General features: G+C 39.4%; 1 protein-coding gene across 1 annotated transcript; it reads right to left on the bottom strand.

The window, feature by feature from the left end:
- Positions 1–24,571: 24,571 nt before the first annotated feature.
- Positions 24,572–50,836, bottom strand: mphosph6 (M-phase phosphoprotein 6). Its single transcript, XM_028810134.2, has 5 exons — positions 50,644–50,836; positions 39,036–39,148; positions 31,254–31,344; positions 28,351–28,451; positions 24,572–25,160 (listed from the first exon to the last, which is right to left on the bottom strand). The coding sequence occupies exons 1-5, from the start codon at positions 50,692–50,694 to the stop codon at positions 25,043–25,045; spliced, it is 474 nt and encodes a 157-aa protein (XP_028665967.1). The 5' UTR covers positions 50,695–50,836; the 3' UTR covers positions 24,572–25,042.
- Between the last annotated feature and the right edge of the window lie 981 nt (positions 50,837–51,817).

The following is a 51,817-nucleotide window of genomic DNA, read 5'->3' as shown; positions in this document are numbered from 1 at the left end:
TTAATTGCGAGAAGCAGATATATATAGCCAAATTCTCGTGCTTCGTTGCGGCGAAGTACTGCTTTTAATTTTTTAAGAAGAAAAGAAAACCTTTTTAAACGGATCGAAAATATACCAATAACAATTTGTTAAGGATCTGTTTTTTTGTGAACCTCACTTTTCACAGCTGTCGTGCTACGGTGTGTGTTTCGTTTATTTGACAGTATGTAGATCGTGGTAATTACATTCATGGCATTCGTTTTCTGAATCACAATCTGACTGTATGGGTGGTTACCTGCCAGGTTACGCTTGTGGTTGGTCAGGAAGTCGCCTTACATCCGCCACGTGCCCTCTTTCTGTTCCCAGAAGCTGATCATAGAATGGTTTTAATAGTTTACTTTCAAATAATGCAAAGAGTATGCGACACATGTTTCTCCCTAATTCTGGGCTCATCAGGCATACACACTCACTGCATCCCCTCTCGTGAATCGAATCTCTATCGTCAGCGCCAGAGTTGAAGCCGATAACGTTGCGGTCAGCAAGTCGGCTAACATCCGCCATGTGCCGTCTTTCAGTTGCGAGAAGCAGATCATAGAATGGTTGAAACTGTTGCCCCTAACGTTGCGCCACGGCGTGTGGTTCGTTTATACCTCGTGTCTTCTCATTAAACTTTTATCTCGCGAATATGTTATTGCAATCCGCAGCGGGAGCGTTTCTATAAACTTAATTTAAACTTACGTTTTACACCCTTTGTTTCCCTTATGAACATGCTTGTATGCTTCACTCGCTCCCTTCTCAATTGTTTAATGAATTTTTTGCTCTTCGCTGTTTGCGGCTCTTCCTTCATTTCTCCCTACTGCGTTCTTTTATCTCGCGAATATGTTATTGCAATCCTTAACGGGAGCGTTTCAATAAACTTAATTTAAACTTACGTTTTACACGGTGCTTTATTTCCCTTATGAAGATGCTTGTATGCTTCACTCGCTCCTTTCTCAATTGTTTAATGAATTTTTTGTTCTTCGCTGTTTGCGGCTCTTACTTCATTTCTCCCTACTGCATTCACAGTCTTTTCACGTGATTACGTGGGAGGCATGATGACGTGACACTCAACTCCGCCTCCCACGGCCATCAAGCTGCCGTCCATTACAGTATATTGTCAAAAAAGAGGTTCCAGTTATGACCATTACGCGTTGAATTTCGAAATGAAACCTGCCTAACTTTTGTAAGTAAGCTATAAGGAATCAGCCTGCCAAATTTTAGCCTTCCACCTACACGGGAAGTTGGACAATTAGTGATGAGTCAGTCAGTCAGTCAGTCAGTGAGTCAGTGAGTCAGTGAGTCAGTGAGGGCTTTGCCTTTTATTAATTAGTATAGATACCTTATAAACAGTGGTAAGTTTGTGAGATTAGGCATTCTAAGGCTACATATTAATAATACAATAGGGGAAAGTAGAGCAATATATATTACTCTACCAAGACAAAACAATTGGCCTAGTCGGCAGGATTTTGGGGTAACCATGTTTTGCACCCTGTTTGCAAATACTGTTGATGTATGTGTGTGTGTTTATGTATGTGAATTTTAGGGCATCTAGTGTACAAATGCGGTGGAAGTAAAACATTGCTTGGTTGCTGAGTGGAATATAACCAACAAAGTGTAGAGACTTCATGTGTGTCACAAGGACACCCGCATGTTTGTTAGTGCTGGTGGTAGTGAGTCCCTAATTAAAGTGCTAGAGAGTGGTAGAACATTGCATGCATCATTCATACAGCATTTAAGTGGTTAAAATGCTAGGGAGTGATGGGACATGCATGCATCATTCATACGGCACTTATTCGTTTAGGATCTTTGTGTATGTATGTGTATGTTTGCTTACAGGGGCAAAAGTAGGCCAACCCATAACGAAGGTGGCAAATTGTATTTGAGTAAAACTGTAGACTCAGAAATGCCTAAATTTAAATTAAAGTCAGCCATCTTCCAGTGGAGTGGCAGAAGCAAGCAGGCTAAAGCTAGGAAACCTGTAGTGCAGGTAGAGAAAGCAGAAGCTGAGCTTAGCATGCCACAAAATGGAAGGGGGCTGGAAGGATTAGAAGCAGGAAAACAGAAATCAGGTATAAAGAAGACAGCTGCTGTTATAAGAGGTTTACTATCTTGCATTATTGGTAATATGGAAGATCAGTATAAGGAAGAAAATAGCAAAGTGAATGAAAGTGAAAATGGAATGTTGTGTGAAAGTTTTGAAAGACGTAACAGTTGGTGTGAAAATTGTGAAGTGCCAGCATGTAGAACACCCATTGCTGAAGTGGAAAGCACAGAAAGCAGGGGAAACAAGGAGGGAAAACCACCCATGGTGAAAGTTAGGGCAATAGTAATGGGATCTTACTGGAACCCTAAAACATGGATGGGTGACTTACATGAGACAGATGAGTGGTCAGATAAAGAGTGGGAATGTGAATGTGAGGAAAAGGAGAGAGATGAAAGGAAGGGAAAACAGAAAGGATGTTTTCTTCCATTATTATTCTGCACTGCACCACAATCTCCAGATAATTCTGTGTTCTGTCTAGTGTTTAAAGAACATGCTACACTGATAGATATTTCACCACTGTTAGGAAAGGTAACCAGTGATGCATTGAAATTTGATTTAGGACAAAGAAATCAGATAGAAGGCAGAGAAGCTGGTGAGTGTGAATGGCAATTGTTGACTAGAGGGCATGAACTGGATAATGGCATAAGGATACTGAGTGAAGAAAGTGTGGAATTAAAGCAAAGAACAATGGAAATTAAGGGAATTCAAGTGTTTGTGTATGAAAGGTCTAAAAGTGCTAATGCAAGGATGGCTGAGTTGGTAAGAAAGTGCACCAGTTTGGTTTGAATGAAACAGGACAAGCCAAAGAACAAAGGATGGGGGATGGTGCAGCAGGAAGGTTTCCAAGCTCAGGCAACAAGCCAGGAATGCACAGGGGTGTGAAGGTCCTAACAGCTGTGCTAGGGCCAGCAGTAATTTAAAAACACATACATTTAGGTTCAGTAATTCAAAACCTGATTGACCAGTTGTTTAAAAAGACAGCCTATGGAACTCCATGCAATAAAATGGAGAAAAGTGAGCTGGTCTTGGGTAAAGAACACAGGTCAGTTTTAGGAGAGATGCTGGATCTGGCACTGGGATTTTGGAGAGGTTATAGCCCACACTTTCAAGTAGCAGTTACCATAAAATAAAAAAATAAAAAAGAACACACAGGCAAATGAAAAAAAAATAGAAGGGTAGCGCAAGAAGACAGGAAAGGGAAAATAGTTATTTCTGTTTCCATTTTCTGGCCTTTTGCAATAGTGCAACTTCTATTGTAATGGACTTAGGGACTTTGGGTTGGTGCAGGTAATAAATAGTGAAGGCAATTAGCAGAGTGAAATCCATGCAGGAGATTGGGTTACAATTAGCACATTGAAGCAGAGTGGCACTAGTGGCCAAGCTGTTCCAATGAATGCCTGGAAGCAAAGTTTGAGTTTTGGCACCAGGTTTAACAACCAAAAGATGAGATGGACAGAAACTGCTTTGTCACCTTCCATTTTGCAGACCTGCCTACATAGCGGAATGAAAAAAAAAAAAACAGGAAAAGACAACAAGCAAAGATTAAAGACAAAGACATGAAGAAGAACTGAACAGACCGCAAGAAAAAGACACTTACAGGGGTTTAAGTGAGTAAAAAGTCCACAAGCCATGCAATAATAAGTCTAATCAGAATAGCTATAGTTTAAAAGAAAAGGTTTGTTCATTACTGCAGCAAATTTATATTCCAAGGGGTGGAAACTGAACAAACCAGTTAGGAATGCCAAAATAAGGGGATTAATTTTGGGTTCATACAGTATACATTCTGGGTATTAATTAATTAAGTGGGATAATTAATATAATTAATACTATTATTAAGGAAAATGTATACTAAGAAAATTGGTGAACTTTTCAGGAAAGTAGGTGCAGCTGGTACATTTGCAAGTCATATGGGCTCCAATGTTTAGGTATAGTCTAATTGGGAAAATACGGAAGCCCTGCTGAGGTTGTCAGCTGTGGTGCAAGCAGAGGACCAGTGGGCCAATTCTGAACCGAGGTGTTTAGCATAATGAGTACGCATATGGTGAGCAAACAACTCTAGGGGTGGCATACAGGGCGAATGATGAGTTGCATAGCTGTAATTTCTCATGGTGGTGATGCCAGTCTATACTGGTAAAGGCTAATGGCAGTCAAGAGTTGCACCATGGGTAGGAAAGCACAAGAGGCAACTAAATCAACCCCAAATGTGTGAAGAGGGGCCACAAAGGTTGGTTTGTGAACAGTTTATGCAGTGGCACATGTGCTCTCACTTGGGCAGAAGTGGTTGTACTGGTACCTTTGGCATGTTACCTTTCAAATTTTGATATTAATTGTACAGCTGCATATGCTTAAACAGATAGTTTGGGACAAGGGTCTTATTAGCAGTTAGACACAAAACCAGTAGAGAACCAAGGTCAGTTTTAGGAATTCACAATAGACTTAAACTGCAGTACGGTTAGTTTAGTGGAAGGTGTGGACTTGTCTCATTTTGAACCACCAGATCTGATGACATATGAAGACTGCAGAAAGCTAAATAAACAGTTGAAGCAAGCCGGAGCAGATACATGTCATCAGAAGCGCATCCAAGTTCTTCAGATTGTCTTTGAAATAAAGAAGATATGTAATGGACAAATGGTCACGGACAACTTTCAACACTGGGAGAGCAAATACTGCAAATCAAAGCACAAGTTATGCAACAGACTCGTTAAACAATTAAGACTGTTTATAAAGACATTGTACAAAACATTCATCGGGGTGGAGTGTTGTGATGTGAGATTTTACATATAACTTGATAAATGTTTTGTATGTCTTTATTTCTAATTTGGGCAAAGCAATGTAATTTAGTGTTTAAAGCCTCCCCCATCCCCCCCCCCCCCCTTTAGGAATGGGTCTGTTTGAATTTTACGACAGGATTTAGGGGATGTGTGTTTTAAACCAGTTTGGCAAGTGTTTCTTTGCTAAAGTCATTTCTACCCCCGCAAATAGGCTAAGGTGTACTTTAACATATGGTTTGGGGGCAGGTGTTAAGATGTTCTATTTCCCCCATTGGTCTGAAGTATGGCTGTTTGGAATTGGCTTGGTTCACAAGCCTTTAAGTACTACAACGCCCTATTGGCTGTAGGGGTTGGACAGAAAATCTATATATTTACTTGTTTAACCTCACAATCTCTCTCTTACTAACCAACATCTGAAAGAAGCATCTCTCTTGCTAACCTGTGATGAAGACAAGACAATGAAGAGCACAGCTCAGCAGCCATTTTGAACAGACATGTGGCTGAAAGCTGAGCACCAATGATGCCTTAACTAGAGACATTTAAGTAACTACAAGTCTGTGTGCCGCCTGAACTACATATCACCATTTAATCAGGTTGTATGGTTGCCAATATTCAAATATACTTTGCATTTTGTTATTATCTATATAATAAAAGCCCAGCATGGTGTCCGTGTCCGGGTCCGGGTTCCTTTTGGCTGTATAGCCGCCCCGTAGAAACGTGGTGTATGCAGGTTATGAGGTGTGACGCTAATTAACGCCCGTACTACAACAGATTATATTGTTGATATACTATTAACTATTTACAGGGATCAACTCTTTTGGGGAAGTTCATAACAAAAAAAAAAAATAAAATTATAAATAACATTTACACTTTGCTACATGTGCACTTCAGTATTTCGAGCCCCGTGTCTGAGTCTGTACGGAGGAGACCTTATCGAACAATGCCGAAATGAAAGGCAACTGAACCTGCTCCTGCGAGAAAGGACACATTACAGCATGATCACGAAGTAAAGAGGCAAAGGCGTGCCAGTCGCTCACAAGAAACGGACACTCAGCATTCACACAGATTAGCTCAACGACGCGTCTCTGCCGCACAACGAAAGGCAACTGAAACCTCTACAGAGAGATAAGACAGATTACGCCGTGATCGCTAAAGAAAGATGCAAAAGCGTGCCAATGAGACACCCGACGAGAGGTCCTTACGATTGCAAAACAACCGTAATAGACAAACTCCTACAGAGAGAGAGGACACATTACGCCGTGATCGCGAAAGAAAGAGGCAAAAGCGTGCCAATGAGACACCCGACAACAGGTCCTTACGATTGCAAAACAACCGTAATATACAGAAACGTACGGTCTCCCAAGAAACTCCGAGTGAACGCTCTCACCGTTCTCGCTCGCAACAAACTGACACTCACCACTCACAGACATTACCACAATGACGCGTCTCCACTCCTCTTCCTTACAACCATTTACACAATGTATACGATTCTGATTAGTCTGCATCCCACACTTCGTGAATCATGGGTTTTGTTTTGAAATTTTCTTTCCCATGCAAAAATCAAATGCGGTGCAATAAAGGACCCAGTTCACGACTGCCAGGCACGTTTAAACAGGGAGTCCTTCAACTGTGGTCATCCAACGCGCAGCGTAGCGCGCGCCAAGTCGCTAGTTTATGAATATTATCAATAATACATTATTTTATGTGTAACTTAACTTCTGCTTGTCTTTTTACTACATCTAATTGCCTACGGTAATAGATATAGAAGGGAAGGTGGGGATAAGTTATATACAATAATACCTTATAAACAGTGGTAAGTCTGTGAGATTAGGCATTCTAAGGCTATATATTAATAATACAATAGGGGAAAGTAGAGCAATATATATTACTCTACCAAGACAAAACAGCAGAGCATCACTAGAGAAGATACTCAGCACCTTGTGATGTCTATGAATCACAGACGTCAAGCAGTCATTGCATGCAAGGGATATGCATCAAAGTACAAAATATGACTGTTTTAATAGATCCGCCATTGCTATGTCCCCAACATTATGGTGACCTGAAATGTGAGGACCATGTATAAAAAGTGTTGTCATTTCCACATGGTGTGACTGAAATATATGCAAATAGTTTTAAGTTTAAGTCTGCAATATGTAGTTTATAATTAAAGCTTAAATTGTTTGATTTGTAATTTTAAACTGTGGAGCAGAGGGGTTAATCAAGGAAAAATGTGTCTTTGTCCCAAAACATTATGGGGGGGGGGGGGCACTGTATAGGAAGAACCTGATTGCAGTCATTGCATAGAGGTAATAGAACTAATTATTAAGTATGAAGGCAATTACTTTCTAACAGAGTTTTATTTGATATTGTTTATTACATAAATGGTATTACAACAACAACAACATTTATTTATATAGCACATTTTCATACAAAAAGTAGCTCAAAGTGTTTTACATAATGAAGAAAAGAAAAATAAAAGACAAAATAAGAAATTAAAAAAAGGCAACATTAGTTAACATAGAAAAGGAGAAAGGTCCGATGGCCAGGGTGGAGAGAAAAAACAAAAAAAAACTCCAGAAAGCTGGAGAAAAAAATAAAATCTGCAGAGGTTCCAGGCCACGAGACCGCCCAGTCCCCTCTGGGCATTCTACCTAACATAAATGAAATAGTCCTCTTTGTAGTTAGGGTTCTCATGGAGTCACTTGATGGTGATGGTCATACAGACTTCTGGCTTTTAGTTGTATTTGTTCACTTTGATGCCCTTTAGATTTTCACTGGCAAAGTGAATACATTGTGTCAAAAATTTGCAATAAGACAAAATCAAGAAAGGGACAAATATATTTCATGACACTACATAATTATGGAGAATGATTGTAGGAGATTAATCTTTTGAATTTAAATAAAAGATTAAGAGATAATAATATACAAGTTAATATGGAGGGAGTAGGCAGGGAGTATACTCTTTAATAAAAACACGAGGCACAAATGGGAGCTGGTTTGACAGCAATGACATATTTGGTCTTGTCTGTTTACACAGCTTTTAGCAAAAGGTGGATTAGCATTGCCACTCCACTCCTCTGAACAATTACTTGTGACACTAATCCATTAATGAAAGCGAGTTTCATACATTAAGTAAGGTATCTGGAAACTTAAAACATTTAAAACAAATACTCATTAAATAAAAACACTGCAGGTCTCATAAGATGATGCTTCAGCTGCAATTTTTTTAAGCCAAAGCCACAATTAATTTCTGTTCTGGAAACCAATTTAAATATTATTCTTTATCATCTATACTGTTGCTTTAATTATTGTATTACTTTACTAGGGTGGCAAGCCCGCCTGGCGCCTTCGGCACCCAACCACCAGTTGCGGCCAGTCTGCCACTCACATTGTGAAGAGGGGGGCTGAACACACCCCAAGGAGACACAGTCGCTCTTCCGAAGCCCCCTCTTAAATGGTGATACAATGGGAAAGAAATACAATTTTTTTACCCCCTCTTTGCTCAATTAGCTGCTGGATTGCTGCTGCTGCTGCTGTGCCGCATGATCTGCATCTCGTGCGGCGCTTCGAACATTTAAACGCCCGTACAGCAGCTGTCTTACTCTTTCTCTTTTTTTTCTGGCCCCAGGTGTGGTTAAATCTCTTGGCACAAATTCTTGTCTCGCAGGACGTGAGTCATTGATATTTTCGTTTATAATTTAACAACAGAACAAGAATATGAAAATCTAACAGCATCACATTAAAGTTAGATAAATTCGGAAAAGAATGATACCAAACATATACATGTAGGTTTTAAAATAAGCCCAATTTAAAGCGTGACATAAAAACGTTACATAAAATCGTTGCACAAAATTACGGCACTTTTAGGCTTAGGATTTTATATATATAGAGTAGAGTTGCATAATTTAATTTACATACAGTACTTTTTATTCTTCTTTAACAATTAAAAATGAAAAAAATTAAACATTAAAAAGTATTTGCTTCGTCATGATTTCCTCGGGGCGGCACGGTGGCGCAGTGGGTAGCGCTGCTGCCTCGCAGTTGGGTGATCTGGGGACCCGGGTTCGCTTCCCGGGTCCTCCCTGCGTGGAGTTTGCATGTTCTCCCCGTGTCTGCGTGGGTTTCCTCCGGGCGCTCCGGTTTCCTCCCACAGTCCAAAGACATGCAGGTTAGGTGGATTGGCGATTCTAAATTGGCCCTAGTGTGTGCTTGGTGTGTGGGTGTGTTTGTGTGTGTCCTGCGGTGGGTTGGCACCCTGCCCAGGATTGTTTCCTGCCTTGTGCCCTGTGTTGGCTGGGACTGGCTCCAGCAGACCCCCGTGACCCTGTGTTTGGATTCAGCGGGTTGGAAAATGGATGGATGGATGGATGATTTCCTCTGTTTGTGTTTATTCATAAAGCTTAATTGTTTCGGATCTCCAAACAAATTTACTATAATACAAAAGTCAACCTGAGTAAACACAGTACATAGTTTTAAATGATCATTTGAGTTAGGGAAGGAAGAAAGTTCAACAACACTTATTTCATTCATGTGAAAAAAGAATTGCCCCATGAACTTAATATTTGGTTGTGCCACCTTTAGCATCAACAACTGCAATGAAGCATTTCTAGGAACAAGAGATCAGTCTTTGGCATCGCTGTGGAGATATTTTGGCCCGCTCTTCTCTACAGAATTGCTTTAATTCAGTCACATTGGTGGATTTTCGACTATAAACTGCCCATTTGAGGGCTCGCCACAACATCTCAGAGGGATTTGTATCATAACTTTGACTAGGCCACTCCAATACTTTAATTTTATTTCTTTTAGCAATTCAGAGGTGGACTTGCTCTTGTGCTTCGGATTGTTGTCCTGCTGCATAATCCAATTGCACTTGAGCTTCAGATCACAAAATGATGACTGTACAGTCTCCATTAGTATTTTCTGGTAGAAAACTAAATTCATGCTTCCTTCAGTTATGACAAGTCGCCCAGGACCTGAAGCAGCAAAGCATCCCCACACCACCACATGTGACTGTGGGCATGATGTTCTTATTGTGGAAAGCTGTGTTAATGTTATACCAGATTTAATAGGAGCAATATCTTTCAAAAAGTTCAACTTTTTACTCATCGGCCCACAGAACATCCTAAAATTTTTTGGGGTTAGTTAAGGTGTCTCCAGTGAATGTTAGCTTAGCCTTTATGTTCCTCTTATTTAGCAGTGGTTCTTGTCTTGTAACTCTTCCATGGGTACCATTTTTGCCCAGTGTCTTTCGAATGGTAGCATCATGAATGCTGACATTAACTGAGCTGAGAGAGCCCTACATTTCCTTAGATGTTTGTCTGGGTTCTTCTGTGACTTCCCAGGTAAGCTTTTTATGTGCTCTTGGAGTAGTTTTGCTATACCAGCCACTCCTGAGCAGATTTACCACTGATCCAAGTTTTTTCTATTTGCAAATGATGGTTCTCATAGTGGCACGTTGGAGTCCTAGATTCTTAGCAATGGCATTGTAACTATTTCCTGACTGATGTATTTCAATAATTTTCCTTCTCATTTTCTCTGGAATTCCTTTTGATCGAGGCATGGTGTGCTGCTTGTTGAGACCTTTTAGACAACTTCACATTGCTGGAAAGGTTCAATTTTAAGTGATGTTTAGATTTATAACAGTTGGCAGCAGTCAAGCTTGGGTGTGTCTAGTGTAATTTAACCCATTACTATTTAAATTTGGCTCATTGGTTGATTGTGAGACTTGGGGGTGGAGTTACTTTTTCACATAGGTGATATAGGTGTTGGTAAACTTTTTTTCCATTAAGAGAATATATGTCAATACAGTTACCACAGTGTTAGGCTTTAAAAAGAAAAAAAGCAAGGACTGGATTATACCTGGCACCTAGCAGAAAATTGAAGATGGGAAACTACTAAAGGCCAAGATGCTGAACACAAAGTCACCAAGGCTCCCAGAGCAGGTCAGTGAAGTCTACAAGAGCAAAGTTAAGGAGGTTAAGAAGAGCACCAGGACAGACAAGAGAGCCTTTGTAGAAAAGTTGGCGGGTGAGGTAGAACATGCTGCTGCAAGAGGTAAGAGAAGTGTTTTCTACAAGATCACTTAGCAATTCAGTGGCAAGAACACCAGCCAGTATGCCCTTGTCTAACACAAGGATGGCAAAAACATGAGGTGCTCAATCACTTACAACCAGATGATCATGCTGACCCTCCACCACCTCACACTGTCCTGGATATTGACATTTGTCCTCCTAATGAAGCAGAAGTCAGGCTCCCCATCAAAGCCATGAAGGGTGGGCAAGCTGCCAGTACTGATGCCATCTATGCTGAAATGCTGAAAGCGGATCACACCGCCCCAGCAAGGATATTCACTGATCTCTTCAGAAAGATCTTGGAAAAGGACACAATACCTATGGACTGGAACAAAGGCTTAACAGTCAAATTCCATAAGAAAGGCAGCCTCCAGAACTGTGACATCTGACGAGGCATCACACTGCTTTAAATTCCATCCAAAGTTTTATGCAGGATTCTTCTTGGCAGAATTGATGTAGCAGTTGACCAAAAGCTGAGACAGGAATAGGCAGGGTTTAGAAGAGGAAGGAGATGCATCAATCAAATCTTTGCTCTGAGGAACATCATTAAGCAGTGCATAGAGTGGAACACCCCCTTATACATCAACTTCATCCACCTCTGGAAAGTCTTCAACAGCCTGCACCGTAACACCCAATGGAAGATCTTACAGTCGTATGGAGCTCCTCCAAAGATGGTCACACTTATGGGGATGTTCTACCTTCAGTTTCAGTGCAGCATCATAGTTGATGGAACCATGTTAGAGTGGTTTCTGGGGGAGTCTGGTGTGCAAAAAGGATGTATCCTCTCTCCCATCCTCTTTCTGCTTGCCATTGACTGGATCATGCAGAGTACAACCTGGTGACCAGGCATCTGGTGAACCCCATTATTCCAGCTTGAAGTTCTTGACTTTGCCGACAACCTAGCTGTCCTCTCCTCAAAATAACACCATTTGCAGGAGAAGGTAGACAAACTGAACACCTTTGCCAAGCAAACAGGCCTGAACATCAGTGCCTCTAAAATACAAGTGATGCGCGTAAATACCAATCCTAGTACACCTATCACAATAAATTAATTCTCGAATATGTTGAGGAGTTTAAATATCTTGGCAGTCTTCTTAGTAAGTTCAATGCAGCGCAAAAAGACATCAGAGCAAGACTTAGGAAAGCACGCTGTACATTCACAAGACTTTGGCCTACCTGGAAGTCCAAACAGTATAGCCTGAGAATAAAGGTCAGACTTTATAACAACAATGTCAAACCTGTTCTTTTGTGTGGCTCCGAATACTTGCAGATTGTAAAGGAAGACATGAATAAGATTGACGCCTTCCACAATGGATGTCTCAGGAAGATCTGTTGTAACTTCTGTCCCAAGAAGATCTCTAATGAAAACCTTTACAAGTACACTAAAAGGGATAGTGGGTTGTTGGAGATCAAGCTCTGATGCTTAAGATGGCATGACACGTCCTGAGAATGGACCAGAACTGTATATTTAAGATTGCTCTGAGATGGACACCACCTGGGAAGCACAAGCATGGCTGGTCTTAAACAACCTGGTGGTGAACTGTGATAATAGAGTTGAAGGAGATGGACCAAACATGGGGTGAAGCAGAATACGTAGCTCAGGACAGGACCGAAATGAGGAAATCATTGGCACCAAATTTCAGTTTAGAGTACCAGGACTTCTTGGAACCACTGGAGGGGATCCTGGAAAGGGTCCCAGCTAGGGACTTAATAGTTCTACCAAGAGACTTTAACATCCATGTGCGTAATGATGAAGACACCTGGAGAGTTGTGATTGGGAGGAACAGACTCCCTGATCTAAACCCGAGCGGATCCTTGTTATTGGACTTCGGTAGTTGGCATGGTTTTTCCATACAAATATCATATTCGAACATAAGCTAGTTTAGGTATTTGATACCAGACCACCTATGAGCGAAGGCTTTCAACTTCAGTCTCCAAAAGAGCTTTTCCTACATCCTGGGGGAGGCTGGGGACATAGAGTCCAAATGGGTCTTGTTCAAAGACTCCATTGTGGAAACGGTTGCAAAGAGCTGTGGCCTGAAGGCCATAGGTGCCTCTTGAGGTGGGCCTAAGGACCCAAGGACCTAATGGTGGACACCAGAGGTGAGTGATGCCATCAAGCTGAAAAAGGAGGCCTTCTGTGTATGGTAAGCATGAGAGACTCCCATGGTAGCAGAGAGGTATCGATAGGCCAAAATGGCTGCAGCTTTGGCATTCAGGGAAGCAAGAACTTGGGTGTAGGAGGATTTCATAGAGACCATGGAAAGCAACTATAAATCAGGCTCAAAGAGGTTCTGGCAAGCAATCGGGCAACTCAGATAGGGAAGGCAGGGATTCAACCAGGCTGTTCTCAGCAAGGGTGGAGAAGTGCTGACCCGGACTGAGGATTTTTTCTGGCAGTGGAATGAACATTTTGAAGAACTCCTGAACCTGACAGACACGCCATGGTTTGCGACAGCACCCCCTTTGACCCTGCGTGGTACTACATACCTTAGAGGAGCCCTAAAGATGATCCACAGATGCACATGTGTGACCATATATATACTGCATATATGTATATATATATATATATATATATATATATATATATATATATATATATATATTAAAATGGGAATAGATAAGATAAAGAGTTGGGGCACATTGAAGACATACCGCTTATAAATGTTGGAAAAAAAGTTGAAAAACAGTTGGTTTAAGCAATAGGGTCTTTTCAGACAGTTGTCAAAATCACAACACGCACAAACTGGCGGCAGCACCCATTAAGAAGAATCCAGACCAGAAGGGGTGGGCCAAGTGACTGTGGCCAGGAGGTGACGTCATTAGCCAGTTGCGTGATCTGTAGGGGAGGAAGGAGGAGAAGCATTAGGCAACAGTGCCAACCCTCGACTCAGGGTGGAATTACAATCAGTTAAGTATTTAAGCTGTCTCCCAAGCACATATACATAAATTAATGAATGACTTATTTGTTCTGCAGTCCAGATTTATTTTTCCAAGTATTTCACTTAATTATGCAATATAAAATTTCTAAGCATTCAGAAGATTAATACTGAATAAATAAGCTAAAAAATGTAAAATGACCTACCTTCGGCACCTTTTAACCTGAGGTACTTGAAAATCCTGGCACACACTAGCATATACAGTTAGGTCCATAAATATTTGGACAGAGACAACGTTTTTCTAATTTTGGTTCTGTACATTACCCCAATGAATTTTAAATGAAACAACTCAGATGCAGTTGAAGTGCAGACTTTCAGCTTAAATTCAGTGGGGTGAATAAAACGATTGCATAAAAATGTGAGGCAACTAAAGCATTTTTTAACACAATCCCTTCATTTCAGGGGCTCAAAAGTAATTGGACAAATTAAATAACTGGAAATAAAATGTTCATTTCTAATACTTGGTTGAAAACCCTTTGTTGGCAATGACAGCCTGAAGTCTTGAACTCATGGACATCACCAGATGCTGGGTTTCCTCCTTTTTAATGCTCTGCCAGGCCTTTACTGCAGTGGCTTTCAGTTGCTGTTTGTTTGTGGGCCTTTCTGTCTGAAGTTTAGTCTTCAACAAGTGAAATGCATGCTCAGTTGGGTTAAGATCAGGTGACTGACTTGGCCATTCAAGAATTTTCCACTTCTTTGATTTAATAAACTCCTGGGTTGCTTTGGCTGTATGTTTTGGGTCATTGTCCATCTGTATCATGAAACGCCGCCCAATCAATTTGACTGCATTTACCTGGATTTGAGCAGACAGTATGTCTCTGAACACCTCAGAATTAATTCGGCTGGTTCTGTCCTGTGTCACATCATCAATAAACACTAGTGTCCTAGTGCCACTGGCAGCCATGCACGCCCAAGCCATCACACTGCCTCCACCGTGTTTTACAGATGATGTGGTATGCTTTGGATAATGAGCTGTTCTACACCTTCTCCATACTTTTTTCTTGCCATCATTCTGGTAGAGGTTGATCTTGGTTTCATCTTTCCAAAGAATGTTTTTCCAGAACTGTGCTGGCTTTTTTAGATGTTCTTTAGCAAAGTCCAATCTTGCCTTTCTATTCTTGAGGCTTCTGAGTGGCTTGCACCTTGCAGTGCACCCTCTGTATTTACTTTCATGCAGTCTTCTCTTTATGGTAGACTTGGATATCGATACGCCTACCCCCTAGAGAGTGTTGTTCACTTGGTTGGCTGTTGTCAAGGGGTTTCTCTTCACCATGGAAATGATTCTGCGATCATCCACCACTGTTGTCTTCCGTGGATGTCCAGGTCTTTTTGCGTTGCTGAGTTCACCAGTGCTTGCTTTCTTTCTCAGGATGTACCAAACTGTAGATTTTGCCACTCGTAATATTGTAGCAATTTCTTGGATGAGTTTTTTCTGTTTTCGCAGCTTAAGGATGGCTTCTTTCACCTGCATGGAGAGCTCCTTTGACCACATGTTGTCTGTTCACAGCAAAATCTTCCACATGCCAGCACCACACCTCAAATCAACTCCAGACCTTTTATCTGCTTAATTGATAATGACATAACGACGGACTTGCCCACACCTGCCCATGAAATAGCCTTTGAGTCAATTGTCCAATTACTTTTGAGCCCCTGAAATGAAGGGATTGTGTTAAAAAAATGCTTTAGTTGCCTCACAGTTTTATGCAATCGTTTTGTTCACCCCACTGAATTAAAGCTGAAAGTCTGCACTTCAACTGCATCGGAGTTGTTTCATTTAAAATTCATTGTGGTAATGTACAGAACCAAAATTAGAAAAACGTTGTCTCTGTCCAAATATTTATGGACCTAACTGTAATAATAACTTTACATAACCGTCGAGGTACCTGTCATACCTTCATGTAACAGGTCCGCATGGAACATTTGGTACAAGTAGCACACTTAACACCCTGAGGATTATGTCAAAAAAAAAAATTAAATATAGAAAGTGAAATTTTTAACTGATTGAAGCAATTACATTTATCAGAATTTACTTTTATATTTGTTAATGGAAACATTTTCTTCACTCATCAGCTAAAATTATATAATACTGTAGTGGAACTCACAAGAACCCAAAGGCAGAAGGGCACACATAAAAACAGGAAATAAAAAATAAATAAATAAATAAATAAAAGCACTAATTTACAAAGGAATTGATATTCAACTCTTTGAAGCATGTAAGTGATTGATTGATAATTCTAATCTTGACAATAATCTTAGGAGGGCAGTGTTAAATTACCACAGTTTTTACATGTATATTTACTTGTGATCAGATGCAGACTGCCTAGCAAATGTATGGCTGTTAGCAAAAAACAATAATAACAGTGAACATCAAGACAGTGTCAAATGTAAAGCCAGTTCTAACTGTACAAGTAGTTCTAAATTGAAGAGTACACAAGGCTGTGCTGTAAAGAAGTGAGCAAGTCGGCAATACAGGACGGCCTCAGAGTGCAACTGCTGCATCCATGGATCACGAGGCTACTAATCTTTAAAACCGCAGCTGTCACTGTGTGTTACTTGAGTCCGCAAAATCACTTCTGTGTATTGTTGAAATGGTTTAATAATAATAATTCTATGCATTTATATAGTGCTTTTCTCACTACTCAAAGCACTTAGCAATTGCAGGTTAAGGGCCTTGTTTGTCTTTTACGGTCTAAGAGATAGCAGTTTGTTGTTGTAGGTACTCATGTATCACCTATGTTCACTTTTACGAAGAATGTAGCAACTCAGAGGACTTTTAGTGTTCAGTATTAATATGCTACTTTTATGCTACCTTCTTCAAGCACACGGCGTGCCATTGGGAAAGTGAAGTAAACAGAGTAAAAACGAGATTTATGAAGAACTTTTGCCTAAATTGGTGGGCTTAACCAGTCTCTACCAAAAACAAAAAAATATCAGAATTACAAAAAAAAACATTTTTTTATTTGTTTTAGGGCTATGTGTATGAAAGGCTTTTTAGGACAATCATGGTAAGTCCAAAAGAAAATGACAAAAAAAATTATTAAAACTAAAGTACACAACAGGCTAATTCAAAATGGTAAAAGGAAGGTATCAGATATTTGGAAATACACATTATTTAACATTTACCAAATACAAGCACAACATTAAACTGGCAGCATTGTTGTTAACTGATGGCTGGGTAAGAAAATGCTAGTTGCGTAAAAAAACAAATAAATAAAAAACAAAACAAAGTGTATAAAAGAAAAAAGAAAATCATACCAGGAACAAAAAGAAGCTAGCAAAGAACATATAAGAAGAATGACAAGCTGCTATTTGGACAAAAGAACTTCTTAGAGAAGAATTTTAAAAAAAAACAGGAAAATTGAATAAAAAGAAAAAAGCTTCAGACAAGACTATCAGATGTGGCACGGGAGAGAGCACATAGCATACTGAAGATGAGCTAAAATGTAACAAAAAGCAAGAACAGGATGTTTCATGCCAAACGGGTGTAGGAAACAGCAAAGGAAAGTATTTGACAAAAAAATCCCACTCTTAGAAAAGGGAAATGTATTGTAGAGCAGAGTTCATGAATTCATAAATTAAAAAAGTTAATTCATGAAAATTCCAAAATTGGACAAGAAACAAATAAAGGTCAGTATATACAGCTGAATTGTTCCATACTGATGGTTAATGGGGAGTTCCTATCAAGATCTCTGTAGCTGTCAGAAATGAGGATTCAAATTTGATTCTTATCATCCATTTAAACTGCAAGTTAAAATCTGTTGAAAACATGAATTCACTAATGTAATTTAATTCAAATTGACATTGGACTTTTGTAATGCCTTGCTGTCTGCATTCCTGAAACCACTTTCTCTTTCATAAAAACAAAGTTCTCAGAGAAAGAAAATAAACTTTATTAGAAATGCCTGATGTGACAGAGTGACTGCACTGCCAAGCCATTAATTAATTGATATATCATTTATCAGGGACAGAAAAACTTTAAAATCTCCACATGAAAATAAGGAAAACATGTAAACTCAGCACAAACCAAGTTCAGGTTGGGATGTGAATTCAAGACTAGTGGGTTGTGAGGCATCAATACTTACCACTGGACCATGATGTTGTCAATTATTACTGGAAAATATTTGAATTAATCTGTTATTGTGATAGATAGATAGATAGATAGATAGATAGATAGATAGATAGATAGATAGATAGATAGATAGATAGATAGATAGATAGAGTGCATCCGGAAAGTATTCACAGCGCATCACTTACAGCCTTATTCTAAAATGGATTAAATTCATTTTTTTCCCTCAAAATTCTACACACAACACCCCATAATGACAATGTGAAAAAAGGTTATTTGAGGTTTTTGCAAATTTATTAAAAATAAAAAAACTGAGAAAGCACATGTACATACTGTAAGTATTCACAGCCTTTGCCATGAACCTCAAAATTGAGCTCAGGTGCATCCTGTTTCCCCTGATCATCCTTGAGATATTTTTGCAGCTTAATTGGAGTTCACCTGTGGTAAATTCAGTTGATTGGACATGATTTGGAAAGGCACACACCTGTCTATATAAGGTCCCACAGTTGACAGTTCATGTCAGAGCACAAACCAAGCATGAAGTCAAAGGAATTGTCTCGAGGCACAAATCTGGGGAAGGTTACAGAAAAATTTCTGCTGCTTTGAAAGTCCCAATGAGCACAGTGACCTCCATCATCCGTAAGTGGAAGAAGTTCGAAACCACCAGGACTGTTCCTAGAGCTGGCCAGCCATCTAAACTGAGCGATCAGGGGAGAAGGGCCTTAATCAGGGAAGTGACCAAGAACCCGATGGTCACTCTGTCAGAGCTCCAGAGGTCCTCTGTGGAGAGAGGAGAACCTTCCAGAAGGACAACCATCTCTGCAGCAATCCACCAATCAGGCCTGTATGGTAGAGTGGCCAGACGGAAGCCACTCCTTAGTAAAAGGCACATGGCAGCCCACCTGGAGTTTGCCAAAAGGCACCTGAAGGACTCTCAGACCATGAGAAAGACAAAGATTGAACTCTTTGGTGTGAATGCCAGGCGTCACGTTTGGAGGAAACCAGGCACCGCTCATCATCAGGCCAATACCATCCCTACAGTGAAGTATGGTGGTGGCAGCATCATGCTGTGGGGATGTTTTTCAGTGGCAGGGACTGGGAGACTAGTCAGGATAAAGGGAAAGATGACTGTAGCAATGTACAGAGACATCCTGGATGAAAACCTGCTCCAGAGTGCTCTTGACCTCAGACTGGGGCGACGGTTCATCTTTCAGCAGGACAGCAACCCTAAGCACACAGCCAAGATATCAAAGGAGTGGCTTCAGGACAACTCTGTGAATGTCCTTGAGTGGCCCAGCCAGAGCCCAGACTTGAATCCGGTTGAACATCTCTGGAGAGATCTTAAAATGGCTGTGCACCGACGCTTTCCATCCAACCTGATGGAGCTTGAGAGGTGCTGCAAAGAGGAATGGGCGAAACTGGCCAAGGATAGGTGTGCCAAGCTTGTGGCATCATATTCAAAAAGACTTGAGGCTGTAATTGCTGCCAAAGGTGCATCGACAAAGTATTGAGCAAAGGCTGTGAATACTTATGTACATGTGATTTCTCAGTTTTTTAATTTTTAATAAATTTGCAAAAACCTCAAGTAAACTTTTTTCATGTTGTCATTATGGGGTGTTGTGTGTAGAATTCTGAGGAAAAAAATGAATTTAATCCATTTTGGAATAAGGCTGCAACATAATAAAAGGTGGAAAAAGTGATGCGCTGTGAATACTTTCTGGATGCACTGTAGATAGATCTTTATCTATACCCAGGTGGAAATTTAGCTTTTTATCCATCCATCCATCCATCCTCTTCTGCTTATCCAAGGTCGGGTCACGGAGGCAGCAGCTTGAGCAGAGATGCCCACACATCCCTCTCCCTGCCACTTCTACTAGCTCTTCCGGGGGAATCCAGCATGTCCTGGGTTTTCCCCAGGGCCTCCTCCCGGTTAGACTTGCCCGGAACACCTCACCAGGGAGGCATCCAGGAGGCATCCTGATCAGATGCACGAGCCACCTCATCTGACTCCTCTTGATGCGGAGGAGCAGCGGCTCTTCTCTGGGCTCCTACTGGATAACCGAACTTCTCATCCTATCTTTAAGAGAAAGCCCAGACTCCCTCTGGAGGAAATTAATTTCAGTCGCTTGTATTTTTGATCTTGTTCTTTCGGTCACTACTCATAGCTCATGACCATAGGTGAAGGTAGGAACGTAGATTGACTGGTAAATTGGTAAAGCTCCTTTTTCACCACGAGAAACCGATGCAGAGCCCGCATCACTGCAGACGCCACACCGATCCACCTGTCGATCTTCTGCTCTGACCGGGCACTCCACCCTTTTCCGGCTGAGAACCATGGTCTCGAATTTGGAGGTGCTGATTCCCATCCCAGTCGCTTCACACTCGGCTGCGAACCAATCCAGAGAGAGCTGAAGATCACAGCCTGATGAAGCAAACAGGACAACATCATCTGAAAAAGCAGTGACCCAATTCTGAGCCCACCAAACCAGACCCCCTCAATGCCCTGGCTGCGCCTAGAAATTCTGTCCATAAAAGTTATGAACAGAATCTATGACAAAGGGCAGCCCTGGCAGAGTCCAACTCTCACCAGAAATGGGTTTGACTTACTGCCGGCACCAAGCTCTGACATTGGTTGTACAGGGACCGAACAGCCCTTATCAGGGGGTCCGGTACCCCATACTCCCGGAGCACCCCCCCATAGGTTCCCCCGAGGGAAAAGGTCGAATGCCTTTTCCAAGTCCACAAAACACATGTAGACTGGTTGGGCAAACTCCCATGCACCCTCCAGGACTCTACCAAGGGTTTAGAGCTGGTCCACTGTTCCATAACAGGCTGAGGAGTGTGATTCCTCTGTAGTTGGAACACACCCTCCGGTCCCCCTTCTTAAAGAGGGGGACCACCACCCCGGTCTGCCAATCCAGAGGCACTGTCCCCAATGTCCATGCGATGTTTCAAAGGCGTGTCAACCAAGACAGTCCTACAACATCCAGAGCCTCGAGGAACTCCTGGCGTATCTCACCCACCTCCCAGGGTCCTGCCACCAAGGAGTTTTTTGACCACCTCAGTGACCTGAGTCCCAGAGATGGGAGAGCCCACCTCTGAGTCCCCAGGCTCTGCTTCCTCATTGGAAGACGTTAGTGGGATTGAGGAGGTCTTTGAAGTACTCCCGCCACCGACCCACAACGTCCCGAGTCGAGGTCAGCAGCGCACCATCTCCACCAGGCACCAACCACCTTACGGCCACAGCTCTGGTCAGCCACCTCAACAATAGAGGCACGGAACATGGCTCATTCAGACTCAATGTTCCCCACCTCCCTCGGGACGTGGTCGAAGTTCTGCTGGAGGTGGGAGATGAAGCTACTTCTGACAGGGGACTCTGCCAGACGTTCCCAGCAGACCCTCACAATATGTTTGGGCCTACCAGGCCTGACCAGCATCCTCCTCCACCATCGAAGCCAACTCACCACCAGGTGGTGATCAGTTGACAGCTCCGCCCCTCTCTTCACCCGAGAGTCCAGGACATGTGGGCACAAGTCTGATGACACAACCACGAAGTCGATCATCAAACTGAGGCCTAGGATGTCCTGATGCACACGCGCAAACAGTTAGGACTCGTCCCCCCCCCCAGAAGGCGGAGGGAGCCTACCCTCTCGTCTACCGGGGTGAACCCCAATGAACAGGCTCCAAGTCGTGGGGCAATAAGTATGCCCACACCCGCTCAGCACCTCTCACCAGGTTCTACTCCAGAGTGGTAGAGTCCAGCCCCTCTCAAGGAGACTGGTTCCAGACTCCACGCTGTGCGTCGAGGTGAGCCCAACTATATCTAGCCGGAACCTCTCAACCTCGCGCACCAGCTCAGGATCCTTCCCCTTCAGAGAGGTGGCATTCCATGTTCCAAAAGCCAGCTTCTGTAGCCAAGGATTGGACCGCTAAGGTCCCCGCCATTGGCCACCACCTGACTCACACTGCACCCAACCTCCTTGCCCCCTCCTACAGGTGGTGAGCCCACAGGACCCCCCCTACCCACATTGCCTCTTCGGGCTTGCCCAGCACAGCCCCATGGGTGCAGGCCCAGCCACCAGGTGCTCGCCATCGAGCCCGACCTCCAGGTCTGGCTTCAGAGGGGGACCCCGGTGACCCGTGTCTGGGCAAGGGAAAACGACATCCAATGTTTGTATGCATCATTGGAGGTTTTCTGAACCGCTCTTTGTCATGTCCCTCGCCTAGGACCAGTTTGTCTTGGGTGACCCTACCAGGGGCATAAAGCCCCCAATAACACAGCTCCTTGGATCATTGGGACATGCAAACCCCTCCACCACGATAAGGTGGTGGCTCGAGGAGGGGTAGCTTTTTACACTTCTTTAAATAAATAAACACATAAATTAGTAGATCAATAAATAAATAATAAAACTATAAATATATATTATACACACATACACTAGTCTGAAGACACACCAGAATGACTGAAAAGCAAGAAAATTAAAAAGGCAAGTTCTAACTTGCCAGTTACAGCGAGGCATTATACCGATTCAGTGGGCCTCTCTTGAAGTGATGTTATCAACCCAGCACACCACAGTATAGAAAATTGCACTGCCATCATGGCGTTGTAAAAAATGTGAAGGATTTCACTTCCCATATTAAAGGAATGTGATTTCCTAAGGAAGATGAGTCTGCTTTGCCCCTTTCAATACAGTCCCCCTGCCAGATGGTGTGCAGCTTCCTCAGTTTTCTCCTTACTTGGTCTTCAGTTATAGACAGTATACATTGATGGTCAGAGGTAGACTTGTTACTGGCCATTCCAGTTGACATGGTAGGAGTTGCTGATGTAGTAGGGATGGTGTGGTAAGACTGGTCATTGCAAGAAGGTGGCAGTAGTAGGGAAATCTATTAAAAAATTATTCTGGGTATTAGTTTTGTCCATATCCCCTTCTAGTACCTGAGGGCTGGATTGCTCAAGTCCCATAATTACACCCAGTCTATTCCAGACATCCTTCATGTTATGTTTTTTATTTTAGCTTTGTAAGCTTCCTTTCCTTCAGCACATGCTATAGAGCCTCTTTCTCCCTAAATTTGAATGCTTTCCTCTCATTCAGGAGACCTTTCAGTTCCTTAGTAATCCAGGGCTTGATGTTTGGAAAAGCAATACAGTCTTTGAGAATACCACTGTGTCGACACAGAAGCTAATGTAGTCTATGATGTAGTGACAGAGTTCCCCATATTGTCCACTTGTGACTCGCACATCATTTCCCAGTCTGTCATTTGGAAGCAGTATTTCAGAGCCGTTTCAGCCTCCAGGCTCCACTTTCTCACTATTCTGGTGGTAATAGGTTGTCGTCTAATAACAGGCTTGCAGCTGGGAGTAAGTTGAATCAAGTTATGGTCACATCTGTCCAAAGGTGCCAGCAGTTTACACTTAAAGGTGTCTTTAAAATTTGAATAGAGCAGGTCCAGCTTGTAATTTTCTGGAGTGGAACAAGTCAAAAATTGATAGAAGTTTGTCATAGTTCTTTTCAAAGTCACATGGTTGAAGTCACCACGTAATATAACTGCAGGGTCAGAATGAGTCATCGTTAAAGTCTTGGAGACAGAATGAATAATTTCTGTTGCCAAGTCCCCCATTTGTGAAGGGAGGAATTTAAACATTAATGATGATGATGTAATTTATCTACCTGGAAAATAACTGATGAACAGCCAGAATTTCAGTGTCTGAATTACTAACTGTAGTTTTAACTGTAATAAGCTCCCTTCCTTATACACCATTCCTCATTTACCAGTTCCCCATCTCTCTTTTTTCCACACTGCACTGGGTCTCTGTCTGATGAAATCTATCCAGCATTAAAACAGTGTCAGGTATATCAGTTTTAAGCCAGCTCTCTGTAAAGCACAAAATGCCACTGTACCTGTATGCTCCATTACACATAGACAGTTCATCTACCTTATTTGACAGGGATCTAACATTGACCATTACAATAGATGGTATACCAGTTCTAAAACCTTGACACTTTCCTTTGACTCTTGCCAGCACGTCATCTTCACTGTGTGTGGACAAACAGATCCTGCAGTAAAGTGAAACTATGCTGCTTAGGTGCTCACAATTGCAGGGCAAGTAGAGGATTATGGGAGTATTTAATACACCCCGCTTTTATTTTCTCAGAGTCTCTTACATTTCCAGGTGTTGCAGCCATAAGGAAGCCTTCCTCCTTGTGACTCCATCAAAGTCCAGCAGATTTCTAACTAATAAAAATTATGTAAATTAAATGTAAATAAAAAGAAATATACATGCATTCTGACATATTAACAGTTGTCTTTCCTGATAAATTAATTGGTAGATCTTTAAATTGATAATTAAAATTATTTATGTCAAAACAAGATGAAAAAGCTACTATTGCTGCAAACACAGCAGACCCATCTGTGCAGAACACATTAGAAAAACATAAGAGAATAATAATAAATATATTTTAAAATAGTGAAGAACAACGATGTGCTTAAAATGGGTGTTTTATTCAAAATACCAAACTAAAGCTCACATAAAATTACTACATATCCTGTATATTTGCAGAATTTTACATAGCTGGTATTTATCAGTAGAATGTATTTTAAGATGGCCAATATTCATACTGTAAATTGTCTGAAGCCAATGCATTACAAAACAGTCATGTACATTTTTCAAAATATTAAAATGTTTTTAATTTCTAACTGGTATGAGTGATTTTGCAATACTACTTTTTCAGTTGAATGTAACAAAAAATGAAATCAGTTGACATTTTTCTATTTGACTGAAAGTGTCAAAACCCTTAAAATGTAAACTTTGGCGTACTGTAAATAAATAAAAATGGTACCAAAATCAAGGCCCCCCTTTTTTTTTTTTTTAGCTTTTTTTAACTAGAACATTTGGATTTGCATTATCTAACTAGCAGCATTAAGTCCCAATAAGGGAGTACCAATGCTTAGATACAGACTTTCAGAGTGTCTTACAATAACAAAAATGAAGGATGCACAACATCCAAATAAAGTCATTTTCAGAATTATTTAAATGCATCAATTGAAGACTACATAAAATTTTAAAAAGGCAATTTCTCTTTCTTTATAGGAAATATTTAAAAATTCTTTTGAAACATTTGTACTAGTACAGTCTAATCCTGAGGTTTCAGAAAGGCTTTCTTGACATCTGGACCCTGAACATCCTCTTCTTGAGTTCGGTCACGCTTCTTTTTGAACCTCTTCCTAATGCTCTCCACCATGGTTTCGTATCTTGAAAATAAACATAAAAAACAGTTAAGCAATCGTTTCAGCTTCCAGTAAAGCACTATTGACTCAACCATATTAACATCTCAAGTTTCATTTGACCAGGTAAATCACCTGTCAACTGCTGTCACAAAATGATTAAAATGTTCAGTGTGCTTTTGTTCACATTTTAATGCAGACAACGGTATATGTCTGGCATGTGCCTTTTAACAAGGTTTGTTCATAACATTAAAGTAAATCATATATAACTTTTAAATCCTGATCCTTTACAAAAACAATCATCTTGTGGGAGTACAGGGTAAATAAAGAAAGCATCTGACTGCTTAGTACTTGCTGCTTTTTTTCCCTGCAATAAGTATAACAGCACAGCAGGAATGCTTCTCATCAAAAACGAATGATCAAAAAAGAAACCAAGCAAACAAAGCACAGGGGCAAATCAAAACTCCAAGTCACAAGTCAAAAACAGACCGGGAAAAAAACCTAGCTCTACATCTACTTGAAATAAAGCTGTCACTAAAGATCCCTGTAGTTTATCCAACCGAGGAATTCATTCAATCAGTACTGCCACTATGTTTATACTTGGAAGTCAGGTGACTTCACAAACATGATAAATGCACAGGAAGCATCTAACACGTTGCATAATCAACATAAGGATAAATATAATAAATAAAACACATATTTAACATGTATTATAACAGTTGGTTCTTTATAAGCATACCAGACATCCTGGCAGCAAGGAAAGAAGTCATTCTAGGCAAAATAGCATCACACTATATACAGCAATAAACAGTGATTACCACTCCAATTAACACTCTTTCAGTGAGTTGTGATAAACAGCCCTAAAGCCAATGAATTTGATCAGCTTGCAGCTTAAGAACAAAACAGTGACCTTGCAAAATGAACAAACTACAAATAACAACAGAATGTTCCTAGCAGGTTATAGCAGCATACAAACTTCCATGTCATAACATATTCGGTTTCTCAGAAACACCAAGCATTGCTATTCTTGCAAATCTCAAGTGTTAATAAAGGACAAAGTGCGCATTGTCCATTCTGCCAGATTTTATTGAGAGATAAGGCCTGTTAAGACCGCAAATTTAATAGGAATGCAGAAATCCAGCTTCACCAAACCTCCACTTGCACTTGAGTGGTGGAACTGCATTCCATACAAGGCTCAGGTTGTACTTCCTCTGATAACAAAAGTGTGAACCACAGGTGAACTGACATCTCTGCAGACTCATTCAGACCAGACTGTGCCAAATGGACATTCAAGCCCAAACAAAGAGCTATAACTCAACAAGTGACAACTGTAATTGACAAAAAAAGTGCCAATGAGCAGGCACTGATTATGTATCTGGAAGTGACTTTATGCCAATCATGAGAGATTACACCTTGCTTCAAAAACTAGCTCCACTCATCTTTCTGTGGGATTTCCCTTGGGCACTCTCTGAAATTACCCCTTGCACTCTCTAAAAGTAGCACTCTGAAACCTAAAAGTTGACGGGAAGCTCCCTGCTTGTGTTTAACAATAAATTGTACTATTCTGTTACTTAAAATGAGTAGTCTTCAGTAACTTTGATAGAAGTCTAATGTCTAAAAAAAGAAAGAAAAAAACCCCTTGTGGAATCTATGCCAGCTACTTTCTGCTTTCACTGTTCCCCTAGTTATACTGTATGTCTGTGTGTGTATAATATATATATATATATATATATATATATATATATATATATATATATATATATATATATATATATATATATATATATATATACACATTGATTATGAGATTTTTGAAACCCCGACAACACCTCAATGTTATTGTGCATCAAGAAACGGAGGCAGGGATTCACCACCAGTGCAACTGCAAGTTTGCAGGCTTACCGCGTGATGTGTCTGAAACATGATGGTCAGTGCAAGGAACACTTAAACCTGGCCACTGACCTGGCCTTGTACTCTTTTTTTCTGTCTTCTCTCCTCCAGAATTAGCGGGCTCCAGACGCTGATCAGCAACCGCTGAATATACCTGATGAAGGAGGCTACCTTTTCCTAAACTGAAGAAGGGAGCTAATGCAGGACAACCAACAACGTCATGAATTAATTGCTGTGTTTGTGTGTAATAAAGTAGTACCTCCCGATTGAATAAAGGCTAGACTGTTCCCGTTTTTTTTTCTCACTACAATAAAGTTGATTTTCTCAGAAAATTGGACTCCCTTCCTTTTCTCTTGTGCAAGTCAGTGACCCCCACATCACAAGACCATATATATATATACTGTATACACCCATACCCATACACTATCTAGTATAATAGATGTATATTTCTTAATCTGACATTTCTAAAAAGTTCAAATGAGTTTATTAATGGACTTTTATTTTAATGTCTTTGGCTAATCTGTATTAGGTGTGTGTGCTGTCTTAAAAAAAAAAAAAACTACTGTCAGTAATATATTAATGTTTACATCAAGATATTTAACATGAATCACATACTTCCTGTAACTAAAAATAAATAAATGTGTATAATGGTAGTAGTATGCATGTTTAATCATTTAAAAATATCAAAAACAGAAAAATATGGCGAACAATTAAGTGAACTCACTGGGTGCTATGTTAACAAAGACATACAGTTGTCTGTCTAAGCTTTCATTTGTGCAACACAGCTCATCCTAGTATTTAATAAACTATAAATTTGGCACATTGGCCACATTAAAAATATTCCACTGGCTGTGGTTTTCTAGCCTAGGTATGAGAGGCTTGCACTACGGTATAGGCATTTTTTGTTAATTTATTTGACATTTTGAAGGCTGTGTATTTTATTTCTTTATGTAACTTTATGTAACTGTATACTGTTTTAATAAAATTATTTGATAAATCTTGGAATCTTTCTGCAAAATATTGTATTCCAGTTGGAGTGTACACAAGAAGGAGCTGTTATGCTTCAGTCAAGGAGAAAGCAATTAAAGTAAAAACATGTAGTTTGTAATGTCTACTGTATTATTGACTTAATTATGCAACAATGAGATAATATAGAACATGAAAAAAACAAGGCAACAAAAATTCAAGAAATTAAGAATGCATTAAAAACATATCCATTAATTTACAGACAAATGTACAGACACACAATTGCAAGCATACAAATTTACATTATTTATATTAACTATGTTACTAGAATACAAATATTAGTGTGGCTATCTTTATGTACCTCTTTGCCATTTCCTCATCAGAAATATCAGCTTCCCTTGAGTCTTCCTTCTCCTCTTCTTCATTGGTCTTGCTTTGGGAATTCATCAAAATCATCAATTTCTGAATCAGATCAAACAAGAATGAAACTTAGATTTTAGCTCAGAATATCTTCAGAAACAGCAAAGTGAAGTAAACACACAGAATGAGCTCATCAAGAGCTACAGCAATTTCTTAAGATGCTGAAGAGTGTGTTATTCTTTGTTATAGCTAATTTCTTCTTTTTTGTTTTAAAGTACCCATATTCTCTAACAATTTGCAGTACTGTATCTTTTTGTTAAACTACATTTTTCCTGCTCACACACTGAATTTGTAGATGTATGCACGAGTATATTGTTAGATGTGGTTTCTTCATTTTAGACTAAGTACTGTCCATCAACTTGTATGTACTAATCCCATTAAATTTTCTTTGTAATGATGCACACCAATGTTACACATTTAATAAGAGAACTGCAATATAAACAGCATCTTTTCAGCCATACTAGGATGGCTGAAAACAACACCATGCTTGTTATTTTCTTGCTCTTTATTTCCTAGTTAATTAAAAAGGTTACAATATGGAAGCTTTCCAGGCAACTCAGGCCCCTTTTCCAGGTAAGATGTCATCTGTAAGATGTAATTGATTACATCTTGTAAGATGTAATTGATTACATCTTGCCTGAAGAAGGGGTCTGAGTTGCCTTGAAAGCTTGCATATTGTAACCTTTTTAGTTTGCCAATAAAAGGTGTCATTTTGCTTGACTTCTCACTACATTCATAATGACTAACACGGTACAACAACCTAGTACTAGTTATTTAAATTATATAAAAATTAAATAACACAATTTTTATATGGAGATGCATTATACTTAAGTTCGTAAATAGCAACCATCTGAGAAATCTGTGTATAAGATACAACCCCAACTCAGAAAAAGTTGGTACGGCATGGAAAATTACGTGTTCTTTTCTTAATACCTGTAAAACAATATTGCAGAATTTTTCTCATTGTTATGTATTTACTATACGTTTTTCTGTTCTTTTCTGTATTTACTAGAAAATGTATTCACATAAAATAAACAAAATTAAGAAAAGCCCTGGAGACTGACATGTAACCCACTTATCCAGGCCAAGATCACAAGATCTAACATACAATTTTTTTTTTAAACATTTTAGATATAGTGGTATTGAAGCACTTAGTTTTGCTGTTGATTTTATCTGCAAAGTCTTAGGGTTGACTCCTGGCCTACTAATGTACTACGCTCCAGTGTTCTCATTCTTCCAAAAATACATGAAAGATTAATTAATGACTATAAATTGGGTCAGTACATGTGGATCACGATGTGTGATTATGTAACTGTGCCTTGCTATGAAGGGATGCCCCACCACAGAACCAAATGTTTTCTATAGACTCTGGCTCACTGCAACCCTGTATTGGAAAAACAGGTTCAGGTGGATGGATAAAACCACCACAAACACAATCAGTAGCAAAGTCACACTAAGGATAAAATATTTGGGCTTGTTATTTGTTTTGTGTGTGTTATTGATTTTTTGCTTTTGTATAATAATAATTTTTTAAGGAAATACTCCATCCAAAGCTGATATTTTTTTATATGCTACTTACCCCATGTAGTTGCAATGCACACCACAAACAGGAAACTAAAGCCTCATGGAAATTATTTTTGCTTTGCGTCCTTCCCACCCATAACATATTATCTATGAGGGAGGAGCAAAATCTTTAGTTTCGTCAAAAAATTTGATGGATGTTGATGCTTTAGTCTCCCCTGATACCGAAAATATCGATATCTCGAAGATGGGTGGGTGTTTGTCTATGCATCACAGTTTCTTGAAGATGGTCTAGAGCTAAAATGGCTGGATGGAGAAATGAAATGACGATGTGCTGATTAGTATTTGAGCCAAATCGTGCAAGAGAAAGAGACACTCTAGAGGAATCCTCGTCAATTGCTATTGTAATGACCTATTTTATGATAAGAAAGTTTAGCATCAAGGCAGTAAATAGTTACTGAAATTTTATAGAGTAGTCTGAGTAACTTGGTTCCTATGGCGCAAAGCATACTGATGCTCATGTCCAAATTTTTTGTTAAAGACAGGACTGATTAATGAATGAGAGAGAGGCATGTCTTCAATTCAAAAAATTATTCCCACTAGTCTTTAGTTTCCTGTTTATGATGTGCAGTGATTACTCCAGAAGTATATATTTACATTATTTTCGCATACAAAGCATGCTTTGAGCATGTGAGTGGATAACAGACATGTAGATTATTTGATATAAGTAACATGACATTTTCTTCCCCTCTATTCCATGGACCTTTCCACAATCTTTGCTGTTCTACAGCATTAGTCGCTTTTGGCTTCTATAATATCAGAATTTTTTTTCTCCCATTCTACCTGAAAACATGACATTAAAAATTTTTCTCAGCCACCACTACAAACTATATGGGGTAAGTAACACATAAAAAATGTAGTTTTGGGTGCAGTATTCCTTTAAGAAATACAATATCTACACAGAAAGAAATCTTAAGTAGAGAAATCAGAAAAAAAACACACACTGAGCTAGATCTAATTCTAAAGTTAATGTTTAATTAATTTCTCAGAAAAATAAACCACACTATAAACCAGCATTATATTCCAAGACAAAGTAAAAATGTAAAAAAAATAATTTTCATATAGTAAAAAGTTAAAGGCAAAAATTAATCTTAGGACAAGAACTGGTTAAAATGAAAATCTACAGACAGTAAAGTTGTCCCGTACCTGGTTTGGTCTGTCATATGCACAAGTATTTTATGTTTTCTTAACTTATTCATAACAAGTTTTTTATAGCTCGACTTTTTTTTTTTGAGCATTTAAAAAAAAAAGTAAAATTAATACCTCAACATCTTGATTAAATCCTTTAAAAGACATTCTTCCATACACCAAATTTTCACAAGGTACAAAACTTCTTTCTTCAATAATGAAGTTCCTATATAGAACATATTTTACATTTAAGCATACTGTACAAATCAAATCTTTTTTAATTGTAAAGAATAGCTGCAAAAACACTTTTTGTGATTTATGAAAATATTTAGGGCTCCTTTCCCTTTACTAAAGAAAAATAAATAACAAATGTAAGTGATCTCCCATGTAATTGCTGAAAAATGTGTAAAGTTTCTAAATAAAACATGCAAATAATCTGTCACTGTTCTGACAGAGAGCAGTTCAGTTTTATATTAGACATAGTGTAAAGTACAAGGGCAGCAAGAAATCATACTATGAAAAAAATATGTATATTTTAAGTGAATGTTATTAATGAGGAGAATTATCATTGTACATGTATATTTTCAACATGTCAGTGACCAATCTGGTTATAATTTTCAAAAAACAATACATTTTTGCCTTGTCTAGGTGCATCATTGCAATCAAGAAACAAACAAACAACATAATGCACATATACAATAACAACACAAATTGTACCACAGCACACACATTAATATTAGTGCAATAAATAAGATCAGATTATGAAAATTTACATTAGGCTGAAGAAACTTCTTAATCAAGACAGCTACTAGCAACGCAAGCATTGTGTGGACATTAATTTGCAATTACAAATTATGAGAAAAAAGAAATAATGCTGTTTGCAGTAAGTATTCTTTTATCTATATATATAATTCACTAAGCCACCGGCAGAGCAAGCAAGACAAACACGGAAGCACGCAGAACGGAGCCACACCCACCAACTCTAAGACCATTGGATACGACAACTCGCAGAGCCACGCCCACCAACTCGGACGCGACGACACAGAAAAAACGGCGTCATTTATGTTCATCTGTGGTAGAGTCCACATGAACCTCTGAGCCACGTTGACTGTTCATAGACGCATGTTTCTCGCGGATGTGAATCACTATATGCAGCGTGTAAAACAGTTTGTGAGGGGTATCCCATGGGATCCTTAAAACAATCCTTTAAAACTGAGGTTAAAACACATTGAAGGAAGCATTCTTTAAAAACCAATAAGCCCTGTGCCTCTGTTTCATTAGCGTCTCACCTGCTTCACCGATGCAGGCCCTGCAACAGTCGAGACACTCTCTCAGCAGCTGACCTTCTCTGTGCTTGACTCCACTACTGTCAGTCGCCTGATTAAAAATGGCCTTTTGAAGGGGAGCTATGGACCCGCTATACCACAGCAACACATTGTCTTCGAGCCTGCTCTCGCTCACTCTAACGTACTGGCTTTCTCTCTCTACTCACTCGCTCGCACACTGCACAGGGGAGAAACACCTGCAGCATGACTCCACCTGGAAACTGTTTCAGCCACACTTCCACGCCCCTCGCTACGGTGTGAGCGCGATGATTATTTATTTAAAAATGGCCTTTTGAAGGGGAGCTGTGGACCTGCTATACCACAGGAACACCTGTGACATTGCCTTCACATTGTTTTCCTTTTATTTCTGATCCCGTCGAGCAGATCAGACACCCAGGCAAACAACACTGAATAATCAATAGCTGCAACTATTTTGCCCGCCCCAACTCCTCACCTGAGTCGGTTTCGTCTGTGTTCAGCAGTGTTTCCCAAACTCGGTCCTGGTGAACCCCTGTGCAGAGAAGCGTGGGTAAGCCGTTGAACCCCATTCGTGATGGAAACCGGGGCTTGCAATTGTTCCCCACGAACGAGGAATTCCCAGTAAGTGCGGGTCATACGCTTGCACTGATTATGTCCCTGCCCTTTGTACACCCCCCCCCTCGCTACTACCATGGTCGGGTGACACAAAACACGGCGTCAATCCAGCTGTGAGCCACGTTGACTGTTCATTTGCCTTCCATTGCCACCGCTTCAAATGTATTTCATGGAAACAACACTTCTTTCAATGTGATACAGATTCCTGCATCAGGTAACTGTAACTGCACGCACGCTACACTGAATGGATCAACGTGTGTCTACCCGGCGCAGAGAGGCGTGGGTAAGCCATAGAACCTGATTACATCCCTGCCACTTGTACACACCCCCCCCCCCCTCCAACCCCCCCGCTACTACCATGGTCGGGTGACTTGGTGGATTATATATAGAAAAGCAGCCAGAACCGCAAGGAACAATGAAAAGTCTACGTGGCTCAGAGGTGCATGTGGACTGTGCAAAGACAAAAACGACTCAAGTGACGAGTTGCGGGTGGGCACATGAGCAGGCAGTGCGTACTGAACGAGAAATCAGCAGACTAGCATGATGGAGAGGGCGTCCTTCCCCTCTCCTCCCGTTCCGCCCACCGCGCCCGAGCGCCGTCCACCCCCGTCCCTCGCTCTGGGAGGAGAAGGCACGACGGCAGTCCTCCAGTTTTCAGTCACGGACAATTGTATGTTGGTTCATACCGTGCATTGTTGCAATGTTACTTTTCTTGGTGGTTTATTAAATTATGGATTTTTCAAATGTTCATTTTTTTCCCTGTGCTTAAAAATCATTAAAAAAGTGGCCTGATTATGCGGCGTACACATATATTTTTAAAAATATATATAAATATTTTATAATTAGATTTTTTAATAAAAAAATTAATTTGAGCTTCAGTGTTTTAAAATAAAACTATCAGAAAGAGCAAAATTTCACGGAGAATTCAGAAAAATGAAAGAATTGGTCAACTGACTAAATACATTCACAAGGCACTGTAGATGAATTATATAATTAAGACGTCCATGACATACTGATAGAACGGCTGAGCATTTCAATTTTTTACATATTTGACTTAAATGAAAACACTACTAAAATAGTTGATCTCACTTCAAAATGGAGTTTTTTTTCTACCAAAGAGGTGTAGCAAAACAGCTACACTGTTTTTACTTTACTAAAAGTGGGATCTCATAAATATAGGTAACTAGGACAATTATGTTCAGATTTATCATATATTTTAAACAGCCTTTTGGTATGGGTATTAGTGTGGCTGCTGCTTCACAGCTGTAACAGAATGGGCTTGAATCCTTCTCCATTCAAAGTCTATGTGTCATCTGCATGTTCTCTTATCCCTGTATTTCAATAATTCAGTTTTCTTCACACACGCCAAATAGGTGGGTATCATGTGAATTACTACAGGTTACTTGGTTCAGATTGAGTGAATATTCCACGCAGGATTAACAGAGCTGGATCCTGTCATGCAGCCAAAGCTCTTCTCCATCAGAGGCAGGGGTGCAACACTATTTGTAAGCAGGTGATATTGCTATTTTTTACCTCATTATATGGAATCAATCTGTCTGGCACCTTTTATCCATATGTACATTCATAGGCATAGTCAAAACTAACATTTGTTAATTTTCAACACAGATTCTGCAGAAAGCAATAATTTACCATCACAGAACTTGTCCTAAATTCTCTAACATTATTTGCAATACAACAATGCAACTTTCTGAAGCTATCTGAAACAGAGTAGCAGCAGTAATATAAGTATTGTCACATGTACAGAGTACAGTAAAATTCTTACATGTCCAACCAACATGTAATATGCTGCCACTTTCTGGCACCATGATGAAGTAGAACAAAGAAAATTTTCACTTCAATTAATAAAAGAACACCAAATCAGCTTAACCTATAGACTATTAGTTTGAAAACAAGTAGAAAGTCTTCTCAATATTCCCACAAAACTTTCACCAATTGTTTAACTTATTGAACTGTAACATTAGTTAATGTGGGTATGCTGAAGACATCTTATTTGTTTCACCTTTTTATTCCTGAACTACCACAATTACAAATCTTTTGGGGTAGTTACAATTCTTTGTACTACAATGTGCCATTGCAGCACAAGCGACGCAAAATTAATTCCATAATACAAACATTTAATGCTGAACTACTGGAAATACTTCAGCTTTAGAAATAAACCAGGCAGCAAAGAAATGAACTATTCCTTTGTAGTTGGTAAATGCATTATCCCATAAACCTACATACTACATGACAGTGCTTAGAACTAAAACAGCAAACTGTGGTTAAACCAGCTGTTTAAATGCAACTTAAGCCTATCTCACATTAGCTGACTTTTCCAGTAATTTTCAGTCATAACCTTCATTTACATAATCTTAGTGAGTCAGAGGCAGTCAGAGGCAGTCAGTGGCATGCTTCCATGAAGCCGATCGCCTAATGTGACATGTCCAACAACTGAGAATAACTAGCGGCAAGGAATAAGGAACAAGTGTGTTTCGAACCTTGCAAACAAAAGAGACTATTTTTCTGATGACGTATGTTGTATGCAATGTAACAGAATGGAAAAAGGAAGTAAACAACCGAGAGCTACAGTATATCAAATCAGGTCAGGTTGGGGAGCATATACTGGAAACAGCTCAGGGTCTTGGTTAGCAACCTCACCTGGCAGACATGCGGTCGAGCCCCACCCTCCAGAAATGACTATCTATCTTCCACAGTCAGGTGTTACGTGGATATCACCTTGGCCTGGTCCAGTCGCCCAGGTCCTCAACAATGAGGATCCTGCAAGCTGGATCACCCCAAGGGAATTATACCATTTTTATTAAATAATATGATCATTGAGGTCTTAGTATGAAAAGACATACTGTACATATAAAACATATTAAAAATTCACTTAAAACAAATTTAGGGTCACAAGAGCTAGATCCTTTTGTGTTTGTACTTGGTTTCAAGACAAGAAAAAGCCATGGAATGCAGTAAAATTTCACTGAAGTATACTTTTGCATTATTAACAGATTTACTTGGTAACTCATTTGATTCTGTCCCCTACGAACAGAGCATGAGGTTGCTTATTAAAAAAAATTAGATACAGTATATGGTAAATGAAGAGGAGTTCTCAGCAGAAAGTATTTTCCACTGCAGACGATAACTGTGCAAAAACTGATGAAAACACTTACACCTGAGCTGGTCAACTAGTTCCTATTCTTCAAATTGAAGATGTAGCAAAATTGCACATATCCAACAGACATGTAAATGCATTACGTTATTGTAGCATGAGTGGTTTTTATATGTTTTAAACTTAATTTTGCTTAACTGTTTGAGGGCTGAATACTTTTTCCAAAAATATTTTCTGAAAAGCACACAGAACAATGGTTTAATACATAAATCAACAAAAAAACTTCTGTTGTTGTGTGCTGTGGCCACCAGTTTGCCTTCTCTTGCACCTCGAGCCGCTCACTGTGCAGGGGCGATTGCAGTCACAACGCAACACAATCTAGTTTATACCTCTTGTCACTGTTAAGTGTTAGTCCTCCCAGGCGAACAGTGCCATAGGGGCAACAGCTACTCAAACGTGCTCAGCACCATGATCAGCTGATGCTGGTACCTCACGTTTGTTTTCGATTGCTTGCATCAAAATTAGAGTCTGACAAGTCCGAGTCCAATTAAATGAAAATATGCAAAACGTCAATACAATTTTTGCCATTGTCTGCTCTATGCTTCTCACGTGAACGCAGGTAACCTCAGTCAAACCAATGAAGCTAACTGTCCTTCTAGCAAATTGAGTCAAATTAAAACACAATGGAGGGTTTGGTCGCCGTTTACAGTTGACTACCACTCTCAACCCCTCCTCTTGACAAAAGTCGACATCTGCCCCAAAAGAGTTAAAACTACTTTCCAAATTAAACAGATACATTTTATTTTTGAATGTGCATGTTACTTTGTTTAGTTGTCCTTGCCTATGCTGTACATCATACTGCTTAACATAATGTTGACAATAATAGGTTTAAGTAGGCAATTTAAAATATAATATTCAAAATAAGTGGCTGTGTATTTTCTCTAGATAGACAGATTGCTGTAATTTTATTGGAATTCAGTTTGATGTAAGTAGCAAAAAACTGCATGGTGCTTTTATTACCAAGCATTAGTATAGTAAATACTACAATCTGTTTAATATTTTATACTGAATGTTCAGTATCACAATACATTGAATTGTGAGGAATCCCACAATATCCAATCATATCCAGGACACAGGAAAATGGAAGGAAATAATGAATAAGCTAAAATGTGTTATCCTTGTGCATCATGACAGATGGTCAAAATATGTATGCATGCATTTTGTTTTTCTGTTAGCATATACAGTAATCCCTCCTCCATCGCGGGGGTTGCGTTCCAGAGCCACACACGAAATAAGAAAATCCGCGAAGTAGAAACCTTATGTTTATATGGTTATTTTTTATATTGTCATGCTTGGGTCACAGATTTGTGCAGAAAACACAGGAGGTTGTAGAGAGACAGGAACGTTATTCAAACACTGCAAACAAACATTTGTCTCTTTTTCAAAAGTTTAAACTGTGCTCCATGACAAGACAGAGATGACAGTTCTGTCTCACAATTAAAAGAATGCAAACATATCTTCCTCTTCAAAGGAGTGCGCGTCAGGAGCAGAGACTGTCATAAAGACAGAGGAAAGCAAACAAATCAATAGGGCTGTTTGGCTTTTAAGTATGCGAAGCACCTCCGGTACAAAGCTGTTGAAGGCGGCAGCTCACACCCCCTCCGTCAGGAGCAGGGAGAGAGGGGGAGAGAGAGAGAGAGAGACAGAGAAAAACAAACAGTCAAAAATCAATACGTGCCCTTCGAGCTTTTAAGTATGCGAAGCACTGTGCAGCATGTCGCTTCACGAAGCAGCTGCACAGAAGGTAGCAACGTGAAGATAATCTTTCAGCATTTTTAGACGAGCGTCCGTATCGTCTAGGTGTGCGAACAGCCCCCCTGCTCACACCCCCTACGTCAGGATTAGAGAAAGTCAGCGCAAGAGAGAGAGAGAGAAAAGTAAGTTGGGTAGCTTCTCAGCCATCTGCCAATAGCGTCGCTTGTATGAAATCAACTGGGCAAACCAACTGAGGAAGCATGTACCAGAAATTAAAAGACCCGTTGTCCTCAGAAATCCGCGATTGAACCAGCAAAAAATCCGTGATATATATTTAAATATGCTTACATATAAAATCCGCGATAGAGTGAAGCCGCGAAAGGCAAAGCGCGATATAGCGAGGGATCACTGTATACAAATAGTACTCTAAACCTTTCTTAGAACCCAAGAAAGTTTTTTTACACACTGCTCCTAAGCTGCCTGGCTGTCTATCCCAATAGTCATCAGAGATGCAGAGATGTATTGTTGGAATTTTATGAACCATCCAACCTTCGACCCAATTCTCTGAATTAAGTCATCTGGACGAGCCTGAAGGGCCACAAACTCAGAAACAGACTAAACAACTTACAGGGCTGTCCCATTTTTCTTTGGCATCTAACTGAGACTCTTATTCTGGTAATATACTGCCTTCATCTGCTTTGGCTGCTGTTTATCATGGAAGTAAATCTGCATCTAAAGTCAAGTTAAGTTCTATTTAACCTAGTTGATTCAGTGTTGCCTATATAAGTGGCGCAAAGGGGATTTAGCGTACATATTCAGGATGGGGGTAACCTGAGATGGGTTTGTGGAAGAATTATGCAATTAAAGGAAACTGTGTGAGGAAACTTTTGTCAGTGTGTATGTGTTCACTCTACCAAAATAAAGTAACTACTGGAATGAAGAATAAATAAACAGTGCTTTTTCACTATAACAATGGATGGAAACTTATCTGTTACACATGCTGATCAACAATAAACAGTTCTGTCTCAGGTGCGGAATATGAGAGCAAGACTGTGGCTAAGTTATAAATTGCACTGAAAAAGTAAGCAGTTACTTTTAACAGACTATTGGAAGATTATAGTGCAGTCATACTCTTTCTCTTTAAGTTCAGGTAAATCCAGGAACCAGTGTTCATCACTGATTATTCTCTTCTCCTCCTCTTCTAACTGCTTCTTTGTTTCTGCATCCAGACCACGCTGCATAAACTAAACAAACAAAAAAAAAAAAAATCAGTTCTAAATTCATTAGTGTGTCATAAACAATTTAGCATGTGTCCTTTCTGAAAACATTTAAAATACATACTGTAAGTGTTTTCAGTTAAAAAACTGCATTTAAGAAAACTGAAAAGTACTCTCGGAGTTCTCTTCACCTCACATTCACAGAGCAGAAATTTAAAAAAGGGGCTGGTAGTAAAATCCAACAAGTTTTTGAACCAGTACATGTCAGGCAGAAGGAAGACTTCCCAGTCTATGAAAAGCAATTTGTCAGACACAGTGAGAATTTTGAAGCTATGTTATGCAAAAGTCACTCTCTGACATGGGGCACACAGAACTGGCCTGTGCAGCAAGCAAGGTTATTTAGGTTAAAAAAAAAAAAAAATTATTAAATTTTATGTCTATGCTGCTTTCACCTGTAATGTTTTTCACTTCTGTTTAGTTTTATGAACTTTGCAATTTTAGTTTTAACTACCTCAATTGTTTTTTAAGTGAGTTATTACAGAGTAGGGCTGTCAAATTAAAAAATAAGTTTTGAATATTCAAATTAAAAATAAGTAAATAATCAGTAGTGCTTGAAATTAGGCGCAGGACTGTGGGTAGCTCTCACAAATTAAGCAATTCCTACAAAATGTAACTTTTAATATATGAATTTCCAGCATATATTTTATTGTTTGTTTGTGGCAAGAATATTCAATGTTTTTTGTTTTAATTACTATTTTTATACACAGTATAATAGTGCCCAGTTTCTTACATATGAATTAATATATTTTTTCATTGTTTACGTTTTGTTAAGCTCACATCCATATGAAGCTGGCCACCTGTTGCATTTGCTCTTGACTGAGGAATGGACTTGCCCTGCTTAAGGATAACTTTCAAGAAAATCAACAGTAGAAATACCCACAGCTAAGGCAGCCAACCTAACTTGCAGGTTGCCTTCTCTATGAAAACAAAATCAATCTTTATTTTTTCTTATGGTCTTTTAATGGTTCATGGTATTCTCAAAGACAATGTGTTATGTCCATTGGCAAACTAAAAATAGTTGTAGTCATTATCAAACCTGCTTGCTCCAATTCAGAGGCAGCACTGGGCAAAATTTAGGAAAAGGGCATGGACATGATACCAGTTTTATCACAGGGTTCATGATTACACATACACTGGGACCTTTTATTCTAACCTGCACTGCTTTCAGAATGTAGGAGGATAATGTGAGTATTCTGAAGAACAGCAAAATGACACATGGAGAACATGCAGACTCCTCACAGACAATGAGGTGCTGGATTTTAACCTAGCATGCAGGGATCTGTAAAGTTGAGGCTAATCATTGTGCACTACAGTGCCATCCATGCTACAGATATGTTGATTATATTTCAACTAAATATCTCAAATGTCTTTAACTACACTTACACTTTATAGCCTTATGACTCCTCAAATGTCTTAAAGATCCAAATAATTATACTCTGACATGAAAAAAATATGATATAGATAAAAAAATTTAAAAATACATGTTGTTCTTAGGGCGGCACAGTGGCAGTGCGGCTGCTTCGCAGTAAGGCCAGGTTTATACTTCACACGATGCAACGCAAGCTTATACTTTATACTTGCTTATTATACTTTATATACTTGCGCACGTACTTTACGTAAATCTGGAGGAATCCGCCAGGTGGCAGTGCGAGATGTTATCACGGTGTGAACATGTTCGGCTTCTCTGTGTTGTGAATTGTCTATAACACCCATTAAACTCCGATGACACCTTACTGCAATATCTCTGAAACGGATGTTTATTGATTAAATCTATCAATTCAGGGATGTGTCCATTCCAGCAAGCATTGGGCATGAGTGAGAAACAATCCCTGAACGAGGCCTCAGCTCATCGCAAGGTGAATACAAGCACACACATACACTAGCGTCATTTTAGCAGCACCAAATCTCCAAATCTGCATATCTTTGGAAGGAAACTGGAGCACACTGAGGAAACCCTGCAGGAAAACATATAAACTCCAGGCAGGAAATATCAGCGACGTGACTCCCTGCAAAATAGCAGCGCTAATGCTCCGCCACTGTGTCACCCCCATGTGTGTAATTATTAACAGTATTCATTACTTAAACAAAATTACCGATTTATCTGTAAAATGTAATATACATACTTTAATGCTTTCATCATGAAAGTGATATCAAGTATAAATCTAAGGATTTTAAATGTGCAGAGAGTTGAAATATCATACATTTAATGTGCTCAGTGTGGCGATCTATTGCTGGCGATCCGCTGCTGTCAGGACCAGAGGAAGCCCTAGAAAAAAAGATGGCACAGAAGATGGTATGTGAGACTTTTAAAATGTATTGTGTCATTACGATCAGGAATATGTGACGCTTGAATATAAAAGCACCACGAATACATCTGTATGTCAGTATTTTGCTTCACCACATTGAACCATTTATCAAATATCTCGTAGGATCCGCAAAGCGGCTTTCTGTCACATGCAGATAGTAAACAGAGACTCTGACGTCACATTTCAACTTTTAGCACACTGTGACCCCCGACTTTTTGCTGGTACTGCAACTTGCGCACACGTCGCGTTCATTTCTGAGGACCTGCTCAGAGGACGCATCAAATGAACGCTGAGAACGCGTGGCAGCCATGATGCGGGTGCGTAGGTGTTCTGAGCGTGAAGTATAAACGAGCCCTAAGGAGACCTGGGTTCGCTTCCTGGGTACTCCCTGTGTGGAGTTTGCATGTTCTCCCCGTGTCTGCGTGGGTTTCCTCCCACAGTCCAAAGACATGCAGGTTAGGTGCATTGGTGTTTCTAAATTGTCCCTAGTGTGTGCTTGGTGTGTGTGTCTGCCCTGCGGTGGGCTGGCACCCTGCCCGGGATTTGTTCCCACCTTGCGCCCTGTGTTGGCTGGGATTGGCTCCAGAAGACCCCCGTGACCCTGTGTTAGGATATAGCGGGTTGGATAATGGATGGATGGATGTTGTTCTTAGCAAATTATATTTTACATTATGTAAATTATTTTGCATTACTTTACAGACACAATTTTTCCAAGCAAAGTCAAACAATTATTTATTTAAAGTTACAACAGTAGAAATAACAATTTTTTTGAAAGACTGGATGATAACTTTATCCACTCAAGAATTGATATACAGTACTACTGAAAACATCAGAAATAATACATTATGATATTTAAAAAATGCCTATGAATATCAAAGTGATTTTAAACCATGGTATTTTGACACCCATAACCCCTGGTACTTGCACAACTGTCTAACCCATATTCTTAACCCCATCCCGCTTACGGACTGATAATCACCCTGGCATTCAACAAGGACAGAACCTCAAAGACACTAAAGATTGGATCACAACAAAGAAAAAAAAACAGTTTAAGAAACCATGTCTTAACCAATTGACAATTAACACTAAGATGCAAAATGACAAAGAAATCAGTAGTTCATCATCTGCTGTGGCTATGAACTTTTACTGTGGCAACAGATTTTCTCCCCAGCCACCTTCTACTTTTAATTGGACTACTACCCTTTTTAAGTGAGCTTTTATTTCCCAGTTTCTATGTTTTAGTGTCAATTCATATATTATAAAGATGGTTTTGCAAAATGTTTATTGAAATGTATGTTATATACACTCACTGAACATATTATTAGGAACACTATACAAATACTGGGTAGGGACAGCTTTTGATGTCAAAATAGCCTTAATTCTTTGTGACCTTGGATTCCACAAGATGTTGGGAGTATTTTTTTGAGACTCTGGTTTATGATGACACAAATGCATCACGTAATGTCTGCACATATATGTTGCGAATTTCCTGTTCATCCTACTGGAGTTATATTAGAATTAAGATCTGGTGACTGGCAAAAACACTGAAGAAAACTCACCTTATTGTTAGGTCCATTAATTTGGATTGAGACAAATTTTGCTTTATGATATGGTACATTATCATGCTGCAGGTAGCCATTAGAAGATGGGTAAATCGTGGCCAAGAAGGAATGCACATGGTCAGCAACAATACTCAAATAGGCCATGCCATTCAAACCATAATTGATTGATATTAACGGGCACTAAGTGCTCCAAGAAAACATTCCCCACACCATTACACCACCAGCAGCCTGGATTGTTGACACAAAGTAGGTTGGATCCATGGATTCATGTTGTTGGGGCTAAATTCTGACCCTACCACCTGTGTGGCTCAGTAGAAATCAAGATTAATCAGACCAGGTTACACTGTTTCAGGCTTCAGCTATTCAGTTTTGGTAAGCCTGTGTCCATTGCATCCTCAGATTTCTGTTTTTGGTTGACAGGACTGTTGTGCACTCCAATATGCATCTCTGCTCATTATAGTTGTACAGAGTGGTTATATGAGTTATGATGCTGCACTATGAGTTGAATGTTGCCCTCAATAACAGATACGAGGTCTGTGTCAGCATTAACTCACAAGTCATTTACAACTTTAACAGGCGTAGTTTCTGTACTATTATGTCCACAGTTCCACAAAACTGTCAATTACTGGATGGATGGACGATATATATATATATATATTTTTTGTTTTTTGCACCATTCTGAATAAACTCTAGAGCAGGGGTCTCCAATCTTATTTCCCCTGAGAGCTACTTTTACAAACTGAAAATGGCAGAGTGCTACCCATGTTTTCTAATGTTTATTCTCATAGCTTATTTCAACCCAAACAAACTGAATGAGCTTGTTTTGCTGAACATTTACAAAATGTTGGTGTCCACAACTCACGTTTTGCATTAAAACATCACAAAAAAAATATTTAGTTCACCTACAAGTGCATTTTGTATGTCAGTATGCATTTTCTAGTGTATCTCACACTACTGAATTAAAACATGAATTCTGTCAAAAACAAAACAATGCAATTACAAATACGCAGATATTACTTATTTATTTGTCATTTTGTTTCACTTCACAAAAGTATTCACATGTCCAGTTGCATGTGTGATGTGTTTCTTAGTTAGTGAGATGACTGGCACTGCATGGAGTCAACAAGAGAGGTGTATGTTGGAGTGTAGCCACTTAGGTTCACTCCTCTGGGGTCATGAAAATGTTCATCTGTCAGTCTTGTTCTGAGCTTTGATTTCATGACATTCATGTCAGAAAAGGCAGACTCACAGAGGTATGTAGACCCAAACAAAGCACACATTTTCAGAGCTGCTTGATGAGGATTCTTATAGTTATCTGGCTCTGCTAAGCTCCAGAAATGCTGAGAATGCTGTTGAGACTTTAACTGCACATTATTTTGAAGGTTTACTAATATATAATATATAAAATCCAATGTCTGTCTGTCTGTCTGTCTGTATGTATGCCTGTCCGCTTTTCACTACAGAACCACTTAACGGATTTAGATTGGGTTTTTTTCTATAATTTGCTTGATCATTCCGGTTGATTTTGCTTTTCATTTTGCTATGTATCATAGTTCGCTTGCAGTACCAATTTATTTGCACGAATCCGAGAAACACTCAGCAGGCTGAGGGGGTAGGGGGGTGGTCCTCACTCACTCGCCAGCTTCAGAGTGTGTACCTTAACTCCGCTTAGCTAGCAAACAAGAAAACAATTTAATTCAACTTTGTGTGATATTTAAAATAAAGTGTTACTTAGGTCTTGATGAGTTTGAGTCTGGATAATCTCTTAAGTGTATACCACATTGAAAAAACAGATTGCAATTCAGATTGTGGATCATGATATTATTTTTTGGAAAGATCGCCCACCCCTAATTTGACTAATCAAGTTTTCAAATTTATGTAGGATTCATTAACCCTTTGGCAAGCTACTTGGAAAGGGGTTGCAAGCTACTGGTAGCTCACGAGCCACGTGTTGGAGACCCCTGCTCTAGAGAATATTGTGCGTGAAAATCCTAAGAGATTAGCAATTACAAAAACACTCAAACCAGTCTGTTTCACACTAACAATTATGGCACAGTCAAAATCACTGAAATCACAGACTTTCCCCATTCTAATGTTTTAAGTGAATATTAGCTGGACCTCCTGTCCTATATTTGCATGAATTTATGTTTTGGCCTGCTGTCACATGATTGACAAATTATATAATTGCATGGATAAGCAGGTGCAAAAGTGTTCCTTATAATTTGCTCAGTGACTATATATAGACTGTTAAATCTAAAAAAAAGCTTTCTATTCATGTGTTCTGATAAACTAGACAAGCAAAGCTGCAAAAATTATTCAGTTGCAAGAAAGGTAACCTTATCAATAGAAATAACCACAGTTAGGGATACACAAAATCATAGAACAATTAAGAAAGGAAAAAAATAAAAAATAAAACCTGCTCCAACACCAAGCTGAACACCAAGACCCTCCACAGTAACATCACAAAGCACTGTTTCTACATGTTTCTCCAGATCATATCCCTCTCTACTCTCAGCTCTGCACTTAAATTAACCCTGCCAAAGATATGGCTTTAAATGACACCACAGATTTATGCCTAACCAAGTTCAATAATCCCTTCAGGCGTCAGAGGCAATTCTGCATTTGCTCCACAGACACAAGTCTAAAATGTCCACTAGCAGACTCCTGGTGTCCTTGAGCCAGGCCTTCAAAGTAATTTCTTTACTTCCAACCTTGCCTTTTAAATGCTTAGGGGTCAAGATTATTTCTAATAGACTCACTATTTTCATTATTATTAACAACTACGATTTCAGCTTTGTCCTTTTTTTAGCTTGAGGAAATTACTGCTCATCCATTCCAAAATACAAAACAGACATTGGATCAGAGAGCTCAGAGTGTCAGATCATCAGCTGCACGTTGTCTGCATAGCTGTGGTAGTTCATCTTGTGTACTGAAATAATGTCCTAATGGGAGCATACAGACTGAAATTAACAGTGGATCCAGAATAGATCCTTGTGGTACTCTGTATGCAATATCATGTGTCCCTGAAAAACAATCATCTCAACTAACAAAGAACTTTCTACCTGTTAAACAAAACAAACCAATTTAAGACAGTGTCTGAGAGAGCTTCCCATTGACTAAGACGATTTATAAGAATATTGTGGTCTATGGTGTCAAATGCTGCACTCAGTTCTAGTACAACAAGAACAGATATGAGGCCTCTCTCACCATTAAACCGCAAGTCATTTACTACTTTAACCAGCGTAGTTTCTGTACTATTATTTGTTCTAAAACAACTGCTCCCTGCTTTACAAGCATAAATAAAACATAATATTCACAGATTTCTTAATTCAATTCGGGATCATAGTGGTACCAAATCATATCCCAGCAGACTGAACATAAAGCAGGAAGCAGCCCTAGACAGGGTTGTCAGTCCACCAGAGGATTCAAACCCAGGGTAACCAACTGATTTCCACAATAATTAATAAGAAATCTTATAGCAGGGCAAATGGACCAGTCCCTTCTTTTTTTGTCAGGTCTGACATGAATATGTTAATCATAAAATATATATGCAAATAAATGCATGTATTAATTTACATCTATGTTTAGCAGTTTTTTTTTATTCAGCATTGGGGTTTTATGTACTGTTGTAACAAATGCTGTTTTAATTAAACATACAGTACAATACCTTAAAATGTGCCAATCACTCAGTATATAAACTGATACGACCTATATATAAATAAATCAATAATAATAAATCGAAATTTGCATTTTAAACATATGCATCATGTTTATTGAACAACTGAGTCAAGTGGTACTTAGTGCCATACAATATAATAACCCAGTTCAATATTAAATATTACCTTATGCAGTGTTAAAACCATATTATATAATCAGAATATACCATGTGCTTCTAATTTAAGTGAGATCTTAATATCCAGTTAGTTGCTTTTCCTTTTGCATATGTTGAAAAAAGCCAATCTTAATTCAAAGTTGTCATTCAGGCTTCTGACTATACGCAATCATTAAATGCTCAGTGGTGGCCATAATACTGGTACATCAACACAATGAACCTGATCACTTCCAACTACCATTTTACCCACAAACAGTTCTAAGTAGTTAAATGATACTATCTCCTGTCTGATGAACTTAATGAACTGTTACTACTGCAGCATATAAAAATGCAAACAGCAAAATTCAAATGTGCTTTACCAGCAATGATGGCTAGCAAAGATGATACTTAATAGTACTTAAATACCAGCCTGCCCCACTGCGGTGTATTCATACCTGAATCTCTGCACTGATAATTCTGACAAGAATCTCAGTTTATGTATGAATTCAACACTAAGTTTGACAAGTCAAATCGTAGCCCACCTTACTGAACTTGTTTTTCATGCTAAAATAGCAACCACTTAACAGAAAAACTTTTATCTTGATTATATCATTTTGATGCTACAAACAATGTTTACAAACGTTAAGAGACAACATAATACTTAAACAAGGTCTGAAATGAGCAACCATAATTTTGGGCAGTTATGAGCTTGGTACTACGTTAAAAAAGGTTATGTGTTGTGAATTAACATCCATTGCTGAGATTTCTGTGTAAGGTGTCTCAGTTCAAAAATCTTTCACTATGTTCTACAATTGCAATTATGCTGTAATGCAATTAAAAGGACCTCTTAATTAATTTTACTGTTGCTAGGTTTAACAAACTAGTTTAGTAGGTATTCCTGAGTTTTTCTTATAAATGTACAGAAAATATACAGAATACTTTTTTCATTGTGTTGAGAATTTTTAATACAGAAATTATAATCTTACTGAGAATATATACAGTGCATCTGGAAAGTATTCACAGCGCATCAATTTTTCCACATTTTGTTATGTTACAGCCTTATTCCAAAATGGATTAAATTCATTTTTTCCCTCAGAATTCTACACACAACACTCCATAATGACAACGTGAAAAAAGTTTACTTGAGGTTTTTGCAATTTTATTAAAAATAAAAAAACTGAGAAAATCACATGTACATAAGTATTCACAGCCTTTGCTCAATACATTGTCGATGCACCTTTGCAAGCAATTACAGCCTCAAGTCTTGTTGAATATGATGCCACAAGCTTGGCACACCTATCCTTGGCCAGTTTCGCCCATTCCTCTTTGCAGCACCTCTCAAGCTCCATCAGGTTGGATGGGAAGCGTCGGTGCACAGCCATTTTAAGATCTCTCCAGAGATGTTCAAGCGGATTCAAGTCTGGGCTCTGACTGGGCCACTCAAGGACATTCACAGAATTGTCCTGAAGCCACTCCTTTGATATCTTGGCTGTATGCTTAGGGTCGTTGTCCTGCTGAAAGATGAACCGTCGCCCCAGTCTGAGGTCAAGAGTGCTCTGGAGCAGGTTTTCATCCAGGATGTCTCTGTACATTGCTGCAGTCATCTTTCCCTTTATCCTGACTAGTCTCCCAGTCACTGCCGCTGAAAAACATCCCCACAGCATGATGCTGCCACCACCATGCTTCACTGTAGGGATTGTATTGGCCTGGTGATGAGCGGTACCTGGTTTCCTCGAAACGTGACGCCTGGCATTCACACCAAAGAGTTCAATCTTTGTCTCACCAGACCAGAGACTTTTCTTTCTCATGGTCTGAGAGTCCTTCAGGTGCCTTTAGGCAAACTCCAGGCGGACTGCCATGTGCCTTTTACTAAGGAGTGGCTTCCGTCTGACCACTCTACCACACAGGCCTGATTGGTGGATTGCTGCAGAGATGGTTGTTCTTCTGGAAGGTTCTCCTCTCTCCACAGAGGACACTCTGACAGAGTGACCATCGGGTTTTTGGTCACCTCCCTGACTAAGGCCCTTCTCCCCCGATCGCTCAGTTTAGATGGCCGGCCAGCTCTAGGAAGAGTCCTGGTGGTTTTGAACTTCTTCCACTTACGGATGATGAAGGTCACTGTGCTCATTGGGACTTTCAAAGCAGCAGAAATTTTTCTGTAACCTTCCCCAGATTTGTGCCTCGAGACAATTCCTTTGACTTCATGCTTGGTTTGTGCTCTGACATGAACTGTCAACTGTGGAACCTTATATAGACAGGTGTGTGCCTTTCCAAATCATGTCCAATCAACTGAATTTACCACAGGTGGACTCCAATTAAGCTGCAGAAACATCTCAAGGATGATCAGGGGAAACAGGATGCACCTGAGCTCAATTTTGAGCTTCGTGGCAAAGGCTGTGAATACTTCTGTACATGTACTTTCTCAATTTTTTTATTTTTAATAAATTTGCAAAAATCTCAAGTAAACTTTTTTCACATTGTCATTATGGGGTGTTGTGTGTAGAATTATGAGGAAAAAAATGAATTTAATCCATTTTGGAATAAGGCTGCAACATAACAAAATGTGGAAAAAGTGATGCGCTGTGAATATTTTCCGGATGCACTGTAAGTAGCTAAAAATATAGACATCTGATTTTTGAAATACCAATATACAGTGAGTGGGGCGTAGTTAAGTTTTCTGAAGTGCTACTGCCATCCTAGCATTTTTAAACCTTTTTAAAGTTCTGACTATAAGTACTGTAGTGTACTTCACCAATATCAATTTGACACCCCTTATATTATTCACATTGTAACGCCACATAATTCAAATAAAAGGGTCAAGATGGACTAGAATTTATCCCAGCAATACAGGGGGAAAGGATGTAACAAGCTTTCAACGGTGTAAATCGCCTGAGTTAGGCTTAATTAAGAACAAAAAAACTGTTAACCACATCAGTTTATTCATTACTGAACCTGATTAGTTCATTTCATAGTTTCAGTAACTATGCACAAGGCAGAGTGCAAACCGGAGCATTGTAACAGTCTATTCAATTTGCCGTTATTCATTTCGAATCTTTTGTTTTGAAACGAGTTCTCGGGGGTATTAATCAATGATTTTTACAGTAAACACTTTCTATAAACTCAGCATGTCGATATTTGTTATAATTTATAACTACAGAATGTACAGCAATTTACCACACACTAGTAATTCCTGGCTGTCCATTTATTTATCCTACAGTCCAAAGATATGCAGGTTTGGCAAGCTGGAGATACTAAATTGCACCCCGATACGGATGTTTGTGTGTTTTCTCAAACTGTGATGGACTGGCGCCCTCTCCGGGAATTGTTCCTGCCTTGCGCCTGATGCTTGCTAGGATAGGCTCCAGTCTACCCGCAATCCTGTCACGGATAACCGGGTTAATCAAATGGATGGATGGACGATTAATCAGCTATCATTTTAAATGACTTATCAAGTGGTACTGTGCAATGCTGTATGTTTTTCCGATCCAATACCCATTCGAACGTGGCTTTCCGATTTCCAATGCGTCTTTATGTTCCTTGAGGTAAATGCCATACTTGCTTTTTACAATGTGAACTGTTTAACTCAAACTAAGCGCACGTACCCAAACCAAACGTACTCTGACAATCTTCATTCAACTAAAAAACTACTTCAGAATACGATCCCTTCATGTAACATTTAGATATTGCGTGACACACAATTAACATCTCCGAAGTATCATTTTTTCTTGCCAATTCACATAAACACAGCCGACAGCATGGATGACTGATATTAAAAAGAAGTACCTTCATCCGTAAGAGATTTTTAGAAAGCTTTATTGCACCGTCGTTTGCCATCTTCTTTAACTTCTGAAAAAATAATATTCCTGAAATAAATGATCTACCACGAGTAACTTCACGCTGCAACTGTTTACCAGGCCGTGAACAGCCACGCTGGATTACAAGCACCGTTCATCAGGCATTAGCGAACAACTAGCGAGCGATCGAACTACGGTACGGGAACAGAGCAATCGATTGACGAAATGCTGACGCGCTCGGTATAGAATTGTCGCATATTCCTTTAGCGTTTGTGCTTATAATTCCATCTACTTAATGAGGTACATATAATGCACGCATATTATTTTGTTTTTGGAAATTATCATGATTTCCTTTGTTATTGGTATCTTGATAAATTAAATGAAATACCCATTCCCAGTTCCATACTAACAAAAACGTAAAACCTATGAGACCATCGGAATAATTCACAATCTTAATAGCTAACAAACATTTTTTTTGGATTGTAGGTGAAAAACACCAGTGACCATGCAAACACAAACTCCACATGGACAGTTAAATGGAAAGTAGTCGATTTTAGTCTTCTGGATCTGTGAGGTAGCAGTCCTAAACACTGGGCAACTATACTGGCAATTTCAGTTTACTGTTAAAGAACTGGTGGCACAAAGAAACTGGTTTCAAATGTTTTTAGCATATTATGCCTATGCATGAGATGGGTTTTCCTTCAAGTACTCCAATTTTTCTCCAGCAGCCTCAAAGCCATAAGGATTAGGGTAATTGACATGCATGCAAGTCTATGAAAAAGACTTGTGATAATCTGTCAGCCACCTGTGGTGTTTCCTGTCATATATATATATATATATATATATATATATATATATATATATATATATATATATATATATATATATATATGTATGCAACTCGTTACTACCCACCTCTGATTATATCCATCCATCCATTATCCAATCCACTATATCCTAACTACAGGGTCACAGGGGTCTGCTGGAGCCAATCCCAGCCAACACAGGGCGCAAGGCAGGAAACAAACCCCGGGCATGGTGCCAGCCCACCGCAGACCTCTGATTATATATATTATATAAAAATACTATATATATATAAATATATATTTATAGAGGGACGATCAGGAGCCTTTCCCAATACGGATGCCATCAACCAGGAAGGA

The sequence above is a fragment of the Erpetoichthys calabaricus genome, chromosome 9 (genome assembly GCF_900747795.2).
Source record: "Erpetoichthys calabaricus chromosome 9, fErpCal1.3, whole genome shotgun sequence".
NCBI classification, from domain to species: Eukaryota; Metazoa; Chordata; class Cladistia; order Polypteriformes; family Polypteridae; genus Erpetoichthys; species Erpetoichthys calabaricus.
Note: the sequence above shows the minus strand (reverse complement) of the source record. Positions and strands in the feature narration are given on the sequence as shown.

Coding starts and splice junctions, on each gene's coding strand:
- mphosph6 (XM_028810134.2), bottom strand. CDS start 50,694: ATGGCAAACGACGGTGCAATAAAGCTTTCTAAAAATCTCTTACGGATG. Junction 39,149..50,643: donor AAAATCTCTTACGGATGAAG/GTACTTCTTTTT, acceptor TTGTTTGTTTAG/TTTATGCAGCGTGGTCTGGA. Junction 28,452..31,253: donor GATTTAATCAAGATGTTGAG/GTATTAATTTTA, acceptor GATCTGATTCAG/AAATTGATGATTTTGATGAA.